Source organism: Daucus carota, chromosome 2 (genome assembly GCF_001625215.2).
Source record: "Daucus carota subsp. sativus chromosome 2, DH1 v3.0, whole genome shotgun sequence".
In the NCBI taxonomy this organism is placed as follows: domain Eukaryota; kingdom Viridiplantae; phylum Streptophyta; class Magnoliopsida; order Apiales; family Apiaceae; genus Daucus; species Daucus carota.
Genome location: NC_030382.2, coordinates 28,413,656 through 28,464,367, shown reverse-complemented (window position 1 = coordinate 28,464,367; position 50,712 = coordinate 28,413,656). Strand labels below are relative to the sequence as shown.

The 50,712-nt window shown below is 35.5% G+C and overlaps 5 protein-coding genes across 8 annotated transcripts; 2 read left to right on the top strand and 3 right to left on the bottom strand.

The window, feature by feature from the left end:
- Positions 1 to 24,737: 24,737 nt before the first annotated feature.
- LOC108205940 (aspartyl protease family protein 2) lies at positions 24,738 to 26,408 on the top strand. Its single transcript, XM_017376073.2, has one exon. It carries the CDS (start codon positions 24,848 to 24,850, stop codon positions 26,270 to 26,272), a length of 1,425 nt encoding a protein of 474 aa, XP_017231562.1. The 5' UTR covers positions 24,738 to 24,847; the 3' UTR covers positions 26,273 to 26,408.
- A 5,652-nt stretch (positions 26,409 to 32,060) lies between these two features.
- Positions 32,061 to 35,298, bottom strand: LOC108210120 (UV-stimulated scaffold protein A homolog). Its single transcript, XM_017381388.2, has 2 exons — positions 35,049 to 35,298; positions 32,061 to 34,112 (listed from the first exon to the last, which is right to left on the bottom strand). Exons 1-2 carry the CDS (start codon positions 35,229 to 35,231, stop codon positions 32,361 to 32,363), a joined length of 1,935 nt encoding a protein of 644 aa, XP_017236877.1. The 5' UTR covers positions 35,232 to 35,298; the 3' UTR covers positions 32,061 to 32,360.
- Positions 35,299 to 36,475: 1,177 nt separating this feature from the next.
- Positions 36,476 to 42,900, top strand: LOC108208763 (uncharacterized). Of its 4 annotated transcripts, none has more exons than XM_064087069.1 (6): positions 36,476 to 39,229; positions 39,470 to 40,116; positions 40,380 to 40,589; positions 41,028 to 41,242; positions 41,409 to 41,467; positions 42,337 to 42,900. In XM_064087069.1, exons 1-5 carry the CDS (start codon positions 36,658 to 36,660, stop codon positions 41,443 to 41,445), a joined length of 3,681 nt encoding a protein of 1,226 aa, XP_063943139.1. In that variant the 5' UTR covers positions 36,476 to 36,657; the 3' UTR covers positions 41,446 to 41,467; positions 42,337 to 42,900. The 4 variants fall into 4 exon arrangements, with proteins under 4 accessions (XP_063943139.1, XP_017234775.1, XP_063943138.1 ...); XM_017379286.2 differs by having other exon boundaries at positions 41,406 to 41,467; XM_064087068.1 differs by lacking the exon at positions 42,337 to 42,900 and having other exon boundaries at positions 41,409 to 41,667.
- A 9-nt stretch (positions 42,901 to 42,909) lies between these two features.
- LOC108208765 (uncharacterized) lies at positions 42,910 to 44,194 on the bottom strand. The gene has a single exon (XM_064087071.1). The coding sequence runs from the start codon at positions 43,577 to 43,579 to the stop codon at positions 42,995 to 42,997; it is 585 nt and encodes a 194-aa protein (XP_063943141.1). The 5' UTR covers positions 43,580 to 44,194; the 3' UTR covers positions 42,910 to 42,994.
- A 134-nt stretch (positions 44,195 to 44,328) lies between these two features.
- Positions 44,329 to 47,906, bottom strand: LOC108208764 (phosphatidylinositol 4-kinase gamma 4). Its single transcript, XM_064087070.1, has 2 exons — positions 45,580 to 47,906; positions 44,329 to 44,984 (listed from the first exon to the last, which is right to left on the bottom strand). The coding sequence occupies exons 1-2, from the start codon at positions 46,888 to 46,890 to the stop codon at positions 44,607 to 44,609; spliced, it is 1,689 nt and encodes a 562-aa protein (XP_063943140.1). The 5' UTR covers positions 46,891 to 47,906; the 3' UTR covers positions 44,329 to 44,606.
- Between the last annotated feature and the right edge of the window lie 2,806 nt (positions 47,907 to 50,712).

Genomic DNA, 50,712 nt, shown 5'->3' with positions numbered 1-50,712 from the left:
TAGGTGTTGCTTCGATAAATTTGATTATAAATAATCAAATGAAATATACTGGAATCCTCTGGTCTTTGATACTTGATCTTAAGGCAATCTTGATAGCAGAAACATATTGAACTTTATTCTTCACTGAGGCTTGAACATGTTAATGAACTTCTTCCAGTGGACGGATGCTCGTCTCAGATATCTTGATTGTCTTTGTCTGTTCGTATCGAATCTCCAACCTATAGATTCCTGTATTATACTTACGTATTGTTTCCTGTCTTTTGTTGTGTTGAGTTATCGTACTTACATTTACGTTACATTATGCTTTACAATCTCCCCCTATTTGTTTGTTAGAGTTCGACAAGCAAATCCTTTAAGAGGATAACTCAACTGACACAATGAAAAAGCATACTAATTTAAACAGGAAATAATACTAAGTACAGTCTGGATTATATCTTACAATTTCCAGAATTCAAAAGTAAATACAAGCAGCCATTTGTTCCTGTAGCCTGAACTAATCTTTCCTTGGTTTCTTGGCTCTTGCATTAATCAGTTTCTGCTCAGCTTTCCTCTTTGCAGCCTCCTCTACTCTCTTCTGAGTAAGCTTGTTTTCAATCTCTTCAATCCTTGTTGTAATGGTACTCAGTGCCACTTGCTCCAGTGTATTCTCAGGTGGAGGTTGCTCTAGATTTTTCTTCATCTTCTCTAAAGTTTGCAGGTGAACCATCTTCTTCAACTTCTTAAAAGTGACATTCATCTCCATTCCTTCAATTTTCATAATGATCCTTGATGGATGAGCACGAACTCTAGAAGTGTTGTGGACAGTCTCTACAGCTTTTCTTATCTCCAGAAGATCAATCAAATCTTTGAGCACACTCTTGTCTTCTTTTACCACTGACCACTTAACAGCTGCAACTGCACGAGTGATTCTTTTGGAATTGAGTTTTCCAATCTCTGTGAGTGGTATAGCAGTGACTTCAGAGTCTTTCTTCTTCTTGAATATTACAGATGTAGGATTGTAAGTAACAACAGGTGCATTTGGATTTTCAGGAATTTCAGGGTTGAGTGGAGGCAGTGGATATGGTGGTTGACGATTGATGGCTGATAAGTCTAAGTCTCTCAGAGCAGCAAAGTTCAGACGATAGGCATATAACAATTCAGCAGTTAGTCTTCCCTTGCTAGTCCTTGAGCACTTCTCCCTGACTTGAGCTTCCAGATATTTCAATATACGAGGATTGTATGTTGATAATGCTTCATCAGTGAGTCCAATACTCTGAATCATACCATCCTTGAAATACTTGATAACTGAAGGCTTGTCATGAATTTCAACTCCAATATCAGCTATCCAACCTTCCACCATATCTCTGAATATTTCATTATGCTTTCTGCCGGTTGAGATGATCTTGTTTCTTACCACAAACAGCTCAGTTAAAGAAAGATCTCTGAGAAACTGACTTGACACATGCTTGAGTCCATGGCCTTCTCTCTGTAGCTCAAATGATATGTTCACCATCCATCCTCTCCTGGGAAGAACAGCAACAGACACAGTAGAAATGATATCATTTAACACCTCGTGATAATCATGTAAATCTTTGTAGTTGTTCCTGAAGGAGTCAAAGATATCTTTTACTTCGTCATCATCATTATCTTGAGTGACCTCTGGAAAATCAAACACAGATCTAGCAGCATCCCATTCAGCTCCTTCTTTATGTAAGTTGGCAAGTCTCCTTTCCCTTCGAATCCGTCTTTGGTTTTCTAACTTCTCCCTTGCTCTCCTTTGCTCAGCATAATCCCTAGCAACATTAGCAATGTCTTGTGGATTTGCAATTTCAAACTCTTCAGCAGGAAAGATGTCATTGTGATATGCAAGTTCATCAGCAAAGACTTCAGCGTCTGGGATTTCTCCTTCTTCAAGATCTTCATTCTCAGCACCAACCATCCTAATCACCCTGTCATCCACAAACTCAGGGATGTATTCATCATGACTGTAACTGAATTGATGCCTAAGAGCAGAATCAATCAGTTCTTCAGACACCCCTGATATCACCCTCTTTCCCTTTGCTTTTTCTGCTGCTCTCTCCCCCTCAGTTGAGTAATCCTCTCTGGAAGGTTGAGATGCCAGCAACTTAGCCTCCAGGGCAGCCAACCTTTGTTCCATTGATGATTTGATTTCTACCAACTCCTCCCGTAGAACAAGATTCTCAGCTTCTAAGTGTTGAACTTTGAATTTCAGAGCTTCAAATTCTGTCACAGATACAGTTGGAATGGCAGATTCAATTGTAGGTTGGGATGTGGGGTTCTCACTAGCACGTTCTGTAGGTGTTTCCCTCGTTTCACTCAAAGCTAGAACACTCAGTGGGTCAGAGGGTTTCTGTATAGCAAGTTCTGTTGGTGTTTCCCTCTCACTCAAAGATATTCCAGCATCCTTAGATGTACCTGCAGAAGAAATCTTCTTAGCCTCTTCTAGAGAGGTCACAGAAGGTGCAATGAAGGTTCGTAAGCCTTCGTCCTCGGTTTCCTCGTCAGATGAATCTGAGTCATAAGAAACAAGTTGCCGACCACTTGAAAGTGGTGAGTCCTTTGATGGATCCTGAGTTGGAATCTCAGGGTGGGTAGACACAGGGCTCGAAGGATGTGATCCTTGAATTGGCGAAGCACCCTGGTTTCCCACAACTGCCTTTGACGGCGAAAGACTTTGTGACAAGTCCTCTATAACTGGCACACTTCCTGATACGAAGGGCTCAGAAACAGATTGCCGTTCACCTTCGAGAGGTGAAGAGTCCTTTGAAGGATCTGGGAATGTTCCTCCCAGGGGGGTAGACAAGGATGTAGAAGGTGGCATTTCATCCAAGTTTCCCCCAGAAGCCTGTGAAGGCACTTGACCCTGAAAAGGATCAGAAACAACAGTGTCTATCCCTGACATGGACGACAAAGTGTTCGCAACCGTCAATTCTTCAACTGTGTGTGCAACCTCACTGTGCATTGAAATAGTATTTGGCTGAGGTGGTGAAGAAATAGACATATCTGCAGTTGTCTCAGGTTCTATTCTCCTTTCTTGACTAGGAGACAGAGCTGCAGTTTCAGAAACGATCTCCTTATGTGGTGCACTTAAGGCACTTTCTCCCTCTTTCTCAGAAATAATAAGTGGTTGGCTGAGGGGTAGAGTAGTTTCTGCTTCAGGTGTTTGGGAAGTGGTGCCTTGGTTATGAATTTGGGGGATTTCAAATTCACTGGCACGTGGAGGAAGTGGAGTGAGTGGATTAAGATCCAGTAAATTCTGGACCCAATCATCAGGTGCACTAAATGACAAATTGTCAGAGTCAGAAGGTATACCTGATGGATGCAGGGGATTGTATGTGTTGGTGAAGAGTTCATCAATGTCCACCATCACATCATCAGTTGGTGCAGCTACAGTGGAGTGTACAGGACTATTTGCTTCATCCTCAGAATCAGTAGAGTTGTCCTGTAGTGAATCCTCTCCATCAGATTGATCATTAGTTTCAGAGGAGACATCTGCAGCATCTTCCACAATCACTTCTTCCTCTACAGGAATATTTTGAGCCTCAGGAACATTTTCTTGGATGAGTGGCTCAGGAATTGGTTCATCATGTTCTTCAGGGACTTCTTCAGCAACAACAGGGGCAGCAACAGGTTGAATTGGTGGTGGAGGCACATTTTGATTCAGAAAAGCTTGCATGGCCTCAGTGATCACCACTGGTTCATTGTTGGTGTATCCTTGATGATTCTCCAGCATTGATATCACCCTTGTAGTCATGAAGGAACAGATGACATTGTCTATATTTGGATAGACAGCACGTTCAGCAGGTGTCAACATCTGATTCAGCACAATCTGGAAGAAACGAGGATATAGAAGCACATGTCTGTTCTTCCTCAGAGAGTCCTGAAAAGCTCCCATAATCAGATGTCCCAGATTGATTCTTGAGTTTTGAGCAATGGCAATCCCAATCTCCTGATTGAAGTTGGTAATCCCATGGAATCCTCCAGTTTTAGGGGCAAACACATGGGAGATGGAATTAAAGAAGAAATTCCATTCCCTAGGCAGGTGCTTGACATACATCTTCGCTGGAAGAACACCATTTGGCTCCCTCTGACAGTGGATAGCATAGAAAAAATTAACTCGTTCAGCTCTGTCAGGAACAGCTTCAAAATTTTCAGTAGGTAGCTGGAGTGCAGTGTTCAGGGTATTCTCAGTGATAGAAAGTGTACGTCCCTGAATTGTGCAAGTAAGTCCAAGTATTTGTCCTGCATTTATAACAGAAAGAGAAGACAAAAACTCTCGTAGAAGAGATTTGTTAAGATTAACTGATTCTGTCATTGCAAATCTAGCAAAAGAAAATTCTGACATATATCGAACCCAGCGTCGATAATTCGCTTGCGTAATTAAATTATTATTCTCAACAATTGTGAAATTTGTTTTCGGAATCTCAAAATTTGCAGCCATTTTTAATTAAAATTAAAAATGATTATAAATTTTGTTTCACGAATAAACACGAACAAATATTCACTTTATGTCACGAAAATAATTAATTAATAACGCTCCGAAAAACCCTAATTCCAAGAATTTCAGATTTCGATGAAATTAAGGTATGTTATACTTCTTGAAATTCTAAGAATAATGGTATCGGTTTCGCAAATTTTCGATGCCAAAAACACGTAGAAATCTGTCCTAGAATGTCAAAAGTTTCAAGAAACCCTCGTCGAAAAACACCAATGGATCGTTATAAAATTGGTATGGGTAGAAAGCTTTCGTCTCAGGGGTTCTAAAACTGGTCTCAGATCATAAAATGGACAAGGTTTGATTGTGTTTTGGTTCGATCAAAGAACTCGACTCTTCGGAAAAATTTGAACAGGGGTGAGAGGTTTTGCGTGTGAGTATGCGTGTGTGTATATCAGTTGAAATAATGAATAAAATTAGAAAAGAAAACTGCTATATACGCGCATGACCAACAGAAAAACTCTAAGTGTGTTGTACAGTGATACACAGTGAAACCCGAGGCGCAAATTGGTTAAAGACCAATTTGCCCTCCATAGCATGTGCAGTACAAGGCTGAGGCGCAACTATTGAATTGTCGGTTTTGCCCCTTATACACATACAGTGTATAAGTGGCGCAAGTTCATTTTGAACTTAGAAATTTCTAAGTTAAAAGAACTCAATACAGCCAATAGGTGTACTTACAAGGCGCAACTTGTAAAAAGACAAGTTTGCCCCTTATAATACACAGAAACATTGGCGCAAGTTCAATTGGAACTTAGAACTTTCGACAGAAAATTCAATAACGCATAAATTCAACAATTTATCAAATGATCTTGATCAAAACAAAATAATTCAATAAATTAATGAATAATTCACAATTAATTCAAATAATGTTAAACCAAATTAATATTAGTCAAACAATAATTAAATTATTATGCTGCAGGTATTTTAATTAGAATTTAATTAATGGTCAACTAAAAATAATTTGAATTGCTTCAAATCCATTAATTAAATATAATTAAAATACGAATCAAATAAACACTTAATATTCATTAATTGAATATAAGCACTTAAACAATTTAAGAAAATTAATTCTAAATCTCTACCATTTAGCAAATAATCACATAAAATCATGCAAATCATATAAATCATGGCAAATAATTAAAACTAATTATCAGATAATTATGTAAATTACTGGATGCTCTTTGTAAATTCACAAGTCCTGAAAATATGTACATTTTAAAACTTGTGAACTTACGAACAAATTGCAGTTATTTCTTGTCTAATTAATTAGACATATTTAACATCCCAAGTTCACCAACCAGTCTAGAGAAAGTGGATTCGTCTAGTGGTTTAGTGAAGATGTCTGCAATTTGTTGATCAGTAGGTACGAAGTGTAACTCTACTGTCCCATTCATGACATGCTCACGAAGGAAATGATACCTGATATCAATATGCTTTGTCCTGGAGTGTTGAACAGGATTGTTGGCAATGGCAATGGCACTCGTGTTATCACACAGTATCGGAATTTTATCCAACATGAGTCCATAATCTTGTAGTTGATTCCTCATCCACAAGATTTGAGCACAGCAACTTCCAGCAGCTATGTATTCAGCTTCTGCTGTAGACGTAGACACGGAGTGTTGCTTCTTGCTATACCATGACACCAACCTTCGTCCAAGAAACTGACAGCTTCCTGAAGTACTTTTCCTATCAATCTTACATCCTGCAAAGTCAGAATCTGTATAGCCAACCGGATTAAAACCTGTATCTTTAGGGTACCAAATCCCTAGATTGGGGGTTCCCTTAAGATACCTTTAGGATCAGCCTGGAATCTAGCACATAAACAAGTTGCGAACATGATATCTGGTCTACTAGCAGTTAAGTATAAGAGAGAGCCAATCATACCTCGATACTTCGTGATGTCAACTGACTTACCAGATTTGTCCTGATCAAGTTTGACAGCAGTTGGCATAGGGGTTTTGGCAGTAGATGCTTCTTCCATTCCATATTTCTTCAGAAGATCCTTGATGTATTTAGATTGGCAGATAAAAATACCGTCAGGCTTCTGAATGACTTGAAGTCCTAGGAAGAAGGACAATTCTCCCATCATGCTCATCTCATACTTGCTCTGCATTAACTTAGCAAATCTCTCGCACAAAAGATCATTAGTGGAGCCAAATATAATGTCATCGACATATACTTGTACTAGAATTATATCATCCTTATGCTTTTTATGGAAAAGAGTTTTATCGATGATACCTCTGGTGAAACCATTTTCAAGTAAGAACTTGGAAAGAGTGTCATACCAGGTTCGAGGGGCTTGCTTCAGGCCATAAAGTGCTTTGAAGAGAAAGTATACGAAGTCTTCAAATTCCTTGTCTTCAAACCCAGGGGGTTGTTCAACATAGACTTCCTCTTCCAGATCACCATTCAGGAATGCACTTTTCACATCCATCTGATATACTTTGAAGTTGGAGTGTGCAGCAAATGCTAAGAACATCCTGATTGCTTCAAGCCTAGCAACTGGAGCATAGGTTTCATCATAATCAATTCCTTCTTCTTGTGAATAACCCTTTGCAACCAGTCTTGCCTTATTCCTCGTAACAATACCATCTTCATCCAGTTTGTTTCTAAAAACCCATCTAGTGCCAACTATAGATTTTCCTTTAGGTCTTGGCACCAGCTTCCAAACTTTCTGCCTTTCGAATTGATTGAGTTCTTCCTGCATTGCAGATACCCAATCTGGATCACTTAGAGCCTCTTCAACTTTCTTTGGTTCTGTCTGAGACAAGAAACCAGCAAAGTTGCATTCATTCTGAGTTGCTCTTCTAGTCTGCACTCCTGTGTCTGGATCACCAATGATTTGTTCAACAGGATGGTCTCTACTCCATACCCTTTGTCTTGGCAGATTCAATCTTGATGATTCACCAAAATCACAGTTGTGTTGAGTGTGATGACTAGTAGATCCACTTTGACTTACTCCCCCTGAGCTGATGTAGATTCTATTTGTTGATCCTCCACTTTGACCACTGTGATCATGATGATCATTTGTATTGTTACCAATACTTCCTCCAGATGGTTCAGGATCAGCATTTCCTTCATTTGTATTAGGTTCCCTTATATCAGCTTCAGGTTGATCTTCTCCTAAATAAATGTCTTCTAAATTCTCAAACTCCAGAGAATCAGATTCATTTTCTTTTTGGAGACTTGGGAGTTTGGTATCATCAAATCTTACATTGATGCTTTCAATCAGCTTGTCGTCATTGATCAGATAAACCCTGTAGGCCTTAGACTCCAAAGAATAACCCAGAAATATGCCTTCTTCAGCTTTGGCATCAAACTTTCCCAAATGCTCTTCTTTTAACACAAAGCATTTTGCACCAAACACATGAAAGTAGCTCAGTGATGGTTTCCTGTTAGCCATTACTTCATAAGGAGTCTTATCCAAATCTTTGTTAATCAGAGTACGATTTTGAGTGTAGCAAGCAGTGCTTACAGCTTCAGCCCAGAAATAGATTGGAAGTCTTGATTGACTAATCATAGTCCTTGCTGCTTCAATCAAGGTTCTGTTCTTCCTTTCTACGACACCATTTTGTTGTGGAGTCCTTGGAGCTGAATACTGACGAGAGATGCCCTTATCAGTACAGAAGTTATTAAGAACAGCATTACGAAATTCTGTTCCATTATCTGATCTGATTGCCCTTACTGGCAGATCTGCTTCCTTTTCAATCTTCTTGATATGATCAATGATGACGAGTGCTGCTTCATCCTTTGAATGTAAGAATAATACCCATGTGTATTTTGAGTAGTCATCGACGATCACAAGAGCATATCTTTTCCTTGATATAGAAGGAATGTTGACTGGTCCAAACAGATCCATATGAATCAGTTGAAGGGGTGAACCAATATCAGTCATGCCTTTGCTCCTGTGTGATGCTTTCTTTGACTTCCCTTTTTCACATGCATCACAGAGTCCTTCTTGACAGAATTCTTTCTGTGGCAGTCCTCTCACAAGTTCTCTTTTGACTAAAGAGTTCATAGTCTTAAAGTTCAAATGTGAGAGCTTCCGATGCCATAACCAACTATCATCAGCAGAGGCCTTGGTGTAGAAACACTTGACCTCCCCCTTACTTGCTGAGTCTATGTCGGCTATAAACAAACTTGATTTTCTTACACCACGAAGTGTAAGATCCTTGTTCTTCCGGTTCTGGATTAAGCAAACTTCCTTCTGAAAGATTACGTCGTATCCTTTGTCACAGAACTGACTGATACTCAGTAAGTTGTGCTTGAGTCCTTCCACCAGAGAGATATCTTCAATGATGACATTTCCAACTTTCAGCTTACCATATCCCGTTGTAAAACCTTTGCTGTCATCTCCAAAGATTACAATTGGGCCGGTTCTCATCACCACATCTGTGAGCAGGGACTTTTCTCCAGTCATGTGTCTTGAACAACCACTATCAAGAACCCACACAACTTTACTTTTTCTTCCTGTACCCTGCATTCACAAATGGATTAAACTTTCTTTGGTACCCAGACGTTCTTGGGTCCAGGTGATTTAGTAGAAACAGGATTATCAACAGAAACTGGTTTAACATGTGCTTGTTCAGGGGTGACTGGACTCTTCTCCTTTTTAGTCTTAGCAGAAGTGCTTTTAGACTTGGAGTTGGGAGTTTCCTTCTTCTTAGAAGGACTAGCAGTCTTTGCCACAGGGGCAACAGAAGGTGCAGGCATATTCATATTCATGGTAGATGGTGCAGAAAAAGATGCATTTAACATGGTAAAACATGCAGACATCATATTCATAGCACAGAGCATGCAACCTACTCTACCACATGGCAAATGAACAGCATTCATGTTAACAGTATTAGGCATGCTAGAAACAGAATTATCTACTTTAATCACTTTACATGCATGAGTAAGATGATTAGTAGAATTGCAATTATTACAAACCTTTCTAGCATTAGAATTCCTAGAATTGGTGTTCTTAGGATCTAACTTGCCATTCCTGTTGTTCTTCTTTTTGTTGGAACTAGTACTTCCTAATCCAGTTTTATCTGAGTCATCTCTGACATGGGAATTAGAAGGTACTTCTTGTGATTCCTGTTTTACTTGAGGCTTAACAACTTCCTCATTTTTCAACTCTTCCTTGATGACAAGGTCTTCTTCTATCAGAGGTTCTGTTTGTGCCATTCTAAAGATAGGGGTCTTGGTGTTCTTTAGAATTTTAGGTATATTTGTTCCTTCAGGAGCATTCTCAGTTCCCGCTGAAACAAATATGCCTTCATTCTCTTTTCTCTTCTTTCTTTTGGCTCTTTCCAAAGAATTATAGTCAAGGCCAATAGCAACCTTCTTATCAACCCTTTGACTATCCAAGATCTCTTTCTGTAGAAAGGCAGAATTCTGATAGGCCCTAAGCTTAGTTTCTAGGTCAGCAATCTGAGACCTAAGGGACTCCTCAATTTCTGCACTACACTTCTCCTTATTCTCTAGATATTCAATTCTATCTTTAAGGTTAGTGTTTATGAGTTTCTCTAGAGCTAATTCATCTACTCTTTCTTCAAGTTTAGCTATCTTTAGAGAAAGACTACTGTTATCTGATTCTGAAGCTAATAAACTAGTGTGCAAGTTATACATCTCTTGACCTAGTTCATTTATAGTCTTTTTATAATCAGCAGTAGTCATGTCATCAACAGAAATTTCAGGAGATACCTGAGATGGAGATTCCTCGACAGTGTCAGCCATTAATGCAAAAGCATAATTGCTCTGGACAGGTTCATCATCAGAATCTGTGTCATCCCAGCTTTTTCCCTCAGCAATGTAAGCCCTTCCTTTGTGCTTGGCCACCATTGCTTCCAGCTTAGCTTTTAGCTTCTCATTTTCTTTCTTCAGATCCTCATAAGAATTCTTCTTATCATATGAGTTGCTTCTGACAGGAGCTGCTTTGGGTTTCCTGCACTCTGTAGCAAAGTGCCCTAAGTCATTGCAGTTGTAGCATCTGACCTTGCTCTTGTCGTACATGTTTGGTTTGAAACTGCCAGTACTCTTTGACCATGAGCCTGAGTATCCTCCTTTACTCTGAAACTTGTTCCCTGAAGCTTTCTTGTACCGGGGGTTCTTTCTGAACTTGATATGCTTAAACCTTGCAGCCATATAAGCCATTGACTTATCTTCCAGCTGCTCCAGCTCTTCTTGAGTGTAGAACTCATCCTCCGGTTCTTCAGAAACTTCATCAACTTCAGCTTCTACAATCTCAGTAATGGTAGAAGGATAGTCAGCTTTGATGGATGAACAATCACTCTGAGCAACAGTGTGATCATTGATACCATATTCAACTAATTGTTGATAACCAAAGTATGGTTAATCAGCAATCAGTGCAGTGGTCTTCTGTAAGGCCATACTCTTGGATTCTGTTGATCCACCACCATATATAATCTTTCTCTGTTCAAGTTCCATCTCAAACGTCTTCAGTTTTCCAAACAGCTTTTCCAAAGTCATAGTCCTGAAGTCGCTTCTTTCCCGGATGGTCTCTGTCTTAACAACTAGATGGGGTGGCATCACAAATGAGAACTATGACTTTGGAAAAGCTTATGGGGTGGCATCATAGTCCTGAATACGTCGTACCAATTTCTTTGATTTAATTTAATTGCGGATAATCTTTGTTTCAGTCCATGTTAAATCAATCGTAAATAAATAACTCCAGCAAGTCGGGGAATATTCTTATATTAGAAATAATCCTCGGGTGCTACAAATTCCAACACAAGTGTCGGCTGCAGAGACTACAAACACTCTATTACAAACTCTCGATAAATATGATCTTCTAATTTAACTCTCGAGAATGTGTATAGTGTGTGCACTTACAAAGTGTGTAGTTAGTTTCAAATGAAACTACAAAGCTCTATTTATAGGCTTTACAAAATCTAACCATGGTTAACGAGTTCGTCCTGGACGACTTGAGTTCGTCCTGGACGGATTCGTTTTATAAAAATAAAACTAACTCCCAGAAATCAAAGTTGCACCTGTGAAATGTGTAGTCAAAGTTGGCGCCTCCTTTTAGTCAATACTTGCGCCATATAGGAGAAGCATTCTCCACTGTGTGATGCCTTAGTCACAATTCTGAGTAGTTCAGTCAAACCTTGCGCTTGACTTTGAAGATGCACCACCAGTGTATTAGTAAGGATACACTTAGAAAATATTCTAAGCAAGGGACACTGTTGGAGGCGCAAACTTTGACTTGGTCAAAGTTTGCGCTCCGTTAGAGTGACACAGAGTAACCTTACTTAGCCAATTCAGGAGAATGACCCAAGTCAAAGTTGGCGCTTTGACTTGGAGTCAAACGTTGCGCCAACCCCTTCACAGTATGCACCCCTGTAGAGTTAGAACTTAGAAATATTCTAAGTGGTTTAAAGGAAGGATGAGGCGCAAACTTTGACTTAGTCAAAGTTTGCGCTTCATCAGTGATGAAGCTTCCCTTGTATTGATACACTTAGTCAAATTCATAAGTCTTCCTGTTTTGCATAATAATTAAATATACATACATATATTTATAATTAATTGTGTTTAATTAATTACTTGAATTAATTAAATTCAAATAATTCACAATTAATATATATATATATATATAGGGTCAAGTTCCAGGGAGACGCACCTTATCAAGAGACTAGAGAGACTTAATATTAGCCGTTGATCATATCTGTACTCTTTGAACAGCTACAGGGGCACGCTAGTCAAATAACAATTTTATACGCTGATATAAATTTCATGTATACGATCCATATACATTTTTTTAAGGTAAGATGTATATTCTTTTGATTTCGCGCTTCAATCATGGGATTCCCTAAATTTGGAAGCTTTGTAGGGCTTGATATATACTAGATACAACCCAAAATCAAGTCTGTAACTGCTGAGGAAAGTTGCAGAGGGTTCTAAATGTCAACATCAATTGAAGCTAACATGGGTTTGTTCTTGCTTTTGATCTCACTGAGTGACAATTTGTATACAGCTTCGTACAGAACACTGTAAGGAACCTTAATTGTTTATGGTTTTTTGATGTTCTTGTTCAGAGATGAGAACCGTGGGGAAGAGTTGCAGAATTTAGTAATGTCAGCGTCGATTGATCCTAACATTGTTGGCTCAAGGTTCGTTGTTACTCTTCATCTCTCTGAATCACATTTGTAGACGATTTCTTTAAAGAACAGTATAAAGAACAAATTGTTTGTATGAGTGAGAAGGCAATCCATCAAGGTTAAAGTGTTCTTGGCTGCTCTTGTTTCCTCACAACTGGCTCTCAAATCACTCGTTAAGATTCATGAATTGTGGCTACCCAGTGCATCTTTTTAATGATATTAAAATTGGACAGTTGGGCATTAGAACTCATGTACAGGAATACGAACAGGAGCAATGCTCATTATCCTACGACCTCTTAGTTTTTTTTTCTATTTTTGGTGTTCTGAGTGTTCTTAAGATATACAATTATTGTTGTCCAGTGTTCTTGAAATTCATGCGTGCTTGCAAATTCTTCATTATTTTGGATTCTTCATTGTGCTCCATTCCGTTTTTGGATGTGCAAAGATATTTAAGATTAATATTATTTATGAGTCATAAATTATTGACAATTAATGCAGATGTTATTATATAGTAATGGAAATTGTAACTACATATATCTATCCATATTTAACAAAATCTTTAATGTTTTGACAATACATGTTTATTTAAAGATCTCTAATTACAAAAGAATCTTTATATTTTTGCTAATAAATTTATTGCAATCTGTATATTTTTGGTAATGTGTTCATACCCGTGTAAACTACGTTTCAAATCCTTAAATATTTTGTAACTCATATACTTAGTTGTATTTAACGAGCTAATACTAAAATTCATGGGAGAAAAAACTAAACAACAAGATTGATAAGTTCCATTCTACTAAAATATATAATGTATGTAGATCACTTAAAAAAACTCAAAATAATTATAATAAATTTTGCTAGAATATAATAAAAAAAATTATATTAAAATTTTTAGAATACTTATTCGATTAAAAAGTTTATACTAAAATTTAGTTGTTACTTTGTAGAAATAAAAAGATATTATAAAAAGATATTTGTAACTCACAAAGGAATCGTCAAGGGAACACTTTTTAAAATTCTATATTGTCAGTGTTGTTCATTATAGTCACGATGTAGAACCTTTTTGCTCGTGATTCTTATAGAACATGCTTTTATCATATAGAACAACTATATATCATACACTTCCTATATCATGTTTTTCTAGTTTTGCAAACAGTGTATCCTTGGCATAGGCCTCCGCCTAAAATTCTTAAAATCAATGTGAGAGATCATGGTGATGAAGCTATTCGTTTATCGGCAATTGGATGTGTTATGAGGCATACATCATGGCACTGATATTGTAGTTATTATGGAAAACATATGAAGATCAAATCTACACCCATCTATTGGTTCTGGGCCAACATGTGTTCTTCGACATGTTAAAAGATCGCCTAAATGTATGGTTGTAGATTGGGTTTTTTCAGGTTAATATTAAATTAGAGTTTCTGTTTTTTATAATGAAATTTGCATATATGTTTGTGATATTATTCCTTAGAATACAAATATTAATTGTTTATGCATCGACGATATGGAACACATAATAGAATCTTACCTAGAACATGATATTATATCATGTAGCTACCAAATATATTTCAATCTCCTGCAGTTAAAATTGGAGAAGATTGTGTTATATGAAAATTTTAAAAGAACAACATTTTCTTTTCCAAACTTTTTTTTGAATTTTCCGACTTTTTTTTGTCACTTGAATCTCCCGGTTTTGTTTTTTTCTCATTTCACATGTCTATAAGAAAAGTCGAATCGAATATTAATATTCAAATTTTTAAATATAAATTTAAACAACACTTTACAGAACCCCGTACAAAAAATATTTCAGCCAATATTAATATTTAAATTTTAAATATCAATATGTAGCTAAAAAAAGTAGGAATACTAAAAGAACAAAAAAATCATAAAATATTACGCTTAGACATATTATCTTAAAAAACATATTTATACAACACTTTGTGGAAAACTTGATACGTATAAATAAATATATGAATGTTTTCATGGAATCTCAAACTGAATCACATATAAATTTAAATAACACTTTAATGAACCCCGTACGAAAATATGTCGGCGAATAATAATATCTAATTTTTCAATATTTAAAATACACCATAAAATATTTAAATATATTTATACAACACTTTGTGGAACACTTGTTACGCATTAATAAATATACAAGATATTTTCGTAAAATCTCAAACTAAAAAATAAATAACAATTAAAATAATCCCGTACGAAAAATATATCAGCGAATATCAATATCTAGTTTTTAAATATTTAAAATATACCTTAATATATTTAAATTATTTATTATCCATAATTTTATTTAAATGTTAATATATTTCAAATATAGCTAAATTATTTCAAAAATATTTAAATATTATTTTAAAATAGTTATCTCACACATCAAAAAGATTATATTAATGTTTCTTTTTTTATTATTTTTAATATAGTGAGTTTTTAAACTTTCTTAGTGAGTTCTTTAATTTAGTTAATTCTTACATAATAATAAAATATCATGAAGTCATATTAATTTTTACAACTTCTTTAAGGACAAATTCAACTTTTCAAATTAATAATCTACAAAAATTAATATCCAAAAAAAAGATATAGTCTAAATGGGATCGTACATTCTGATTAATATCACGATCATTTTAATTTATTTATTTTATTATTATTATTATGATCTTTAAAATAATCTTTAATATGCTATTTATTATGTTTTTTAATATAGTGAGTTATTAAAGTTCTTTAGTGAGTTCTTTAATTTAGTTATTTCTTAAATTTTCATAATAATAAAATATCAGTCAAGTCATATTAATTTTACAATGTCTTTAAAATAAATTCAAGTCTTCAAATTAACAATTTACAAAAAGTAATATCTAAAAAAGGATATAGTCTAAACGGGAGCCATGCAGTGGACAAGGCTCTAGGTACATTTTGGTTGATATCACGATCAATTTAAAGAATCTTTATTATTATCTTTAAAATAATTTATTATATGATCTTTAAAATAATTTTTATTATGATCTTTGTTATGATTTTTAATATAGTGTGTTCTTAAAGTTTCTTAGTGAGCTCTTTAATTTAGTTATTCTTAAAATTTCATAATAATAAAATAGTGAAGTCATATTAATTTTACAATGTTTTTAAAAACAAATTCAAGTTTTCAAATTAATAATCTACAAAAATTAATATTCAAAAAAAAAAAAGATATAGTCTAATGAAAGCTACACATTACATAACGTTATAGGTACGTTTTGGTTGATATCACGATCATTTTAAAGAATCTTTATTATTATTTTTATTATGATCTTTAAAATACTCTTTAATATGTTCTTTATTATGATCTTTATTATGTTCTTTAATACAATGCTAAGATTCTATTAAACGTTTACACAATTATTTCATTATATTAATTATTTATCAAAATATCAACTATTTACCTAAGTATTTCATCTTTTACTTTGAACTAAATATTAAATAGAATAATTTTTATAAAATATTATTTAAATCTATTACATTATAATTTGCAGGGAGTCATCATTAGAATTTAAAATTCGTAGTGATTTTTTGCATATAATTTTATATTTCAGTTTTATGTTCTTCAACTTGATCATATAATATGTGTTTTAATATGTTCTTCTAATATTTACACAATATTAATATAATTTTCAATTATCAACAAATATTCTATAAATACTAATTATATATTTTTTGAGTTCAACTGAGTGATCCACTTAATTTTAGTATAATTTTTTAACTTGGTACGTGTTATAAAATTTAATAGGTTACTTTGTCTATAATCTTCTATCAAAAATTATTATAATATTTTTTTGAGTTCTACAAAGTAACAGCTAAATTTTAGTATAAAATTTTTAATCGAGTAAGTGTTCTAAAAATTTTAATATAATTTTTGAATTATATTCTAGCAAAATTTATTATAATTATTTTGAGTTCTTTGAGTGATCTACATGCATTATATATTTTAATAAAATGTAAGTTATGGATCTCGTTATTTAGTTTTTTCTCCCATGAATTTTAAGATTAGCTCGTAAAATACAATTAAGCAGATGAGTTACAAAATATTTAAAGATTTGAATCGTAGTTTACATTGACATGAACACATCACCAAAAATATAAAATTGCTATAAATTTATTACCAAAAATATAAAGATTCTTTTGTACCGAGAGATCTTTAAATCAAAATGTATTGCCATAACGTAAAGATTTTGTTAAATATGGATAGATATATGTACGTTACAATTTCCTTTACTACCTAATAACATCTACCTTAACTGTTAATTAATTATGACTCATAAATAATATTGATTGTATATATCTTTGCACATAAACTATATTACTCGAATATTTTAACATGTATAAGCGGAACACAATGAAGAATCCAAAACAGAACTCCACGTATAAAATTTTATTGTTGTTCTGATCATATTAATAAAATAGAATGTGCTCAACATGAAATATTTGTCATGTTTCTAACAACTAACATAAAAATCACACATCCATTGCAGAGAGCTATATATTGTTATTGCAGTAGCCACCAACATCTGTCTTCAATATACCAGGGGACCATTGTAGAGTAAGTTGTATAAGATGATTAAGATCTTTCACAACAACAAAGCAAGAACATGCATACAAGCATAAAACATGTTAGAATCAATCGACGTTGACATCAGGATCTTCGGCAACTCTTCCCCACTGTTCTCATTTCCGAAGAAAAACATCAAAAAATCTAGAACATTTGAGGGTTCCTTACAGTGTTCTCTCTAAAGCAAATTGTGCATAAAGATTGTTATAGAGAGGTCAAGAGTAAGAACAAGCTGTGATTCATCCATGGTGGGAGCTTCTTCAACCTTTTCCTACAGTTTCGATTTTGCTTCTGCGTTGTATCTGGTAGCTATATTGTCCCTCAAAGCTTCCATAATTACATGATCCCATGATCCAATCTCTACCAAGCTTTGTACATCAACATCAAAACTTTCAGATCACCTAGGGTCATCAAATACAGTATTGTTGCACGCATCGGTACACAATAAATAATGAAACGTGAAGGGCTCATCTCGTTGATAAGAATTAAAAAAAAAAGTAAACTTTTATCATGAAATATAATTCAAAGATACGTATAGGGGGACAACTGTAACGACCAGAAAAGGAAAAAGATGATTTGGAGGTGAGAATCAATCAAGGAGAGTAATGAAGGTAAGGTTTGCAATAAATCTTAATTTGATACAGGCAAAGATACGTATAAAGAATTTTTTTGTTTAAAACGTTCCGTATACTGCCCTTGTGGATAATTTAATTGTATTTATACAGTATGTGGAGTATTTAATTAGATCACAAGATCAAGACTGATCCAACGGTCAGAAATCACGTCTCTCATGTCTCTCGTTAAGGCTCCGTCTCTTTTGAACCTTCCCCTATATATATATATATATATATATATATATATATATATATATATATATATATCTAATTAATAAGTTCCTTTAGCAATGTATTCTGGAGCAGCTCTATTGACTTGATCAATTAATTCGTTGATCGAATTCACTGAATACTTTCGTATGTCCTGATGTCCTGTGCACTGGTCTGGTTCACGAACGACTCGAACTGAAATAATTCCTTGAATCCTTTGCTTGATAATATACTTGATCAGTCATTCCGGGTTAGGTGTTGCTTCGATAAATTTGATTATAAATAATCAAATGAAATATACTGGAATCCTCTGGTCTTTGATACTTGATCTTAAGGCAATCTTGATAGCAGAAACATATTGAACTTTATTCTTCACTGAGGCTTGAACATGTTAATGAACTTCTTCCAGTGGACGGATGCTCGTCTCAGATATCTTGATTGTCTTTGTCTGTTCGTATCGAATCTCCAACCTATAGATTCCTGTATTATACTTACGTATTGTTTCCTGTCTTTTGTTGTGTTGAGTTATCGTACTTACATTTACGTTACATTATGCTTTACAAACTCAAATTATGTATGTGTTGAACACATAAAGTTTGTAAGTTTGTACCAGAACCCACCCCTATATATATATATATATATATATATATATATATATATATATATATATATATATATATATATATATATATATATATATATATATATATATATATATATATATCTGTGTGTGGGGGGGGTTGCACTCCACACAGAACACTTTAAAAAAAGAACAACACAGAATACTATCATAACACTTTTTCTTTCAAATTAAAATGATTTGTTATGATTATAATTACATAGTCAAACACTAACTAAACTTAATATATGAAATCTAACATCCAAATCTATTCAAATTATTAATATGAAATATTATAGAATCCAGAACAGAATCCAGAACAGAATCCAAAACAGAATCCAGAATAGAATCAAGTATATATTCTTTACATGATTAATATCACATAAAATCATGTTATATTTAATCTATAATTGTTGTTAAACATGCTAGATACTATTATTATTCATAATAAATGGTTAATTAGCTTAAAGTTAGAATTTAATTCAAGTTTTAGATGAGATTTTATGTTCGATTCCAAAGTGTTCTTCTTTGTTCTTCTTTTAATGGTATTCTGTTTTGAGCAATGCCCTATATATATATATATATATATATATATATATATATATATATATATATATATATATATATATATAAAGTTCTATGGAGTACAAAAAAAATTGGAGTATTGGAGTACAAAGTTTGATAAAATGTAATCTAGTCATCTAAATTTCAATTTTTTTTGTCCAATAATATTTGTAAATATTTGACAACCTACACATTATGTTCTGCAACATAAACATCGTGATCAAATGGTAGAATAATTACTTTTATAAATCATAGGAGTTTATGTTCTGCAATATAACTAATAAGCAGAACAATAATCTTAATACTTGTTAAAGTTGAAAGATATTAATGATTAATTGACAATTATGTGCAAGACAACTTATAAATGATAGATTATATCAAAATTTGGATAATCAAAGATATTATATAGGATCAAACTAAAAAATTATGATTTGTACTCCAATACTCTAATGTTTTTATGTACTCCATAGAACTTAACTCTCTCTCTCTCTCTCTCTCTCTCTCTATATATATATATATATATATATATATATATATATATAGAAGAAAGTTATTTGGAGTCCTATAATTTGTTGGAGTCTTGGAGTCCCAATCCAGACCCTTCATTTTGATTAAGATCCAATGGCTGATAGGATTTATGATTTAATTTTTAAAAATTGTATTTTCTTTTGTTTCCTACACAGACAGGCGTGTTTTTTGGAGTAGGAGTTGTGTGTTGCTTGATTCGTGCAGCAGTTACAACTGCTCAAGCTATCCAGGTGTATGAGATGAATAAATGTCCTGCACTCTTTGCTTCATTTTTTTTTCCTTTTTACCTTTTTGTTCTTTGTTCCTTAGCAGGCAATATATATAACCGTGGAGCACGGTTTTTTTCTTCATAGCAATGCTCTAATGTCTAATCACAATGGAGATTCATGTTATAAGTTCGGCAGTTTTTTTTAGTGTTTCAGTTACTTTGAAAAAATTCCGCAATATATTCCTTCATTAAATAATTGTGTGCAGGACTTGTTGAAGCCTGAGGGTTTCTGTAGTTTGCTCCCTTCGTAATGTCATACTAGACTATTTGGTTTTTGTAAAATGCTAGACTCTTGGGTTGTCGTTCTTAGAAACTACAGCAACATCCTCCGTAACTTTTGGCCTACAAGACAATACATACAAATAAAAACAGTCACATACAATTTTCTGACCTCCATTATTTAACATAATACATTCATCGGTCAAATTCGGGAAAAGTGACAAATATTGCGTGCTGCACCATAACGTACCCCGTTTCGTAAGTGGTTTGGCCTAGAAACCGTGCGAAGCCTAGTTTTTGCAGGGAACCTGAAGCTCCGGACTTACTATTAGTTTGTCCTGCCATCTTATTACCAGAGCTATCAAAACGCTCGTGAGGAGTTAAAAACTCATCATCCTCTTCGTCAGGAATGCTCGGACGCACCCTCTCTGCATCCATCCTTTCGTTACGTATGTCCAACCTAGGCAATGGCGTCGACACCTTACCTTGAGGCTTGCCAAACACGCTTCCACTTACTTTTTTCCTTAGCAAAGTACCGCCTGACACAATTCCGGGAGGCTTGCAACTATGGCCGTCATCATCAATGCTTATGTACTCTAGAATCTTCTTTGTCCAATTGTACACACACGGGCTATTGATTAGTCTACTGCTTCTCCGTCGACCTAAGCACAAGAGGCAGAAAAGCTTGTTATACACTCCGTTTAAAAAAATACTATCATATTACAAACTAGCACATGAGGCAGAAAAGCTATCTACACACTTTGCAAGACACATGAAAAACACAAAACTTCGTTTAAAAATAACAAGATACTAGTCTGTTACAATCTTGGGGGACACATTAAAAATAGGATTCCCCACTAGAAAAAATACAAACAAAATGCGTAATTAGTGTGCAGAACTGAACAACAAACTTTGTAGATACTACCATGTTACAAAGTTGAAGAACATATTAACCGTTGCTATCTTCCTTTCCACCAAAAAAAACCAAATGTAGTCTCGCATCCTGTGGTTTATTTCTATATTTTCTGTTTTTTTTACTCCTGAAGTTGTGCTCTACATGAAACTGTAGTAGGTTCGTAGTTGTGGGAACGAAGATTGCCCCTTTTATTGTGTCATCCAACTTTGTATTATGTTAGTTTCTAGCTTTTCTCAAGTATATGCATACAAAGACAATTACCTCTGGATTACTTATACAGGCATTCATTATATTTGATGTGAAATCAGCTATAAAGCATTAAACTTAAAAATCAAGTTTACCGATCAAGTACCAAGACATCTTTATTAACCTAATCACCTTTAAGACTTAAAATGAAATTCTGACCACGCACACATATTACACAATCAAGTAATCTAAATAATGTGGTCTGATTCTATCCCTAGCCAACAGAGTACAACGAACATCTTTGAAAGCAGAACTTTAGCCTTAAATCAATTTCACACACAAATCAAGAAAATAAAATTAACCAGAAGCGCAGCAAGCAATTTCCATAAAATTTATTAAAGACTTGAACTTTACACAGAATTAACTCAAATTAGCTTCCAAATATGACCCAATCACATAAAACTTCAAATGAAATTCACTTGCAGGCCAAAAGTTACGGAAAGGATATTGCTGCAGTTTCTATTAACAAAGTGCATAACTCAACAACGAAACATCTAGACCCTAACATAATACCAAGTTGCAATCGTCGTTCCCAAAAATACACATACTTGCAGTAGCACTTAGTATGCAACTTCAGGCTATAATTAGTATCAGAGTTCATAACTAAACAACCAAAATATATAGATACTCCCGTATTAAAAAGTTGCAGGACACATTAACATTTGCAAGCTACCTTCACAAAAGAAAAATACCAGGTCCATTATCAATTAGTTTGCAACTTAAGGACAAAAATGATAACGTACTTGCAGGATTCATGATTAATAGGATACTTTGTTTGCAAAAAAAGAGTATGCAACATCAAAATAGTATCACAGTGCCGAACTCAACATAATACAAAGTTGCAGGACAAATTAACATAATACACAGTTGCAGTACAAATTATCATTTGCAACCTTCCGTCCCTAAAAAAACCAAATGCAGCATCACTTGGATCGCAACTTCAGGATCGGAAAAATAAGAAGGCGAAAAAGTAACCCACATACTTGCAGGACTCATGATTAATAGGAAACTTTGTTCGAAAAAAAATTGTCAACACTATCAAAATAGTATCACAGCGCAGAACTCAACAACAAAAAATCTAGATCATAACCTAGTATAAAGCTGCAGGACACAATAAAAGAGGCAATTTTCGTTCCGAAAACTACAAACCAATTGCAGTATCACATATATTTACAGCATAATACATTTAACAAATTAAACAACTACTGCACAACAAAAGACCCACATTCGACCCAAACAATCACTGTCCAAGAATCATTGCCCATTCGTATTGTGTTTGCATCGATTATCAAATCCTTGGAATTTCGAATTGAAACAAAGCCCCCAAAGAAAATAAAAGGGCACCCACGAATTAGAGCCGGCGAATGCAGGACAACCCAGTCAATCGCCCCCGAAGTTCATAATATCAGACTATTTATTGGACATGAAAACGACTACAACGCAATTGAAGGACATAATGAGAAGATCGGTGACATACCAGAACTCATTTTCGCCCAAAAAAGCTTCGTCCTGCAAACTCTTCGTCGTTCATTGGATTAGGTATTAATCGTAGTGGAATTAGGGCTTAAAACACCGAAACTGAGGGATTTCTTGATATCGTTGTTGTGTCCTTCACCGGAGGGTGCGGGATGAAAACTTGCAGAATCGTGCGCGTTAAAAGTGTTCAAAATTGATTAATAACTAGCAGCTATTTTTTTTTAATTAAATCTCAGCCATACGATCTTTTTAAAATTTAACGGTAGATCTTAGGGACTCCAATATCTTCAAAGTTATAGTGTCCCACAGAACTCCACTATATATATATATATATATATATATATATATATATATATATATATATATTTGTGTTGTTCTAATACTGCTAATTGTTATGGATGCAGGAGCTTCTTGCCTAACAAGGTCGTAACATCCATGGTGATGGAGGAGAGATCCAGAAGGGGCGCAGAAGAAGGGTGCAAATTGGCGATAATTGTGCCTTAATTAAGGATATTCATTATTCTTAATTAAGGTTTTTTTGTACCATTTATGGCGACCATGATTGGAGCATTTTTGACCTACAGAGGCATTTAAGTGCCATAATGTTGGCTCATTTATGTCTTTATTGTAATTTTTTTTCAAATTCCCCATATTCTTTTCATTTGTTTTTGTCTTATTTTCAGGATGTTTGAAAGAGACGTGAACCTTGGTGTCCTAGCAATTGAGCTACAAATATTGATGGAAAATAATAAAGAAGACATCAGTTTTTAGTCTGTTTTGTAATTGATGTAATTTTTGTAGGGTACTATTTTTCCCCCTTGAGTTTTTTTCCCACAAGGTTTTACCCTTGAGGGGTTTTAACGAATCCTTTTTTTGGTGGGTTATCTCTACTGACTTGAAAGTTTATGTTGTCTAAACATCCAGAGTATTTACATACTTTGGGTTGGATGATATACCTTCTTGCTTGAAGGTAACTCTGTCCATCCGGATATTATAATTTTCAATCTTGGTATAATACAACCGTCTTACGACCAAAATAAAAAACTCTATGGAAAGGATCACTCGTAATAATACCAATATGCTCTACATAATTCGCATATCTAAGTCTGATGGGCCCAAATCTAGCCCATGCAAATGAGCCCAAATCTAATTCAGGCAAATGTTGGCCATTTAAGTTCAAATTAAAGTTAAGGAAATAATTACTATAACATTTAATATTTTCATGTTTAATTTATTAATAATAATATTGTAAATAGGGCCACATATATCTCACAATAATCTCTCATTTTATCCTTTGTCGAAATTTAATACATATAATGTAAATATATAATGTAAATATAATTGAAAATAAAAATAAAATAGAATTACGAAGATTAGATATAAATTATAAATAAAAATTATTTAGACAATAAGCACATTAGATCGCGGAAACTAAGAAAACTAGGAATCATAGATTTATTTTTTTGTTTTGACAAATATTGTAAAACACCGGGAATCACACTTATTTGGTTAAGCTGTGCAATAGGAAATTAGTTGAAAAATAATTGGATTGATCAAAAACTAACCTGATAATTAATTAAATATTCATAAATTTAATCTGTTCAGCAAATTATGGTATAAAATTTAATCAACAACTGATCACAATTAACGATAATTGTTAGAAGGATGATTTTGACGTGAAGGAACTTGTTGAGATGATGCGAATCCAAGTGATACTTACGTGAGGAGATGGTGATTAAAGGAGGAACAAAAATCTTACTGCATGAATGAGCAATGAAATAAATGCTGAAGTTTGGCAAACAGTTGGACAGTAAATTCATCTACTGCGCCCCATAAAAACAATAATACCAACCCCATCCGTAACTTGCTCTCCTTCTTCCCCTCTTTTTTCAAACACCCCCCTTTTCTTCTCTTTATAATAACCCCAGAGCAACCCTTCTTTTAAAACACCTCTCTCTCTCTCTCTCTCTCTCTCTCTCTCTCTCTCACAATGCTAACAAAATCAAACCTCCCTCTCTTGCTCTCTCTCCTTCTCTCTCTCTTCTCCCTCTCTCTCTCGAAATCTCTCCAGTACAATTCCTTCATCCCCGCTGGTCTGTCCTCCGCCCCCACTCATTCTCAAGCACTCGATGATTCTCTCTCCCTGGACCAAACAGAGGATAATAACATACAAACAAACACTCTCTCTCTACAACTACACCACCTCGACTCTCTCTCCAAACCCAATGCATCAACCCCGTCAGAGTTATTCACTCTCCGCCTCCAACGCGACGCTTCCCGCGTCAAATCCATCTCCTCCCTCGTCGCCAGAAAATCCAACCTCACCGCCGGCGATTTCACCAGCTCCGTCGTCTCCGGCCTCGCGTACGGCAGCGGCGAGTACTTCACGCGCCTGGGAGTGGGGACCCCACCCAAATACTCTTACATGGTCTTAGATACAGGCAGCGACCTCGTTTGGCTGCAGTGCAAGCCTTGCTTGAAATGTTACTCACAATCCGACCCGGTTTTCGACCCGACCCAATCTACCTCTTTTGTCGGGATCGGATGTGGGTCCCCTCTGTGTAAAAAACTCGACGCCCGAGGATGTAGCAAAAAGAAGAAATGTCTGTACCAGGTTCAATACGGCGACGGATCGTTTACTGTGGGTCGTTTCGCCACCGAAACGCTGTCGTTTCGTAAAGGTAATAAAGTTAATAATATAGCTGTTGGTTGTGGTCAAGATAATGAAGGACTTTTTGTGGGTGCGGCCGGTTTATTAGGGTTGGGCCGGGGCGAGTTGTCGTTTCCGAGTCAAGCCGGTCCGAAATTCGGTTCGAAGTTTTCTTATTGTTTAAACGACCGGTCCGCTTCTTCTAAACCGTCTTCAATTGTGTTCGGCGAGTCGGCTATTTCAAAAACCGCCGTCTTCACGCCGCTAAAAACAAACCCTAAATTCGACACATTTTACTACATTGATCTTGTCGGGATTAGTGTCGGCGGCGAGCGGCTGCGCGCCGTTTTGCCGTCGCTCTTCAAGACAGATGTTTCCGGCAACGGCGGCGTCATTCTGGATTCGGGTACTTCGGTGACCCGGTTGACCCGACCCGCTTATACAGCACTCCGTGACGCATTCCGCGCTGGCGCAACACATCTGAAGACAGCGCCGAATTTCTCACTGTTCGATACATGTTTCGATCTCTCCGGCCAGTCTGAAGTCAAGGTTCCGACGGTTGTGATGCATTTTACAGGCGCTGACGTGTCATTTCCGGCGAGTAATTATTTGATTCCGGTGGATAGTAGCGGAACATTTTGCTTTGCCTTTGCGGGTACAAATAACGGGTTATCAATAATTGGGAATATCCAACAACAGGGAATTCGGGTCATTTATGATTTGGCCGGGTCGCGAATCGGGTTTGCCCCGCGTGGGTGTGCTTAATTTGTACTATTATTCAGGCTTTGTTTGGAAGGGTGTAAATTTTTTGGTTACAATATGAAAGGGGTGGTTTAACTTCTAATAACAAGTTGTATGACTGCCGATTGCCAAACAAGGAAGAAAGTGAATTCTGAAACTAGATTGGTTGGTGGTAAATTAGTGAAAAAACGACTTAATTTAAAGGCTTAATAATACTCTCTAGGTCTCTTATTTGTTGCTTCTAATGATTAAATTGATAAGTTTTACTTAACTTAGATAGCATAGGTGTCATTAATAATTCAATATCCAAAATTATCAATTACATTAATTTATATTGGAGTAACAAATATTTTCATAATATGAATAAAATTTTATTATGCGGGTGTTTGGGCAGGGCTTTTAGCCCGATTTCTAGAGTTATAAATTAGAAGTCGAGAAGTACTTATAAAAAGTTAAGAATCATAACTTTTGTTTTATAATTTTTACTTTTTATCCTAAACATTTTAATCAGTTATAGTGTTAACTAATTTTTAATTTTTATTTCATTTTTTAATTTAAGCTAGAAACACTTATTTTAAGCTCATCTAAACGGCCTCTATGAAAAATGAGCTTGTGTGGTATTAAATATTCGTTGTCATTTCAGAATCGATATGAATTTTATAGAACTTTCGAAAATGAGAATCGAACTACCTAACCTTAATGCGAAAGCACTAATGCACCTTAACGAAAGAATTCTTTAATATCTCAATTAAATATGTCCTTTAATTTATAAAATACATTATTGACACGGACTCACACACATAAATATCGTACTCGAATCCAAGTGCTAATAATGCTATCCGACATGTGAAGGGGGAGGAGGATGGTGGGAGTGGAGAGTGGAGACTGACACTTTAATCCCATGCATATAGTTAGGGGGCGTGCATCACGGTCTTGAGTAGATACGGGCCATGTGAATTATCAAGATGATTGCGGTGGAAACACAAGACACTAAACAAAAAGCTAGCTAGTGTTAAAAATACTTACAATTCACGAAGTTTCTGTTAGTACAATTTAATATTAAACTGTAGGCTGTGTTACAAACTTTTAAGTGCTAAAATAGTCTCATATTCCGTTTTTTTAACCAATTCTTTTTCCTTTTTATAAATGAGTTCACTCAATAATAAAAAATCATACGACATCTATATAAACAGTTGCGTCGAACAAACAAAACACAGAAACAATCACCGATTAATCCATTCTTCTTGGATATAAAATCACGTGATTTGTTGAAGATGATATATACACATGACTCGCCACTTTCGCTTCCGTCATAACCAGTTTGAGCTATCGACTAAGAATGCATTACCCTAACAACTTTTATTACTAAAACAAACACCATATACTCACACAAATGGTTAGACAATAACAAAATTCACACAAACGGTAAGACAACAAAAACCAAAACCACAACTTAGCAACCTTAGATTTGAAAATGCGAAAATGAAATACCAGCTATACCAAGACAATCCTTAAATTTGGGGAACAAACCCACGGAAACAAGATAACTCCGATCACTATCGAGAACAAAATCACCGAGAAGAACGAGAAATCCGAAGCTCCGTGGCTGTCGAGAACAAAATCACCGAGAAAAACGAGAAATCCGAAGCTCCGTGGAATTGAGATCTAAGATAAAGAAGGCCAACTCGGAAAAGGTTAAATCTGGGGAACAAGCCCACGAAAACAAGATAACTCCGACCACTGTCGAGAACAAAATCACCGAGAAGAACGAGAAATCCGAAGCTCCGCGGCTATCGAGAACAAAATCACCGAGAAAAATGAGAAATCCGAAGCTCCGTGGAATTGAGATCTAAGATAAAGAAGGCCAACTCGGAAAAGGTTAAATCTGGGGAACAAGCCCACGAAAACAAGATAACTCCGACCATTGTCGAGAACAAAATCACCGAGAAGAACGACAAATCCGAAGCTCCGTGGCTGTCGAGAACAAAATCACCGAGAAAAATGAGAAATCCGAAACTCCGTGGAATTGAGATCTAAGCGAAAGAAGGCCAACTCGGAAAAGGTTTTGAATCCTTATCCGAAAACACAAACTAATACCAAAATTTAAGGGAAAAAAAAACTAATCTTACCTAACAATGAAGATTTTTTGGAAATCTAACTTTAAAATATATTTTATTGAAAGAAGGAAGACCAAACAAAGAAAATAAAAGATTTTGGGGCTTTCCACCGGTAGAGATCCGGTGGAAGCCCCGGCTGCCAAGTAAGAAAAGAAAGAGAGAAAAAAAATTGGGGTTTGCTGAGAGATCCTCAATAAATTCTTATATTTTAACCTAGCCGAATTTTCTCCTACCCCCCCTCCTCCAAGTTTGTCCATTTTCAAATGAATCGAGGGGCTTCCACTGATTTTCTCCGATGTAAAGCTCCAACCCTTTTATTTATTGTTTACCCTCGTTAATTTTCTCTCAATAAAACCCAATCTTTTGGGTGTTTGTGTGTCTCTCCTCTTGGAGTGTGTGTTTTGTCTCTCCTTTTGGAGTGTTTTGTTATGTTTTTGTCTAGTTATGATTGGATTTATTTAGTGTTTGATCTGTTGAGAACGAGTTTATTGATATTTTTGTTGATTAGCAAAGACTGTATCGATTATGGGACGGTGGTGATTATTGCAAGAGCTCACCTTTCACAATCAAAGATTGTTCATCCTTCACGGGTTTACACTTTCGGCATGTCTATAGCCGGTATGCGGCATGTAAATAGCTGGGGTGCCTTCGGCAATGTCTATAGCTGGTGTTCGGCATGTAGATAGCTGTGGTGCCGCTTCTCCAATCTCAATTTATGTGATTGGTGTTCCTGAACATTGAGCTAACAATGGTTTTTATGTGATATAGTCAATTGCGATGTTATTATTTCCAGAGATGTTGGTGCAATTTTGATCGTTTGGGATGTCTTTGATTTCGTTTTTAGCTTCAATAATTTTTAAATTCTATGTGTTAAACGATCAGGATACAAACCATCTAATTGTTTTTAATATGTTATTTGTTTTACAACTTGGTTGTATCGGCAGTTTGGGGTTTGTTCCGGCTGTATTATATTTAAGTTAATGAAATCTTCTTGCATTTGTCAAAAAAATATATATTTATTTTTCTATTTAGTCTTACAATAAAATTTTTATTATTTCATTTTTCATGAGTCATCAGTTATGATTTTATACACAAAATCATATTATTATTCTATCTTAACACACACATATCTCTTTTTGGTTGGGCATAAATTTTATTATTTTCATTTTCTATGAATCATCAACTATAATTATATACACAAAATATGATGTTATTCTATCTTGACACTAATATACTCCCTCCGTCCCCCTCAATTGTTTACAATAGAGGGGGATACGGAGACCACGACAATGTATGGAAAATGATAAAGTTAGATGAAAAATGGGTAAAGTGGTGGGATCTATCAATATTTAATAATAGATTTGAGATAGTGGAGGAAAGTAATGGGTGTAATAGTAGATTTTATTGTTAAATATGAGATAGTAGGGAAAGATAGTGGGCGTAATGATGGGAAAAACTTATTATTTATAGTAACTGTTATATGCAAAATTGTCAAGATCAGTTAAGTGGGCCAAGCCCATCAGAGGAGGTCTATTTGGGCCAGGAAAGTCAAGATCAATTCAGTTTCAAGGTGACCCTGTCAAAAGACAGGGCGCGCCCACTTGCCAAGGAAAGTTCATTTTATCATAATTCAGAAGAGCAATAAGAAATACTTTGTGTTTAGGGGGACGCCCTTGAACATGAGTAGATCTCATTGTTATATTATGAAGGCCCTACCTTGAAGTCTAGGGAGTTGTCCTCCTTGGGAGGTAGAGGATAGAGAGGAAGACACCCTGGAAGGTCCTATCTCTGTAGTCTGGCGGGTTGTCCCTGTCGGGGAGTAGGGTAGTGCCCTTGCATTTGGGGTAAGCCCAAAGGGCTAGGCCTCATCGTATTGGGCCCCTTCCGGGAGGAAGATTCTATAAAGGGAGGCCCAGCCCACATGGGTCTCTTAGGAGAAAGAACTACGTAACGGCTTGATCCCCTATAAATAGGGGTACGTAGGCAGATTGTAGGCATCGATCATTCTTGAGAGCTACTCCAGTTAGCAATCTCGAACCCTTTGCTTACAATTGCAGCCGCCTCCATAACAAACAACCAACCACTTCCTATATTCTCGCCAACAAGAATCTTGATCCACGCCGCGAACCTCATCTTTGTTGACCTACCAGTTTTCTCCGTTAACACTAACGTAAAGAAATGAGAGGGACATCCCACCAAAATAGTAACCGTAAAGAAATGACAGAGACAGAGGGAGTATATATATACCAGTGCTATTTAATATCTATAAACTCCACCGATTGTCACTTTTTGCTCGGCTCTTTCTGGTTGGGCCATGTGATGGAGAATCGAACAGATTAAAGTTTGTTTCAACCATCAATTCTGGGAATCACCGCCGCTGAGCAAAGGTTATACAACTAAATATGCAGAGACAATGAATCAGTCTACGTCATCTTACATACATCAACTTCCCGATCAAGATCATACACTTATTTTTGGAACTTTCACAAGATTGCGAATCAGGTTTTCAGAAACGGGTTGTTTATCTTGTGCCTTCAGGGCACAGGTTAACGTGTCATAATTATTCTATTTTTTTCTGCAACAAGTCAACAACTACTCTCTCTCTTCTTTTTTCACGTAAAATAATAAATTAATGTTTCTTGATTATTGTGTTTTCTTTTTTAACCACATACTTTACTCTTTTTACCTATTATATTCAGAAAAATAGTATTTATAAATTATATACAAATTAAAATTTTATTAAATACTAACTATATATTCAGTTTTGATTTATCTTTCAAAATTTTATATTTATAATAAAATTTTATTTTATTTTAAAAAATGTCAACATAAAATAAATTTTTTATCAAATTTTATATGACAACTTTTAATTAATTTTGTCCCACAATTAATAACGAGACCTCCCCGCATATACACTAATTTTCTAATTTAAAATCACCTTCTAACTAATTTTTTTTATTAAATATCAAATTAGATGATTTTAATTAAAATTTGATAAAGATGTCAACTGTGTACCCAAATGTTTAGTCGACCTTTTTGATTAAGATCCCAACCAAATTATTTAAACTAAGTACCCAAAATGTTAGTTCGGATTATTATATGCAACTCAGGAACATGAAGTTGGAATCGCTTGTAATCGCGGATCAGCATGCCACAATGAATACGTACCGGGCTCTATACACGCCGCCCGTCACACCTTGGGAATTGGTTTCTCCGAAACATCAGACCAATGATCACCCGTGACTTCGGTGTACCGCTAGTGCCACAAAGGCTTTTGGTGGTCTTATTGACGCATACCACGGTGGGATCTTCGATTGGGATGAAGTCGTAACAAGTAGCCGTAGGAAAACCTGTGGCTGGATTGAATCCTTCGTGATGGAAATGCTCTCTTCCCCCAACCGGGGCCTAGCTTGCTTCCACTGGTGGCGGGTGGGCGAGTCAAAAAGAATAGAGTTCCATTTTCCTTGTTCATCAATCGACTACGTGTAGACACCCGATCCCATTCTGATCTTGATATGTGGAATCATCCGATCCCATTCTGATCTTGATATGTGGAATCGTCTTGCGCCGGGAGACATGGTCCAAGCCTGGTGAAGAAATAAAGCCAACATTGACCGACTTTCATGGTTAAGATTCGACAGGGAAGCCTTTTGATCAACATCTCATACCAAATATGTTACCGTTAGTTTAGCGTGTAAATGAACAAGAAGGTTCAAATCTATTAAGTGAGTTTACATGCAAAAAATGTATTCTTTGTACGCAATTACAAAGTCAGTAATGGACTCACGGTTACCATGCTACAAGTTTCTGACATCTACTGATATACTCTTTTTCCCAAACACTTCTACTGGAAAAAAAACTACAATAAAAAGACCTTATACAGATGTTTAACAAGTGTAAACTGAAGACCTACACCATACACACCATTACAGACTGCTTCCGCATATTTGACATCCACAGAAATAATAAACATTAGGTTGACACGTACGTTCTTTTTACCATTGATTCGGAAAGGCTTCTCTGTATTTGGCATCTTCCCCCAGCGTCAACTGTTTTGTTGTAGAGTCCCTAACCCGTGTGTTCAAAAGCCTCTGAGATAATCTATCTTTCACAGTCACTTTCTTTTTAAGCATTGATGCAAGGGTCTGTTTTTTGTTTCTGGTAGATGAACTTCCACCCATTGTCCCCATGTCCTCACCAAAGTGTTGAGATCCTGAAGTCGAAGCAAGGGCAGCATCTCGTAAAACAGCATCATTGTGTTCCCGAACTTTTGCAAGCCTAGCTCGCTTTAAAGACTTTTTATCATGTTCTTTCTTCTTTGCTTCCTCTTGGTCGTTTTTCCTAACATTACTAACAGCTTGTTGTGCCAGTTGTTCTAACACGTCTTCCCCTAAATCCAGAGCAGTTGTCTCCACTGAAGATGTTTGATATATTGGTTTGCCTTCATCGTCCCGACAAACAATGGGACCATGGAATGGGCAAACTCTCTGGTCTCTTCTTCGACAAAGTCCGCCTTTCCTTAATGGTGCACGACATTCCTGGAGTGCAACAGGCTCTTCATTGTAAAGAGTTGTTTGAACATTCAACTCTGCTATCTTTGCTGCCGGAATAACTGCATCATAGTCCACCCTGCCCCAATGACTTTCAAGTTCCAGTCCCCTTTGGTGAGCCATAAAATCCCGATTTGAGCCCCAATTATCCAAAAACGAACCCCAGTTCATTACTGGAGCTTCAGCTAAAAGCTTACTCTTCAGAGGATCTAAGTCGGTTTTGTTACCATCATGATTTGGCTTGTTGCCATTTAATCCTCTATCATCATATCCAGCGTACTCAATTTTTTCATGAGATGTAGATGCAATAGAAGTATCCTCACTTATCTTACTGGGTGGATTAATTCTCCCATTACCATGTGTTTCAACCTGTCCCTCTTCCCAAAAGTCATCTTCCTCGTGATTTTTAGTGTTTGGAAGAATACACCCTGATTCCTCACATTTCTTCTTTACTAATTGGACACGGTTGCGAATGTCAATGAACTCCTTTAACATCAAGTCCCTGAACCTGTTCTCTGATGTTTCAACCCTTATGAGAACAGATATCCACTCTTGAACAGAAACTAAATGCTTGGTCACTAATAGCTTGTATGATTCCCTCAAAGCATCAAAAACCACTTTATTCTCACTATTTTCATGAACCTTCTCTCCTTCTTTCAATGAATCAAAGCGGATCTGCCGTAGTTCAGAATTGCGAAATTCTTCCATCTCTTCATCATCTATAGGAGCCAATGACATATTCTCATCTTTAGATTTAATTATATCCAAGCATTCTCCTATTTCATCAATTGTAGACTGTATTTCATCCTTGATTGTTGAAAAACTTCCTTTCAGAAGTTGAAATTTATTCAACAGGATTTCTTTTGTCTTCCTCTCCCTTTCGCTTCTCTGCTGCTGCATTCGAGCAGCATTAGCTTGCAGATTAGGAAATTGAAACCTAAGGGTGTTTTTCAGGTAATCGTAACCTAATCTAAGCTGCCTATAATGAATTCCGAAAGTGGTGTTCCACTTCTCGAGAAATTCAATGGCCTTCGAACGCAGAAGAGATGCAACAGCTGGTGGAGCAGGAAGTGGCAAATTTCTTCTGAATCCAACACTTAAACTTAACAAATGATCCAACTTCTCAACAAGAAGGGTTCTAAAAAGCTTTGACCTCATAAATAATTCATCAATAATGAGAAGTGTAAGATACCTTACCTGAAAAACTCAAGACATGCTAAAGTTCAATATTGATCAAAACTTTATACAGTACAAGCTACATTAAATTAGACATTAGTAGTCCCCAGCTGGTCTATTGAAATATAAGAATCAGTATATATGTAAAGGAAAAGAAGTTTTTTTCTCTATAAATTAGAACTTCTTTTGCTTTCTTGAGGGAAAGGGGGTGGTTGTAATGAATTATTCTTAACCATTCTCCACATTTGATCTTAAAGGAAAAGATTTGTGTGCATGGAAATTGGAAACAAAATCAACCATAGTAAAGTTTTTGCTTCACATTAAAATAAGTTTTAAACTAATCAGCTGTCTCCAACTGAATTGAACCAAGGTCCCTGCACGTTCTGAAACCATAAACTAGAGTATTAAAATACATATGAAGGTCTTAGCCTAAACAAACATCTAACAGTTTTCCCCAGCTTCTGTTATGCTAATTTTACTCCAATTCAGCATTTAGAAGATCTTAAAAATCGATCCAATTTTATGGGAACATCCTTATGTAATTAACAATCCGCCTATCCTCATTCTTTACATCTATTCAATCTAAGCAATCTATAAAGTTCATTTGCAATCATAATCTACCATAAAATATTCATATCGTCGTGTAAGAAACTAACGTAAAACCCATGCCGAAGCAGATGAAACGGATAATTAAATTCAAACAAGATTGATCACAAATACCACAATCTTCAAATAAGCAAATCCAAATTACTTTGTTATGATAGAATTAATGGTATTTAAATCATATACGTATATGAACCTCAAGGAAATCACACCCAATCCTCAAACAGCCACACACAAATAAAACCTAAATTAAAGTTGCAAACTTTCAATCCAAACTTGATAATTGAAAGGAGCAAAAGAACTAAATAATGATTAATTAAAAGAAAAACTTGTAATTGAAGGAAAAAACAGTACCTGAGAATGGTCTCGTTTCATGAGGTTCATTAGGGTTTGAGCAGCAATTCGGAGGTCCAATTCAGAAGAGCGGACCACAAATTTGATGGACTTAAGGAGACGTGGATCAAGATTGGGCTCGATTGAATTGGTGGCCTTCTCAATCAGCTCCGCCACCGCCGTTGTTTTTCTCTCTTCTTCCATTTTCTCGACTTTTCACTAAATCTTGGTCGTCGTACACCATAAGTACAATTTTATATTGTATGCTACATTTTTCTAGTAAAATTTTTGTTTTTGTTGTAGGATATATTTTTGAGGTATATATATTCATCTTAATGGTTTATTTTTAATTTACGGATTTTAATGGATTGTATCTGATTTTAATTTTATACAAAATTGGATAAAATTTGCATAGTTGATGCAGATTTTTTATATTTAAACACAATGCTTCAAATTTCATGGATTTTGGTAGGATTTTAAAAATTTTAAAACAAAATGAACAATTTCACAAAATCCACATCTTATGAAGTTCAAAAAATATTTGTCAACATTCGAACTTTAATGGATTTTAAATGATCTCAATTAAATATCATCGGATTGTTAAATATAATTTAAAATTCAGATTCAATACCACTAGCATCATTGTAAATTTCAACTGAATACCCGAAGATTCTAATATATTTTTTAAAATATAGGTTGAATACACTCGGATTTCATGAATGAAAAAAAATCTTAAATCCCAGTCGAATACTTCTTATGATTTATTATAATATGCTTATAATATATTTTAAACAAACTACTAAATATATCCCGTATATTCTATTTAAAGTCGGATATGAGGAGAGTAAGATTTATGCAGTCTTGTCCTCCTCCAACAGAATGAAGAAGCTCGGTTGTGTGTTTATATGTTTAAATATTTAAAAAAATATGAATTATTATAATATGAATAAAACAAGAGAGTTAAATTCTACAGAGCCTATTTTTTTGGAGACTGTGGAGACCACTTATGTTCTGTAAGTAAAATATGCACAAAAACATTGCAAAACTCATAATTTTGCAAATCATGTTGCACAACGATCATTATATCATTTAAAATCTTGAATATCATGTATGTTTTGCATGTAGAATATTATAAAATATTTTATTTTGCAGAATATGTTTAATTTGCAGAACATTTGTTCAATTTGCAGAATATAAACATTCTACTTATTAAACATAGATGTTATTCAATAATTTTAATTAATTGGTGATACTTATAAAACTTACTCCACAAAATAATGTATTCTACACTATTTTAATTTGCAAAATTATGAGTTTTCAATATTTCTATACAATATTTTGCTGGCAAAACATAAATTATCTTCACGGTCAAAAAAAAAATGTTCTCCATAAAATTTTACTCACCGCTAATTTTCTTTCTATTGAGCCTCCTCCGAGGTAAAGAATTGGAGGCAACATCCGGTAATTTGGGCATGGATCGATCCGGACCTCTCTGTTAGTATTCGAAGGGACAGACCGTATATCTTTGTGGCCTTTTTGTACAATTTGTGCAGCCTACAAAAGGCTTTATCAGGGTTTAGCTCCTCTCTCCGTTTGTATATATCTTCTCTATGTGTAATCCATTTTGTTGATGGAGATTCTCTGCTCCACAATCCCATCCACTTCTCATATCTTTCCAAAGCTTTCATTTTCATGCTTTAAATCAACCCAAATAAACAAAACCCATTTAAAATTCAGCTCCAGAGTCTCCAGAAACGTCAAACTTTCACCCACTTTAGCTCTCTCAAATTCCAAAAGATTCAAAATTTCAGCTCGTTTTGGGGGACCCACTAACAGAAGGAACTCTCTGAGGGAGAAACTCACTCAACACAAACAGGTGCGTGATGATTCCCTAATTCTTGACTCAGGTTCTGATGCTCAAAAACAAGTTCTTGATTTTAATGCTGAAAATCTTGATTCTAGTTTGGATAGTGATAGAGTAGAAAATGAAGGTAGTGCTCAGTCTAGTAGATTTAAAAAAGAAAGTTTTGAAATTTATGATGATTCTGTCTTATCTAGTAAGTTGAGGAGATGGGTTGATCAGTATGAGGCAGATACTGAATTTTGGGGAATTGGGTCAGGCCGAATATTTACTGTTTTTCGAGATTCTGATGGTAAGGTTAAAAGGGTAGATGTTAATGAGGAAGAAATTTTAAGGAGAAGTGGATTTGACTCCGCCTTGTATAAGGCGAGTGAGCTAGAGGACTTGAGTGAAGTGAATTCGAAGATTTCTCATGCGAAATCTTTAGCCACAGAGATGGAGAATGGGAATAATGTGCTCTTGGAGTATAGTTCAGTGGCAAAGTTTGTAGATGTTAGTGTGGAATTAGGCTCTGTAAGTTCAATACGGGGTTTTAACCCTCCACCTGGTTTGTTTTTTAAAATGTCGAGAGTTGGAATAGTGGCATTATGTGGTTTATGTGTATTTTGGGCCGTGAAGAGATTGTTTAAGGGTGATGCGGATAAGACGGAGAAGGAAATGTTGAGGAGAAAAATGAAAGCTGGGATGGAGAAAGATGAATTGGTCAAGGGTAATGTTGAAGTCATTCAGGCATCGAAGAAAGTGGAATTTCCATCTATTGAGAAACCTCGTCTTGATAGACAAGTTGTAATGGATAATATTACAAAAGCAACGGCATTAAATAATGCTGTAGGTTTGCAGACATCATCTAGTGTAGAGGCAGTTAAGTCTAGTGATTTTGATGATAAAATTCAGAAAATTAAGGCAATGGCGAGGCATGCACGCGAACTTGAGAAAAATGATCAAGTTGGACTTGATGGTACTGATGGAGAAGATGATTCAATCGTAAATAATGAGTTATCCAGTGGAAAGAAAGTGATCCAAGAGAAAAGAGAGAAGAATTTTAGTTCTTCAAACCGTCCAAATTATGGATATGTAGGAAATTCGAAAGATGTTCGTAAAACCATAATTACCACACCTCTTGATGATCCACAGAGTAATGGCTCCACTATACGTGTCAAAACTTCAGTAGAGAACACCGAGGCCATAAAACCTAGTATTTCAGAAATAGATGTTCCAAATGCTACTGAAAACAGGGTGAACAAAGATAAGGTTGATGACCTAAAATCATTTGACACCACTGAAACGAACAGCGCATCACATTCTAGTAACACTTACTTCAACGAGCCTGATAAGATTTCTGTCAAGGCAAAGCCAAAGGTGATTAGGTCAGTTAAGGAGGCAAGAGAATACCTTTCTAGAAATCGTGATAAAAAAGAGACAAGTGAGGATATACTGAGTGAAGCTCTTCCTCCTAAAGATAGTTTATCAAGTAAAAGCAGAAGTGATGGAGAAACAAGCCAGCAACTTAATAGGAATCACAATCTGCATGGTAGTTCTATTTTGAACTCGTCGGATTTGATGACTGAAAAATTTGCTTCTCTAGAGCAAAGTTGTGAGTCTTTTCCTCTAAAAAATGTTGATCCTGAAGCTCCTGAAGAATTGTTAGAAGCAGTTGATCATCAAATCCCCAGGGTATCCTCCTCTCCTGAAAACAGCATGGAAAAAGGACAATCTGGTATAAATGTTTCGATAGATAGAGATTTGGAGAGGCAAAGAAGCCAGGATCCACGTAAGGACATGTCGGTTCATACTTCTGATTTGGATGCAAAATCAGATTTTACACCCTCCCAAACTGCTTGTGAAGCTGATCTGAATGCAGAGAAAACTATCCCAACTGAGAATACTGCGCAAGAAATTGTTAAGGAAATTCAACATCAAATACCCGACTCAAATGACGTGGCAGCACCAGCAGCTACGAATGGCAACTGGATGGAGAATAATTTTCATGATTTTGAGCCTGTAGCTAAGAAGATTGCAGTTGGATTTAAGGATAATTACGATATTGCCAGGCAGAAAAAGATAAATCAAGAATTAAATCATGATTCAGAGAATAGAGTACCCGAGTATGATGAAGGTGATGGTGAACTTGACTGGATGACAGATGATAGGCTTAGAGAAATCGTGTTTCAAGTCCGAGAAAATGAGTTGATGGGACGGGATCCCTTTCATTTGATGGATGCTGAAGATAAGAAGGCCTTCTTTGGTGGTCTTGAGAAAAAGGTCGAGAAAGTAAATGAAAAGCTACAAAACCTTCATCAGTGGGTCCATTCAAATGTTGAAAACCTTGATTATGGAGCAGGTATTTTTTGTTTCTATTAAGTTTTAACGTGTATTGCAGATTAGCATTCTGTAATATTCTCTTTTTTTCTTTGGGAAGTCATTTTGTAATAATTTACTAAATTATCACTCAGAATTTGTTTCATCCTTGAGATCTGTTGATTATAAACAAGATGTTATCGAGCCAAATAAGTTATAGATTTTATAGTAGTCTCAGATGTGTGATTCATTGCCACTAATATGAACATTATATCTTGTGCAGACGGCATTAGCATACATGATCCTCCAGAGAAAGTTATTCCGCGCTGGAAAGGTCCGCCAGTAGATACTACTCCTCAGTCTCTTGACGACTATCAGAAACAGAGACAGGCACTTCTTAATGAGAACTTAAGAGGTCAGTTTATTGAAAAAAGAGAAGTCCAAAGTCCCCTTCAAGCGTCACCAGAATCCTCGCCACATGAAAGTAATGTCACTTCATCAGTTATTAATAATCAAAACAAAATTAATCAGGATGAGCTTGTGAAACCTCCAAAGATCATTATAGAGGGTAGTGATGGTTCGGTTAGGGCTGGTAAAAAAGCTGGAGAAGAGTACTGGGAGCACACAAAAAAGTGGTCGCGAGGTTTCTTGGATTCTTACAATGCAGAGACAGATCCAGAAATTAAAGCTACTATGAAGGATATAGGAAAGGACTTAAAAAGATGGATAACTGAGAAAGAGATACAGGAGTCTGCAGATTTGATGGATAAATTACCTAAAAGAGGACAGAAATTTATCCAGGAGAAACTTAGCAAGGTCAAAAGAGAGATGGAGTTGTATGGACCACAAGCTGTTATGAACAAGTACAGTGAATATTCAGAAGAAAAAGAAGAAGATTATTTGTGGTGGCTAGATCTTCCATATGTTTTGGTAAGTGATGCATCTGCCATGTTAATCAAATTTGTAACTTTTTATATTGGAAAGAATTAATTACTTGTTTAACTATCACATGTATGTGCAATTTAACCTTCATATTATTTGTGGCAACCAATACATTCCCCACCTTAAGAATTTATGTTATTCTAATGAGAAATAATATTTTATATCCATATTTACACCTTTTTACTCCTATTTGCTTTGGTTATCAATATATCTATCTTTTCATGTTACTTAACATAAGTTATCTATTGCAGTGTATAGAGTTATATACAAACCAGGATGGGGACCAAAACATAGGGTTTTATTCCTTAGAGATGGCGAGTGATCTTGAATTGGACCCAAAGCAGTATCACATGATTGCTTTTGAGGATGCTGGTGATTGCAAGAACATGTGCTACATCATACAGAGTCATCTGGAAATGCTTGGAAATGGCAATGCCTTCGTTATTGCACAGCAACCCAAGGTAAGAATTGACCCGTGATAACGCTGTTCCCAGCTGATTTCTTATTTCCTGCTTTGCGGCCTGATTTTAATGTCTACTTGTCTTTGTATTTCATGATCTCATAAGGAACAGATAATACACCCATCCTTCTTCAAGGAGGACTAAAAGTTAATAAATTGTCGAACGGATCCATCTAAGGAATTTTTTATGCCCTCATTGTCCCAGAGGAATGCGTTTAACTTGTGTACACATAATTGAATCACAAAAATCCAGGCACACCCTACTGTTGTTCCACTAATGTTAAGCTATTACATTGAAATCCTAGTGAAGTCAGTATTTACCACAGTTCGGACTAGCTCTTCATAAACAATTTTCCTTTGGAAATGTAAGATCACACCCCATTTCACCTTAAATAAATGAAGTGCATTCTGTTTGCCTACTTTGCTAAATTTTCTATAGGATGCTTATCGGGAAGCCAGAGCAAATGGTTTTAATGTAACCGTCGTCAGAAAGGGGGAGCTCAAGCTCAATGTGGACCAAAACCTGGAAGAGGTGGAGGAACAAATAATTGAGATTGGAAGCAAAATGTATCATGATAAAATCATGAAGGGACGGTCTATGGATATAAGCTCATTAACTAAGAGTGTGTTCGGCATTAAAAAACCAAAGAAGAGGTAAACTTTGAATCTTGAATTTTTAGTGCAAGTTTGTGCAACATGAAGTGTATACATATTATAATTTATACTATATCATAGTATGTAGCAGTATATGCGACATAAATCTAATAATTCAGCAATTTTCTAATGTCTTCTTGGATGATAATGTATTCCCTACCAGAAGGTCAAAGAAGAGGTTGCGGAAGCCAACGAAGTCCTGAATGGTCAGCTAACAGAATTTGGGTGGGTGAGACTCTTTGTATTGTTAAGCTTGCTTGTGTTCTTACAGCTTTGTACTTCTGGAATATCTTGTGTATAATGTTCAGTAGGCTGGGCTAGGACATACGAATTATGAAATGGGCATATTATACAAGTTATTCAATCTTGTTATTAAAGAAAATTCTCTGCAGTAGCACTGGCTTATACTAATCATATTCATTGAATTATCTGGGTTAAGGATTTATTTCGGCAAAAGAATTTTCACATTTATATAATATATATGGTATTACATGTTTAAACAGGTGTTTAACATTCCTTTTGCATAAATAAGTCACCTATATCCGGAAAAAGGTACACATTTACGTACTTTAGAAATAAATGACTTCTTTCTAAAGAAAGAAGGTAAGCACAAGGAACCTATAACCAAAATTTACACCAAAAAATCTTCCAAGTAGAGTGAACTATGAGTATTACAAACACATAAATACCAATAACTCCATATCTAGCATAAACTCAGTTGTTTTGGACAAGATTCAATAGAATGGAGTAGGTTGCTCCTAGCCTCCTACTACTAGGCTACTAGCAATGAAAGCTCAAAACAGGGTAATCAGCTGTAGGCAGCTGCGGAATGCATGAAGCTGATGGTTATGTATTGGAAGGTGAAGTTTATTGTGTAGTTTGAAAGGGTGAAGGTGGATTGGGAAATTGATGGAGGTGACTGGAGATTTGAGGGTGTCTACAAAGGGAAGAAGAGATGCCACAGCCCTTGTAAAATAATCAATAGGATTGATATGTCTTATTCTTTTCTTATTGCATTGACCTTCCCAGAATATTACTGTCCTCCCAATTCTAACAAGCGGCAGAGACTCTTACTGTATTGTTCTTATTTTCAGAAACTGCATAATGCATAAAGCCTTGGCTATCTCTTATGTCACCGCCACCACAGGATGGCCATTGGCCCTGGTTCTTTACAGCATCATCAGTATCAAGCGCAAACCATTCCACACCGTCTTCCTCCTCGGTCATATTGTTTGTTCTTGCAAGTTGCAAATTGGCCATGTACCTCGCAGGGTTGGGGTTCCGGAGTATCAGAGTTGTTTTTAATCAGCAGAACTTCTTACATTTTATCTGGCTCTATTATAGGATTAGCAGACACTAGGCAATCTGACCAGCTTTCCAAATTTGCAAATCTTTACACTTGAAAGGAATAGACTACATATATCCGTCATCAGTGTTTTCTGTTAATTCTTGCTACAAGGGCAACTCCAACAACGGCCTAAAGGTCCAAATTTACACTAATTCCGGCCTAAATCTTTCCAACAATGGCCTAAATCTCGGTCCAAATTTAGGCCACTGTTGGAAAGATGTAGTTTGTTGTCTTGTTTTGTAAGTGTTGCAGAGCAGCAGCAACATTTGTGAAGACAGATTCTATCAGTAAATTCTATACTATTGAGTTCCATACTGTGTTATAAAGATAAGAAAATAATATTGTGGGTAAAAATTTAATCTTTCACCAAAAATAAATTAAAAACCAGACACTACAGTAGTGTGCTAGCAGTGAAAGCCTAAAACAGAACCATCACTAACTTTCACAGCAACTCTACATTTCACTCCACTTTCTACTTTATGTGTCAACACTTTCAATACTCTAACTCTCCCTACTAACTTCATCCTCGTCTCTATTTCCATCGCTGTCGTCGTGGTTCTACTCCCTGCGGTAGCTGCCACTGGAAACTCCTCCACCGAAAATTTAGCTGACATTTGCTGTTTCATTCCGGCATTGATGCTTCCTGCAGGTATGAACACGAAGCCGACGGGACTACCAGAGTAATCCAGCTGTAACGAGCTGTCATAGTGCGTGAAAGTATCACGGTTAGGATTAGTGATGGTGACGTACTGGAAGAAGGTGAAGTTGACAGTATTGTTGGAGAGTGCGAAGGTGGGGAATTTGACGGAGGTGACAGCGATATGAGGGTGTTTGGGTTTGAAGATTAGTAAGTAGATGGTGGTGATAGTGGCGGCGATGAAGAGGAGGAAGAAAAAGGCGACTATGCACGAAGCAAGGTTTGTATGGCCACGACGAGGTTTGGATCTATGTGGTTCGTGCATGGTTAGTTGGTGGTCGGAACTAAACATACACAGTATATTCCGCTCCTATAACATGAAAAATTGAGATGGGAAGATATGTAAATTAGTCTAGTTGGTTGTTTTTGAATAAAGGGAAGGAGTGATTGTGGTGGTGTTAGCAGATGTAGAAAATACTTAAGATGATGCTTTCATGTTTTGTTGAATTTTGGTAAAGATAAACTTGAGTGTGAGATAAACAAAGGTATAATTGCATTACAAGGAAACGACATCACCTAATCATTTTCCTTGACATAACTCACTTTAAATTTTTTTGCTCCCTTCTTTTTTGACCAGGGTATACAAAGGGGAGAGGATATATTCCCACCACACAACCTTCTCGCGCAGAAAAACTTGACATTCTAGTTTCCAAACACTCAAGAGGAACAGTTAAATACCTGTGCATTCTCTTGTTGGCAACTAGCATAGAACCAACAAGGAGACATGCATCTCAACCTCTTCCACAGTGTTCATGGAGTTGTTCTCGAGTTCCTGAAAGTGACGCGGCTACTGACTACACGAATTGTTTGGATTCTGAAACACTGATAATCTGATATGTAGAGGGAAATACATATTATTCGCACAACATATACAAGTTCATGTCCTTGACAGCAAATAGACATATGAAAGCTTATCAAACATGGTGAATTTCATTAAAAATAGTTCAAGAACTGTTATCTTCAAAATAGGGAGCACCACAAGGGGATCAACCACAGTGTCATGGCAAAAATAACCAACACAAATTAAAAGGCAACATGAAGTATAATAAAACAAACTATTTTATCATATCAAGTCATTACAAAGCTTAAAAAATCTAATTTATTAAAACCAGATCACACAACATGAGACAAATCTGAAGGTGGTGTATTTTTAACCTTCAAAATCCATTCCAGTTGACTGCTGAAAAGTTTTTGAGACCACTTCAATTTTAAATAACAAATCAAATCTTTAAACTGAAACATGGAAAACACTTCATTAGATACTTAAGAGAGCATATGCACATATGCACATATATATCTCATTTTGCTCCCTATGGACTTTATTTGGCAATTTCTCTGAGGCGACGATCCATGATCTGGGAGACTGTTTCAAGAAATGAACCTTCACTTGTACAAGGAAGGACTGAATCCTCTGCTTCTTGGACAATCTCTTCAATTAAGGATTCCTCGTTCAAGGTTTCCCTGCACATAATGTTTCCGATGTCAAAGGGAGTGAGACCTCTCTCCACACCTTTCTTCAATAGCATAGTTGAGATGCGGAGGGTGCGAGCACAGTCTTGAGGTAAGTCCCATCCATGAAACTTAAGCAAGGCAATGTCTTCATCTGCATCCAATGACTTAATGTACTCTACAGTGTCAGGACTGTATGGCTTACGAGCTTGTGGCCAGTAGAGCCAGTCAAATGTGCAATCCTCAAACTGCATTAATTTAGTTGACTAAAATCAGGACTGATACAGTTTGTACATTTTATTAATGAAAACTGAAAGAAATAATTGTGGTCAATTTTGGTGATGCAGAACATTTCTATTCAGGACAGACAAAGAACAATTCACCACATAACATGATCATTTGACATACATATTCAAGAAGGGTTCAAGCCTAATTATGTCGGCAGACAAACTAAATGATGTTTTTTTATTTAATCTTTTCAACTCTATTATGGTCCTGAAAGCAAGTTTCACATCATAACTTGTGCCCTCTTCCAGGTCTTTCACTCTGCTTGACACAGTAGTATCACTTCTACATGTTTGATCAATTTACTTTGATGGTAATCCCATTTGGTTCATCCACAGAAGAAACCATTCCATAGACCAAAGCACTGGAAGGAGTCCAGGTTTCAACAAAATTATTAAATTATGTACTGGGAAACATGCATGAACTGTAAAATACAGTATATCAGTATAGTAAGACTAGACAATAATACCAGGATATCAATCAAATTAGGCGGAGAAGCCAATATAAGGTAAGCCAATGAGATGAGATAAATTAAATAGAATAAGGGAAGATACATACACTTTTGGGCAAACAGTAGCCATGATCTATTGGAATCAGCACAGTCTTTCCATCTTTATCCTTGCTAACCAATATGTTTCCAGCATGCCTATCTGCATTTGCCATCCGTATATCGAACACTGATATTTTATGTACTTCCTCCACAGGGAATGAACTTGGTCCCATATCCTCACAACTTCCACGGTTCTGCATGAACATCTGCAAGGAGCCTATCTTAACATTTATGCTGTCCTGATGATTAAAACCCATGTGCAAACACTTTGCCATAATTGTCGGAGGAACACCAGCAAAACCTATATCCTCACCGGAGAAAGAGCGCCGTCCAGCTTTGGGATGATCCAAAACATAGGCAGCTACTTCCCTAAATGCACCTTCACCAACACTTGTGCCCTTCTTCAAGCCTTCGCCATTTTCAGATAAGGGCAATCCCCTTGGGTTGTTCACAGCCATGGGCTCTTCATCAATTGGCTTAAAAACAGAGACATGCTTATTTCCCGTTGCATCCTGCATCAAGTATGCTCCCCCTGTACCCTCTGAAGATCTTATAGGAGTGTTTGCATTATCTAATCCCTCAGCTGTAGATTTAATCATATCCCATATTGCCAGAGACAACTCAACCTTCTGGTTAAGAATTATTGGCTCCAACAATACATCTTTTTCCGGAGTCTGCTGATGAATTTCCTCGTCATATTTCCTTGTGTCATTCGACTGTGATGCGACAACAGAAAGCTCATAAGTTTTCTCCCGAGGTGTAGCTCTGATTTTTGCAGATTTCCGGACAAACAAATGAATCACTGCATCATTATGTTTAGAAATGTCATTTATAAGTCTCTGATCTTCAAGCTCCTCACCATCACACAATACTTCATGCTCATCAAAATCAGCTAATTTCTTATTCTTATCAGCAATCCTACGTTTAATATAACCAACATCACAATTCCGCTGGACTTCAAAAGCAAACTCTTCACCGCAAGAAGTCTTAACATTAATTGATTGAAGATCAGAAAGACGAATCACCAAATGAAGCACATTCCCATCCTCAACTCCATAATCTCGTACCAACGAATTGCTCCTAGATAATTCCCTCCCTTTACAAACCAACTTCTGATCCTTAGCAACAAACCCCTTATACGACTTAATCCTAAGTTTCACTGATTCAATCGTCTCTGATTTCAGAACTCTCATCGGGACCACCGATCCCGACATAGCCACATATACATGTATCGATTCATTCAATTCACGGCTAAATACAGGAGACAAAAGTCCTGAGTCCTCACGAATCGGAATAGCTAGAACACCCGCAGACGACATTTTATCAACCCTAAAAACTGAGAAACCCTAAAATTGAAAATTTTAAAAACCCTAAAATCACCCGACCAAATATACACAGCTATATATACATTCAGGATCAAGAAACTGTACAAAAAGCCTAAAAATCTAAACTTTGACCTTCCCACGCATCAGAATCACAAAATAAGGAAACCCCAGATGATCAAAGCATCCAAAATGCTAACTTTAAGAGAAAGCCAGCGATTTGGAAGACTCCAAAAGCATAAAAATCACAATAAATTCATGTTCCGGGGGTGTATTCGATTGGGATTTTAATGCATTGTTTTTAGTTTATGGATTTTAATAGATTGTATGGGATTTTGATTTTTTGCGGATTCTTGATGAAATGTCGCAGAGTTGATAGGATTTAGGTACAATGCTTCAAAATCCCATCGAATTTGGTGGGATTTCAAAAAACTTAAAATACACTGAAGAATGTCACAAAATCCATCATTTTATGAAATGAAAAAAAATCCATCAGCATTTGAATACCATCAGATTTTAATGGATTTTAAACAATCCCAATTGAATACCATCGGATTTTAAAGCATAATTTAAAATCCCAATTGAATACCACTATATTTTGTAGCATAGTTTAAAATCCCAATTGAATACCTCAAGATTTTAATGGATTTCAAACAATCCCAATCGAATACCCTCGGATTTCATGAATGCAAAAAAATGCTTTAAAATCTCAATCCAATACACCCCTCGAAGTCTCTTCACAGAACCTAAAGGAATTATACGAATTGAGACCAAGGGGGATTCTTACCAGAGACGAGAGCAAGAACCGAAGAGGGTGGCGACGATACAGATGCGTATATATAACTGTTTAGGCGATGAACTGTTCGCAGCGACTTTTTCGGGTTGAATGGTTTTTGTGAGACGCCACAGAGAGAAAGATTTGGAAGAAGAATATGACGCGTTTTAGATTTTGACGATGACTTGGACAGGAATTTTGAGGTGGATGTAACGGTGTTAATGAGTTATTGACTTTCAAAATGCTTTTAACGGGTGTAGCATTTCATTTCTTATAATTATCAAGTTAACCATGATTACATGTTTCAAAAAAAAAAGTTAACCATGATTACTGTTGGGGATAAAATGATCGTGTAAAGTGGTATTCACTCCGTACTAAATTAGATAAGCTCGTTGACTTTGAGCACGTAACTGTGCATTGATCGTATAGTTCTCAAATTTATTTTTTTAATTTTTTTTTGTAAATGAAAATTTCATATTTAAATTTTTATTTGTAAAAATAAAATTTCAAAAACATGTAATGTAGCTATGCGGTCAATGGACTTTGAAGTGTTTGCCCGAAGTCAACGAGCTCATCTAATTTGGGATGGAGGGAGTAATATAAACATAGAATATATTGAAATAAATTTGGATGGTCTCTGCAATTCGGTAAATATAGGGCATGTTTTGGATGAAGAAATACAAGCTTCTTCTTATTTTTACTTTTTTTTTACCCGTTTGTGTAAAAAGGTAGAACACTTTTAAAAAGTTGAGAATGCTAACTTCTGTCTTACAGCTTTTGCTTCCTTTCCAAACACTTTATTAACTTATTTACTTCGCACTCCTACTCCATTTCTTTAATTTAAGCAAGAAGTCACTTCTTTTAAACTAATCCAAACGGCCTCATAATTTGTTAAAGGTTTTTTTTTATGGTGTGTGTAGCACACAATAATCACTAATTTTTGTGAAAATGATAAACTCTGATTGATGGAAATGAGCCCTTGCATTCACACAATTTTCGCCAATAAAAATACTTGTCATTTTGATAACTGTTGGTATCTATTGTGTGGCCTTGGGCACACATTCTAAAGATCGTTTGTTAAAATTACGAGGTGTTTAGGTAATCGACGTGAATTAGAGTATTAGACTTGGTAATAGAATGAGGGGTATGATAATAAGAAATTCAAGGGATGTGTAAATAATGATTTACAGATAGTGGAGCTCCCATTCTATATCATAGAATGACTAATTCAAATATTAATTTTGACGTATCGGTTCCGGTTAATTTAATTCATCAACCATAAATCAAACAGTTCTTACATAAAATTATTATAATCACGCATACATAAATTTAAGATTGGAAATATGAATAGGAAATTAGAATGGAGTGTGTGTTAATGAGGATGAATGGAAATGAGAATGATATAGAAACCAAGAAGCGGGGAATATATGATTTTACCATCTAAAAAGATTAGATTCGTTTCCCTTACAATTAAATAATGAATCCAAATACTTGTATATTGACTAATCCAAGGTACTTAGGATTCCGACTCTCGTTAATCGGTTTCATTTACTATGAATCAAACATCCCCTTATAGTATTAAACATATTAGCAAATATTATAAATTTTTTATGATATTATAAATTGAATGTCGCTATATTTTTAGAAATAATTGATAACCATGATCGAGTATCTCAATATTAAAAATTTACATTTAATCCTAATAAAATAGCACAAAAGTTTAATGAGTTTTTCTAATTTTTAATTGAATACATTCTAATTTTAACAAAACAGGAAAAAAAAAACTATTCTTAATCTTAACCAGATGCACCCTGTATATTAGGGGTGATCAGAAAACCGCCCAAACCGCATAAACCGTCCAAACCGCACCACAAAACGCGGTTTTTAATTTTCGTGGTGCGGTTGCGGTTTGAATTTTTAACAAACCGCGCGGTGCGGTGCGGGTTGCGGTTTGACATATTAGTAGTGCGGTTCAAACCGCACCGCACCGCGATATTAATATATATATATATATATATATATATATATATATATATATATATATTAGTGATCGTCAAATAAAATATTATTATATATAATTATACATATATATTATTTATAATTATGTTACATATATTTGTTAAATCTCTTCAAATAATAGTTAATTATTATACTATCAATCTCACATTACTATTATACCAGATTTGTATGAAATGATTATATTATTATAATATGTCTCTTTGTAGTTAGTACTCATATTTATCAGTGTTCTAAAAATCGCCGAGTCGGCCGAGTACTCATTCCGAGTACTCGTTTTTTACCCCTCGTCCGATCCGAATTCCGAGTAATCGGGTTCAAAACCGATTTATTAAAAAATCGGTCAAAACTCGGTTTGACTCCGAGTACTCGAGGTCAAATCCGAGTTTGACTTATCATTTTTTTTATTGTTTTATTTGAAAATTATTTCAAAAGAGACTAAACGTAAATTTATATATGTTTTGTCCTTTTTTTTTTGCAAAGTATTGACATTAATTAGACACTTTATGTGTTTTATCATTAAAACTTGTGAATGATTATTATGTCAAAAACTATCAAACAAGTAATTTTTATTTGAACTTCATTATTCCAGGTGTGTTATTAAAATATTAATATTATTAGATAATTTTATTATTAATTAATATATAACTATATATGAGAGAAAAAATTAATTAAAAAATACCCGATTAGTTATCCGATAACTCATTCCGAGTACTCTCCCGAGTTCCGAGTACTCATTTTTCCGGAACCAAACCGAGTTGGACCGAGTTCCGATTTTTACAACCTCGATATTTATTATCATATTTACACTTTTCTTTGTGTTTTTTAGTAGTAGTTGTAGTTTTGAAATGATAAATATCATATAAATTCATTACAAGAAAAGATTTTAATTATTAAATATTTAAATTTTATTTCAAACTTCAACTAAAAATATTTATTCTTAAGGATACAAACCGCACAAACCGCACCGCACCACACCGCATTTTTGTGGTGCGGTTTACGCGGTTTTTATGCTAGTGTGGTGCGGT

Bases quoted from the DNA above. Each gene is read 5' to 3' on its own strand.
- LOC108208765 (XM_064087071.1), bottom strand. From the start codon at position 43,579: ATGTTTAGTTCCGACCACCAACTAACCATGCACGAACCACATAGATCC.
- LOC108208764 (XM_064087070.1), bottom strand. From the start codon at position 46,890: ATGTCGTCTGCGGGTGTTCTAGCTATTCCGATTCGTGAGGACTCAGGA. The intron at 44,985-45,579 runs GTATGTATCTTC...AAATTAATGCAG, and splicing joins GCTACTGTTTGCCCAAAAGT to TTTGAGGATTGCACATTTGA.
- LOC108208763 (XM_017379286.2), top strand. From the start codon at position 36,658: ATGGAGATTCTCTGCTCCACAATCCCATCCACTTCTCATATCTTTCCA. The intron at 39,230-39,469 runs GTATTTTTTGTT...TATCTTGTGCAG, and splicing joins AAACCTTGATTATGGAGCAG to ACGGCATTAGCATACATGAT. The intron at 40,590-41,027 runs GTAAGAATTGAC...AATTTTCTATAG, and splicing joins TTATTGCACAGCAACCCAAG to GATGCTTATCGGGAAGCCAG.
- LOC108210120 (XM_017381388.2), bottom strand. From the start codon at position 35,231: ATGGAAGAAGAGAGAAAAACAACGGCGGTGGCGGAGCTGATTGAGAAG. The intron at 34,113-35,048 runs GTACTGTTTTTT...TGAGTTTTTCAG, and splicing joins TGAAACGAGACCATTCTCAG to GTAAGGTATCTTACACTTCT.
- LOC108205940 (XM_017376073.2), top strand. From the start codon at position 24,848: ATGCTAACAAAATCAAACCTCCCTCTCTTGCTCTCTCTCCTTCTCTCT.